At 40.6% G+C, this 72,089-nt stretch overlaps 1 protein-coding gene across 2 annotated transcripts; it reads left to right on the forward strand.

Moving 5' to 3' along the window:
* Positions 1-5,635: 5,635 nt before the first annotated feature.
* On the forward strand, positions 5,636-37,438 carry HMGN3 (high mobility group nucleosomal binding domain 3). Of its 2 annotated transcripts, none has more exons than XR_004352611.1 (6): positions 5,636-5,826; positions 25,786-25,836; positions 31,840-31,869; positions 34,971-35,021; positions 36,303-36,579; positions 36,957-37,438. XR_004352611.1 is itself a non-coding variant. In XM_032651863.1 (6 exons), the coding sequence occupies exons 1-6, from the start codon at positions 5,812-5,814 to the stop codon at positions 36,990-36,992; spliced, it is 297 nt and encodes a 98-aa protein (XP_032507754.1). In that variant the 5' UTR covers positions 5,641-5,811; the 3' UTR covers positions 36,993-37,438. The 2 variants fall into 2 exon arrangements, 1 of the variants encoding a protein (XP_032507754.1); XM_032651863.1 differs by having other exon boundaries at positions 5,641-5,826; positions 36,303-36,416.
* The last annotated feature ends 34,651 nt before the right edge of the window (positions 37,439-72,089 follow it).

Below are 72,089 nucleotides of genomic sequence, written 5' to 3' on the forward strand. Positions count from 1 at the left end.
AAATCTCTTGCTAGTGCATCTGATTGGCCAAATCCAAATCCCACCCGGAACCCAGGCTGCAGTGGGCTCTAGGTATGGTTTTTAGACTCTAGCATCTACAGTCCAGGGAGCCACACCACAGCAAAGACTAAGTTGAGCAACAAGACAACACATCCATCCCTTAACACACGGCAGCAAGCCACAGTGTAGGGTGGCACATGCCACACCAACAATAAAACTTGTTTATAATTTTTACCCCTGCCTACTTTAAAGTTATGTTAAGAGGTTTACACTAAACATCCAAAATCAGGCCCCTAGGGATTCAGGAAAAGTTAAATTTTTTCTGTGCTCTCCTTTACAATCCATGGGGGAAGATATATACTTTCATCAAAGAAAATATGTTAAGGACTGTGCTTCAGGCTTTTGTGCATCCCCATAGTTCATTGTCTCCAGTTCTTACACCAATTCTTTCAGGTCGTGTATCAGTGAGGGACTGTATTCAGCTTCACGTCACAGACACCCAGCTCCAGTGGCTTGAACAAGCAAGGTGCTTATTTTCCATATGTAATAAGCAGTCTGGGAGGGAGCAATCCAGGGCCAGGACAGGGACCTGGATGTCTGTCTCTCTGCTCTTCTGTCCTAAACTTGTGGCCTTCAACCTCACAGACATAAGATAGCTGTCTTACTTCCAGACATTACCAGCAACTTCCAGAATGGAAAGGGGAGGAACGAAGGCAGAAGGCGGCTGCGGGGCTGGGTCCACCCTGTTACAGGTGATGTTTACACTACAACCTCATGACTCCCGCACACATCTCGTTTCCAAAACAGTGTCACGTGGCTACCTCTCCCTCTGCCAGGGAACTGGAGGATGAAAGGTTCTGTTTTGTTTTGGCCAGAGCTATTACCAAAATCAGAATTCTGTTAATAAGGAAGAAAACCAGAGTGAATATTAGGCAGGTAACTAGCAGCGTCTGCCTCAGATAAACATTATTCTCTTCGTTGTACAACAAGGAAACCAGGGTTCAAAGAGGCTGAGTAATGTGATCATAGCTTGGGATTTGAATTCAGGCCTTATGATTGCAAAATCAGGGCTTTTTGATAAGAATTTATTTATTGGGGGCAGGAATTTTTTATGGGAGCACAGTTGATTTACAGTATTGTGTTAGTTTCAAGTGTACAGCAAAGTGATTCAGTTATACATATATATGTATATATATATGTACACACACACTTTTTCAGGTTCTTTTCCGTTATAGGTTATTACAAGATATTGAGTATAGTTCCCTGTGCTATTCAGTAGGTCCTTGTTGGTTTTCTATTCTATATATAATACTATGTATCTATTAATACCAAACTCCTGACTTATCTCTCCCCTCCCCCATCTCCCCTTTTGTAACCATAAGTTTGTTTTCTGGGTCTGTGAAAGAAAGAACTTATTTTTAAACTAGTTAAAACAACAAAAAATTTTGACCTCTTACCTTTATTCAGAAAACAAACAAACAGAAACCATTTGCTAAAGATTCTGGACAGCAGAAGTGGGAGTAGGAATTAGAAGGGGGGAAAGGACGAGATTTTCTGTGGGAACAGCACAATCTCATGCTTAAACAATGACAACAAAAACCCTCCATGCTTGAAAGCAGCCTTAAAGATTATGGAACATTTTCAGGCTAGTTTCCCACTGCTGGGTAAAAATTCATTGCCTTGTGGTTAGAATTCATTCTGACCTGGCAAAGTCATTTTATTGCTTCTATTAACTCTTACCTAGTGCTTGAGAATTAAAGCAGCTCTTAACAAACCTAACCTGAAAATCATCTCCAATTGCTATATGGTGTTTTCCAGAATGATTCATTTGATTCTCATTTCCCTAAACCTGGCTAGTTTTGCTGCTGTTGTTGTTGTTTGGTGTTTTTTTGCTATCATTGAGAAAAGGAAATGGTTTGATCTGCCCTGAAAGGCAGGTCCCCTGTGAATAGTGACAGGGATGGGGCTATGGGATATTTCCTACCAGCTCCCAGGGATTCTGAGGTTTGAAGGAAATGCAGAAGACATCAGACATGGGTGCCAAGATGCCAGCTGAGAGGGGAGGGGTGGGCCTGCTTGACAGTGCATCGCCCTGGCCGTAGTGTGTAAGAACATACAACCCCAAGTGGTCTTGGGAACCTGACAGCCTGCGGCTTTTCCCTTAAGGGGGTGGGGTGTGTCCTTACCTTGCTGTGTCCTTGCCTTGAACCTTGGGGATTCCCCTCCCTTAACTTTCACCACCTTGAACCTGGTTGGCTCTTGGCGCTGGACATGCGGACAATCTGGCCAAAAAGGATGGCCGAACAAATGTAGCCCCATCCCTGGTTCTAGCTACGGAACATGGCTAATTCCCGCCCAAATAGTCATTTGGCAACTACAAAGAGCAAATTAATTACACTCCTGTGAGTTTAAGCAGCAGCAACAAGAAGAAGGTAAAGTAAATAACACAGAGATTGGATCTGAAAAGGACCAGGGGTGGGAAAACTGTGTAAAACGCACTTGGGGTAAAGAATCTGCACACAGATTAAATGTGATTGAAGGCTGGGAAAAACAAAAAGGGGGTTCCTGTTGGAAGATCACAGAACGCCCTGGCCCTCCTTGCTAATGCAGTTACAAGGTGTGCTTGTCCAATCACTGAAATAATAGAGCCTTCAAAGGATGTGGCTTGTGGGGTTTTGCTCAGCTTGGGTTCCCTTTGAGGATGGAGGGGGCAGGGAATTTAATCTTGCCAAGGGCTGAGGAGCTGTCTAGCGCTGCCTGGGAAGCTGGGAGGAGGTGCTTTTCTAAGGATCTTGGGGTGGGACGTTTTTAATCTTGCAACTAGTGAAGAAGGTGGGTAGTGCCTGGCAAAACTGGAATTGGGGAAAGAAGGAGCCCAAGCAAATTCTAGTATAAAAATCACATGAGAAGCTTGTTTGAAACGCAGATTCCCAAGGCCAGCCATAAAAGATTCTGATTCAGTAAGTTGGGGTTAGGGTCTGGGAATCACAGGCAGTGTCTATGATTTGGGACCAGCGGCTCTCTGTCCCAGTTACTTTGCAAAAACTAAATGTGGTCTCTTCAAAAGTTAGCACTCAATCCAATTAGAGACTTGACTGATAAAAATACAAAAAAAAAAAAAAGACTATTCTTTTGCCACCTCTCGTTCATTCACCTTTGGAGTTCTTTGGCCTAGTCACTGAAGAATCGTAACTTACCAGGAATTACAGAACTATCAGAGGCAACAAAATATAATTCGAGTATCGATTTCTCCACAACTGCCATTACTTAGAGCAAAAGCCTGCCTTTGCCTGCCTGAAAGAGGGAAGGAGGGACAGATCAAGAAGGAGGTGATCCCTTCCTTTCAAGATTTCCTTTTGAGATCTGAAGACTAAAACACCTTTCTTCCGGAGGAAAAGAGTGCTGGGACCCCCAGAGACCCACAAGATTCATTAGGGCTGTGCAGTAGCTTTAAGGTTTTTTCACCAAGACCCATCCTAAAAATACTTTTCAAGACACAACCTACGACACACACACACACTCCACATACATGTACCTATGTGTGGTATGTGTTTACGTGGAAACGTATGGAAAATGGAAACGCTTTATAAAACACGACTTGCCTTTACCATGTGAAATGCACTCATATTTTCTATGCTCTGCCCTTTTTTCTTTTCCCTTCTCCCTCCCCCATCTTCCTTAACGATAGTCATGGTACCATAAAATGGTTTCATCTTGCTCTTTGAAAAGTGCTGGGGTCAGTGTAAGATTCCAACTGTTCTGAGTAGGAAAGAAGGGGACAGGAGCTGGAATTGGAAAAGAGGTTTGTTTACTCACTTTTTCCTTCTTCCTTCTTCAGGAAGTAACTCTCTTCATTTATCCATTGTCTAAATTGGCTAAGACAGCATCCACATCCTGCAGAGAAGACTTTACAGTTTTAGAGGTTGATACATCAAAACAAGAGAAACGCTCCTCAGAATTTACTGATAAACAAAGAAGTCTTTTGGGGCAATATGAGTATCAAAAAAAGTAATAATGGCAATAGATTGAAGCATGCCAAATATATAAAAATCCGTGAGTTCCTAAAGATATTACAAAAAAGAAAGTCATTGACCACTTCTGGAGTTTTCTAGGATACTAATTCATTACTCTGAAAATTAATAAAGAAAAATGTCAAGCATTAAAATTAATTCCCTGATAATGTTACTTAATACCTATTTGTAGCCTCTGCGTGACCAAAGTGGATTTGGCCATATTTGTAGCATAAGGTTTCATTAGTGTTTTCCTATAATGTGAACTTTTGCCTTCTAATATGATTATAAAACTAAAAGAGCCTAATTTTAAAAAAATAATTTCATATGAGTGGAATTATTCAGTATGGTCTTTTGTATTTGCCTTCTTTCACATAGCATTTTGTTTTTGACATTCATCCATTCAGGAATATTTTATTCCTCTTCATTAAGCTGAGTAGTATTCTACTGTATGTAGTTACCATAATTTGCTTAACCATTCACTAGTGCTTTTCCTGTATCTATTGAACTGATGGGGTTTTTTTTCCCCTTTATTCCAGCAATACAGTGATTTACATTGACAGATTGTCAGGTTAAACCAATTTTGCATTCCCAGGATAAACTTAACTGGTCATTCTCTTAAATGTTGTTGGATTTGATTTACTAAAAAGAACTTTTTTAATTGAAGTATACCTGATGTACAATATTATATAGATTCCAGGTATACAACATAGAGGAGATTCACAATTTTTAAAAGTTATATTTCATTTATAGCTACTTGATTTACTAAAATTTTGTTCAAGGTTTTTGTGTCTATGTTTATGAGGGATATTGGTCTGTAGCTCTCTTTACTTTTGTGGTTTTTCACTGGTTTTGGTATCAGGGTAAGCATGATTTCATAAATTCAGAAGTGTTTGCAATGCCTGTTAAATGCCTTGCAGAACTTTGAGAAAGATTAAATTATGGATATTTAAGTTGTCATTTAAATATGTTTCAAAAATAAAATAATCTGTTCTGACCTTCTTCAGTCTTCTCTAATTTCCATAACAAATATGGAAGGTGAACTCTGTTCACCTTCAAGCCTGGTTTGAAGGTGGCTGAATTAGTGAGTGATTTGTAATCAGATTTCAGGAAACTATTCCTAAGCAATTTTAGGGATTATTGTCACTAGAAACCTAGAAGGGGAAACTGAGACCCTTAAAGGTTGACAGACTCTTCCAGATCAGAGTACCTTCCCACTTTCACAGCGCTCCATCACACAGCATTCATTACAAGCTTTTACAGGAAACTATATAAAGTGCCTGCTGTGTATACATTTACCTTATAAAATTAATGTGTCCATCCTTACTCTTTTTTTCCTTATGAAGGCCTACACTTCCTACTGACACAATCCAAAAAGGGAGCGGCAAAACAATGAAACTACAGGATCCTGTGGCTTGGGGGTTACTAGTTGAACTGGGCATGCTCAGTCGCCAGGCAGATTTTTTTTTTTTTTTTTTTTTTTTTCGGTGAAGTGGAAACTACAACAGAGCGTACCGTGCGCACGGAGGTGGGCGTGCCCTCGTGGAGTTTAGAACGTTGCCGCAGCCAATGGGGCCTCGCGGCCGGCTGCCGGGGCTCCTCATTGGAGGAGCGGGGAGGCAAGCGAGTAGAGGGCCCCTGGAGGGAGCCGCGGAGGTTCAGGTCCCGGAGGCCGGGCTACGCCGAGCCTTGCGCGTGAACAGCTGCGGCGGGGGCAGCCTCCAGCGGCGGTGCCAGCATCTAGCGGCGGTGCCAGCAGTTCCAGCCCGTTGCTTTACTTTTTAGCTTCACCAACGTCATTATGCCGAAGAGAAAGGTAAGTCTTACCAAAAAACATTTCAACGGCCTTCAAATTGTGCTAACAGCAAATCTTGTCATTGCAATGGATGGCGTGCAGTGCACTCGGTAGTAACTCGGGGGTTGCGAGTCTCTTTGCTTCTTCAGTGCTTGTTTTCAGTTGCCTGTTGCAGACATTGCGCCCTCCCTCTGTCCCCATCGATCTCTGAATGTTACTTTCTTTCCGGCGACCCGGCTTCCCTTCTTTTTGAACTCATTCTAGCCGGAATGGTTTCCACCTCGAACAAGAAGCAAAAGCGCTTTTCACCCCCGCTTCCAGGAGGGGAGTTTCCTCTTTACAAACTGCTAGGTTGCGGTTAGTGTGGAGGAAAAGCAGCACGGGGTGGGGAACAAGTCCACGCATAGGGAGATAGAAAATGAATCCAATAAGTCGGGCAGATGTCGGGGTTATTCCCATGTGGGCCGTGCCCACGCCGGTGCGCAGCGATGGCTCTGAGGCTACAGGAGAGGGAAAGCCATGTTTAAAATAGCGCTCACTCCCCTGCTCGCCTGCGCTGCAGACCCGTATGTACCAACTCCAGTGTCAGGCAGGGCTGGGGACGGCGCAGGCGGGGCCGGGGTGGCTGGACTTGCCCGCAGTTGGCGGCGGCAGCCGCGGAGTTGGCCACATGCAGGACGGGACGCCGCCGGGGGCGCGCGCACCGTGGCTGCAAAGGGCAGGGGCCACCGGGTCCGATGCGGGGACCCAAACTCACACTCGGTCCCGGAAGGCGGGGTCCGCGTGCTCCCGCGCCCCTGGGTGTGTAGGGGGCACTGGGGTCACTCCTGGCGGACTATTATGTCCCCTTCCGCACAGGCCCCGGACACCAAGTAACTCGCATGGGGACGCACGTTTCCCTCGGAGTCCGGCTGCGACTTGTCATTGTCCCAGGGAGGAAGGGAAGGCTTTCCTCCCGCCCCGAGGCAAAACCGCTGTGTAGCGGCTGTGTCTAAGAAAATGCCTTGCTCTCGTGTTTCCAACGCTGTTAACCAGTGAGGGTGTTAAATCTGAAGCAAAAGGGCAAATAATATTCTGCTTTATCCGTTAAAGATGGTGGAATGATTTGCGTGTGTGTAAATGACTGAATTATTTTTAAAATATTGAAGCTTTAAAAATACAGAAGCTTTTGCCATTTTATCTGTCTTTACTAAGAATTTGGTGGAAACTTGTCTCCTCCATTTTTTTAACAATTTTTTTTTTTTTTGCGGTACGCGGGCCCCTCACTGCTGTGGCCTCTCCCGTTGCAGAGCACAGGCTCCGGACGCGCAGGCCCAGCGGCCACGGCTCACGGGCCCAGCCGCTCCGCGGCACGTGGGATCCTCCCGGACCGGGGCACGAACCCGCGTCCCCTGCATCGGCAGGCGGACGCCCAACCACTGCGCCACCAGAGAAGCCCTCCTCCATTTTTAAAAAACATTATTATTAAAAGTTTTAAAAAAATCTTAGAGTTTATTGTGCGCATACTATGTGCCTCATAGTGTGGGCAGAGTTTGATTTAACATCTAGTTTAATCCTCTCGTTTAACCTTGACAGGGGTATTCCATGGAACTGGGGCTTAGAGACAGGAATTTACCCAAGGGTCTCAACAACCAATGGCTAGTACCAGAGATTTAATTAGATGCTGCAGGTCTAGAGGCTTTATTTTCAGACATTATTTACTCATTCTCTTCATTTAGGGGTGGGTGTGTCAAGAGGAGTTTGAAATGCAAAGAGACTCCCAGCCTAAGAAGATGGATGGCATATTGAGTACTAACAATTTAGGTTCATTATTTAAACTTAATTTTTATGAAAGTATTGTTTTTGCATTACTAGAACGAAGATATTTGAATGAGACCACAATTTTCAGCATTTTATCTTTGGTTTAATGACGAAGCTGGGAATTCTAGTAGAGTCACCAAGAAATGGGTTGCTGAGTGAGTTGATGCCATCTCCTTTCTTGGGAATTATTAACAAATTTAGACAAATAGTAGGTTAGAGGTGCACAAATTCTTTATTATAGTGGACCCTGATGTGCCGGAATCCTTGTTGTCCAAGGGTCAGAGTTGGTGAAACCATTACTCTTACTTTTCCTCATTGCCCGCCTCTCTTAGGGAAATAGAAGGGAAGAAAAGAAGAGCAGTAGAGGAACTGGCGTTTTAACTATTGTTTTATTTCCCTAGAAGGCAGGGAAGAAGCTAGCCATAAAGAAGCTAGCCAGGCATCCTGGGACTAGGGGAAGACCTGTGTGCAGGCACCTGTGTGGCATCCTAGGGACATCAGAGTGTTTTCAGAGGTGGGAAAGCTCTTCTTGATTAATAGAAATGCTCTTCATTTATACCCATGGCCAAAAGACCTGGACTGGTACCTGGACAGGAGCAGCCACAAATTAAACATGGCTTCCATGGCCATCCCATCTACAAGGCAAACCTTGGAGCTGCCTCACGGAACGCTGGAGTTCACGGAAGCTTACATAGGAACGAATAGTCGTTAGGTAAAGGCTGCCTAGACGCAAAGAAGAGAACTGGAGACAGTCTGTGTGTTGCTCTGCAGGGTCTGTGAAGCTGGGGTATCATGTACATATTGCTCCACGATATTTTTCTTGGCTGCAGCACTGCCTGTTGTACATTATAAGTTTCGAAAGTGTCCCCACAATGTTTTTTTTTCTTTTTTTAACCGTCTTGGCCCCTTGTTTTCAACTTTTCCCAGAAATCAAGAAAGGTTATTTAATGAGCACTGTTGAGGCTGCAGAGTAAGAAACAGCACTAATAAAGTCAGTAGAAACATCTGGAATCCTAGCACTGCTTGCATGCCATAAGGATATAAAGTTTACCCTCATAGAGCTTCTGTTTAATTCAATGAGGTGATACGGGTAGTGGCCACAAAACAATTGAATAATATTAAGCCTGTATATATGTCCCAGAATACATAGTAAGATAGATAAAGAAAGAAGGTTGAACTGGGGCCTGTCTTGAAAGTGTGTGTTGGCGGGGGGCGGTTTCAAATATACAAAGAGAAAAGCAGGCATTTTCTGTTTTCAGGCATTTAGATGCCTCTTCTGATTGTATCTCAACATGACCAGGCCTCAGGTATATACTGTACCTCGAAGGCCACAGTATCCACGTTAATATAAAACATTCTTATGACATTTCTTTTCTTTAAATATATATATATATATATATATATATATTTTTTTTTTTTTCCCGGTACGCAGGCCTCTCACTGCTGTGGCCCCTCCCGTTGCGGAGCACAGGCTCCGGACGCACAGGCTCAGCGGCCATGGCTCACGGACCCAGCTGCTCCGTGGCACTTGGGATCTTCCCGGACCAGGACATGAACACATGTCCCTTGCATAGGCAGGCAGACTCTCAACCACTGCGCCACCAGGGAAGCCCTATACAATTTTTAAAGGTTACTTTCCATTTACAGTTATTACAAAAAAAAATTGGCTATATTCTCCGTGTTGTACAATACATCCTTGAGTCTGTCTTACCTTTGTGAGTTTTATCTATATCTTCGTGTGTGATAGTCATAACTACACGAAACCAAATGGTTTTTATAACTGCGGGAGTATTTTTTGAAGCAGTATAGCCCTCAGTGGTGACGAGTTCTTCAGTTAGCGTTCCATCCTTTCCCAAGTTGGCGAGATTTAAATAAAGTTGAGTTTCCTCTATTCATTACCTAATGGGTGGTGGGTCACCACCCACTAATTCCTAGACTCAGGTGGTGGTGGGACAGTGAATGACTGAGTTCTAGACTGTTCTGGTCAGACATCTACGAATGCTTAACAGTGATCACGCTGTTATGTGATGACCTGATGGTCTACACAGAGACCTCAGCCAACAAGTCCTAGAGCCATGGTCCTGGCATGAGTAGCAAACACATTTTCACATCCTTCTTTTTATTTTTCCAGTTCTTCATCCCTGGAACTATTGGAAATGTCTAGTGTATCACATCAGAAATTTTCTCTAATGAGGCAGTTTTCCAGGAATTTGAGATGTAAACACTAGTCTCTCTTTACAGTTAAAATAAAGGTTTAGGGAAGAAAAGTCTGTCTGCCTCTAGCTTTGAGATTTGAAATTACGTTTTATCTCTTTTCATAAAGTAGAAAGGCCCTGGGCTTGGCACGTGGGATGCTTAACTAACAATACTCAAGGTTTCTGATTAATCTTTCAAAGGAGTATCACATATTATAACACCAGAGACAGATTCTGTAAATGAAAATAGAGATAATTTTGACTACATAAAAATGAATATGTCAGTATGGCAAAGAAAAGAAAACTCTGTTAACAAAATTTTAAAATTTATGAACAACTGGGGAAAAAGTATTTGTACCACGTATCACTGAAAAAAGTGTGCTATTTTAGAAAGATAAGGAGGCTCACATGTCCTTATGGAAAAGATGTATATCCTTATAAGAAAATAACAGACTCAATAGATGAAAATGTTTAGTTTTACTAAAAGTCAGAGAATAGTATATTATTAAGAATAATGAGATGTGAGTTTTTAAAACCAGTCTGGTTTAAAGAAAAGATTGGAAGTGTTACTGCCCAGTGCTTAGTGACACTGACACTTCAGCAACTCTCAAGCAATGTGGATGGGGGTATAATTTCGTTTAAAAAAAAAAAAGCTTTATTGAGGTATGATGTACTTACCATAAAATCTGTTCATCTATTCAAAGTATACAAATCAGTGATTTTTAATAAATTTATAGAGTTGTGTATCATTACTATAATCCAGTTTTAAACCACTTCTATCACTCCGGAAAGGTCTCTCCCATTGTTGGCAGACAGTCCCTACTCCCACCCCAGTCCTAGACATCCACTAACCTACTGTCTGTATAGATTTGCTTTTTCTGGAAATTTTATGTAAAAGGAATCACACAGTATGTAGTCCGTTACGTCTGGTTTCTTTCACTCAGCATAGTGTTTTTGAGGTCCACTCATGGGGTAGCATGTATCTGTACCTCATTCCTTTATAGTGCCCAATAATAGTCCACTGTGTGGGTATTCGACTTTTTGTTTATCCTTTCACAAGTTTGTGGACATTTGGATTGTTTCAGTTTGGGGTTATTATAAATAATGCTGTTGTGAATATTTGTATGTAAGTCTTTGCACGGACATATTTTCATTCCTCTTGGGAAGTTTCCTAAGGGTGGAACTGGTGGGTGGTATGAAAGTCTGTCTTTAAGAAACTTCCAAACTGTTTTCCAAAGTAATTGTATCATCAGTGAATGAGGGTTCCAGTTTTTCCACATCTGTGCTCATAGCTGGTATTGTCAGGGTTTTTTGCTTATAGCCTTCTAATTAGTCTAATTTACCATAATAAGTAATGATGATGAGCATCTTTTCATGTGTTTACTAGCATAATGGATATCCTAGGTGAAACATCTGTTCAAATATTTTGCCCATTTTGAAATTGGATTGTTCATCTTATTATTGAGTTGTAAGTGTTCTTTATTTATTCTGGACACAAGTCTTGTATCAGATATATGATTTATAGATCTTTTCCTTCAGTCTGTGGCTTTTAAAGCAATTTTGTCTTGATGTCTTGCAAAGAACAGAAAAGCTTTTTAATTTTGATGGAATCCATTTAGTGTCCTGTCTAATACCTCTTTGCCTAATCTAAGGCCACAGATATTTACTTTTAGAAGTTTTATAATTTTAGCTCTTATATTTAGGCTTAGGATCCATTTTGAATTAAATTTGTGTATAGTATGAGATAAGGGTTTCAATTCTTTTGTGTGTGTATGTGTGTGCGCGCGCGTGCGCGATGTGGATACCTACCTGTCTCAGCACCAACTGTTAAAAAGACCATCTTTTTTCCACTGAATTGCCTAGGCACCTTCGTTGAAAATCAGTTCATCATAATGTAAGTCGATTTCTATCCTCTGAGTTGAGTTGCATCATCTGTAGGTTTGTCCATATGTCAATACCACATTATCTTGATTACTGTGGTTTTATAGTAAGATTTGGTACTGGTAATGTCAGTTCCTCACTTTGTTCTTCCTTTCCAAAATTGTTTTGGCTATTACATCCTTTGCACTTCCATATAAATTTTCAAATCAACTTGTAAATTTCTACAATATGCCTGCCATGATTTTGATAGGGATCGAATTGAATCTGTAAGTCAGTTTGGAGGGAACTGCCTTCTTAGCCATATTGAGTTACCCAGTCTGAATGAAAGGGCCTGATATGTAGTATGCCATCCATAAATACTTGCTGAATGTAATTGCGCCAATATTGATATGAAACCTGTATTTGAGTAAAGGCTCCAAAATGCCAGGGTTATACATCTTATTCATTCCTTCACTCACTTCATGTTAAATAAACATTTATCAAGCATCACCTTTATGCAAAGTACCATCACCTTGGGAAAGTAAGCGAATTATTGTTTTTTTCCAACCCTTTTGGAAGTGAGTAAAGGCCCTTATTTTTAAGGATCTTTCAGTCTGACAGGGTACGTAATATACATATGTCAGTATTCATAATTCAGGGCAAGAAGTGATAATGAGCCACAAGAAAAACTATGAGCTCTGAGCATTCAGAAGTTTGGTCAGCCTCTGTGTCCAAAGAAAAAACACTGGCAGAAAGTTGTTTGGTTAAAAGGGTTGGGGAGGGCTTCCCTGGCAGCGTAGTGGTTGAGAGTCCGCCTGCCGATGCAGGGGACACGGGTTCGTGCCCCGGTCCGGGAAGATCCCACATGCCGCGGAGCGGCTGGGCCCGTGAGCCATGGCCGCTGGGCCTGCGCGTCTGGAGCCTGTGCTCCACAACGGGAGAGGCCACAACAGTGAGAGGCCCGCGTACCGCAAAAAAAAAAAAAGGGTTGGAGATTATAGCTTCTTTTTTTTAAAATCACAAGAGGATCAGTGCTAGTTTGTTAATAAAGGTGATCTCTGAAGTCTTGCTTTCTTTGAAGTAGAAGGAAGTTAAATTCAAGGCCGGTTACAACATTTGGGGTTAGATTGTGTACGGTAGCTACCCTCACTCATTAGTAAAGATTTAATGATTTCTTGGCCCCTATGCTTTTCTGTAACCAACCTCTCATGTTTAAAAGGTGGTTGTCTGGGACCATGTTTCTAAGTTGACACATGTTATTTGATTGATTACCTAATTTTGAATTAACTTTGTAATCCTTCTAATTCCACTTGACCACGAAGTCTTGGGTGGCTCTGGTCTTTTTTTAATCCCCCTACATCTCCTCGCACAGGTACTGTAACTGTTTGCTGAACGAGTGCATGATTGAATCGTTTTCAAGGGAAGAAGGTAGTAACTTTAATTATTTCATATCCTTGTTGGGGAGATAGTCCAATATAGCCTGGCTTTACTGTTTACTAGCTGTGTAATTTAGGGCAGGTTACTTAACTCCTCCCTAAGCTTCTGAGTTCCTAATTTTCTGAGACTCGGTTTTCTCATCTGCAAAACTGGGCTAAAAATATGTTCTACCTCGTTGGGTCGTTGGAGGCATTAAATGAGATGGTGAATGCACAGTTCTTAGCACAGGGCCTGGCGTGTGTGAGACGGTCAATGGATGCTCATTATTGTGGTGCTGATATATTTTTAATTATTAAGAGAACTACAGTGAAATAACAGGCTTTTGATAAGCCAAGCTTCCATTTTGTAGGACCAATGGTGCACAGATCTCACCCTGTATGGCCAGTTAACTGCAATTATAGGAGTAGGTAGTGTTTGTGAAAGAACGTAAGCTTTCATCTGGTGCATTTTTACATGTTGATTTTTCTCAGAGAAAAAATTACGCTTAAGAATATTGCCACATAACATTAAAATTCCCTTGGCAAATCAGTTATCAAGTGATCCTCTTTTCCTATATTTTTTCCCCTAAAGCACTGCCTTTGTTTGCACCAAAGTTAAATAGATTCCACTTTCCTGCAGGGTACAATTTGGAAATGGCGGCTGAAGTAAACACCGTTTAATCTGTCTGCTTTCACAGTACCTAGTATGTTGAAATACGATGTTAGTCTCCTGAGTAATTTAAAAATCAGTGTTGATGATAACGAACCAAATCAAAATGTTGAACATTTTCTCCCACTGGCTGCTTATTTATTGTACATTTAACTGCGTTCTTGGAAGAGTTCAGCGGAATCATGTCTGGGTTCTTGGTCAAGGTATTTATTGAGTCCAGTATTTTTACATCTTGTGAGCATGTCCAGAAATAGGGCCATTTATATATGCCCAAGGCAAATGCATGTTCAGTCCCAGTAAGTAAATGATAGCATTATCAGAAGTAGGGAGATATAGAAAAAGGTTTTAGATCTCAAAATTGGTTCCAAAATTTAATATTTTAAGAAGAACTTATATCCGTAACAATATATACACATATTTATTCCCATTAAAATTTAAATAGCTACCACTTATTGAATACCTGTCTGTACCGGACGTGAGCTTTGTGCTTTATAGTCGTTAGAATAAAATAAAAATTAAATAAAAATATGTGAAGTTGTTAGAAATAAACCTGTGTGGCAAGTATTATGGTGCAATTTCATATTATTTCATTTTATTCTCCCCGCAGTCCTGCGAGGCTGTCCTCATTTCACAGTAAATAACATGTAGGTGGCTTTCTGTGACTCAGTCACTGTTCCCAGCACTTTGCGTTAATGAGCTGAATCGTCCAACCACCCGGTCAGGTGTGTGCTCTCCACACTGACATCTTCAGAGGTAGCGGGTGGCCGAGCCGGGAATGCAGTCCTGGCTGTCTGGCTCCAGAGCCTGTGCTCTGAACCACTGAGCCCTGTGGCCGGTCCCATCCACATCCACAGTGAGAAGACTGGGATTTAGTGCAATGAAGGCATTTCCGCTGGGTCACACAGCTGGGAAGGGACAGAGCCAGGAATTCTACCCCAGCCCACTTTTACTCAAGCTTTTTCTCCTAACCATGACACCACAGTACTTCCCGTAAATATTTATTTCTATTGGCCTCGTGTATTTTTATTTAAATCAAGGTGCCCAACGAACGAAACAGGGAAGATTCAGGAGTTATGTAAATGTGTGAGTGTCCATCTGTTTAAAATGTTGTCTTTATTAAGATATAGGCTGATGCCGTTGTTTCTAGGTACCAGTCATAGGAAGGTACCCCCCAAGTCATTATTATCTGTGATCACGCCCTAAGGCTGCCCTCAGGGTCCAGGCCTCTGGCTTCTGAAAGATGTACATTATCATGAAGCCTTCTGGGTGTTTCAGGAGCCAATGGACTGTAGGGTCATATACAAGGTATATATATGACGTTTCCTCATCCAAGCCTTGGTATCTGAGTATTGAGGGTCTAACACTTCATATTTTCTCAAATTCTACCGTGAAACTGCTGGATTTACTATTTCTAAGATGTATTGTCTTCGTTAATTTGTTATATTTCAAATAATAGGGATATGCCCCTGTGACCAGAAACATGTAAATACACTTGCATATTATACAATATACTGAGAGGTTATAATGTAAATGTTAAGTCACCATTGCTTACGCACTGGGTTTTAAAAATGAGCAGGTGTTTTGTTTTAGCAGGTGCTAAAAGCCTCGTAGTTTAGCAAAGCTTTTGGACCTAGAACTGGATGGATTTTTATTTCACAGTCCTGGATTACCAAATGATCATGTGTAATTACAAAAGTTATTTTTAAAAGATATAAAGTGATATTATTTTAAAATTATATCTTTATTATTCTGACCCCATACAAAGGTAAATACAAAGTTTACCCCAAGAGATTTTTTTTTCTTTCTTTCTTTCTCTCTCTTGGTTTTTTCTTAATTGGGTACAAGCTGTGGCTTTTTACAGTACAGTACTGGACAGAATTTGTTAAATTCTACTTCGCGGGAAGTTGTGAGTCTTGGGCCTGGTGTATGTAGGAGGTAAACATACCAAAGGCTTGAGGTGATGAACGTGTGAAGCTTTGAAGACTTCTTCTGAAGTTACATATATATGCCACATGATACAGTTTTTAACTGTATCTTTTCTATCCACTTCTCATTGCTTTCCTTTATCGCTTCTCTTAATTAAATTTTTTAATTTTACTGTTCCCCCTTTGAGTGGTCACATGTCCATCACATCAGAGCTAGCTGATTCATTTTGCAAAAATATAAGAAACATCATAACCGTGTTTATCATTTAGTAGAAATAAACTCATGTCTGAGCAAATAGGAAAATAAAGTAACTATCTGATAACATCCCTTTAAAGTCCCTGGTGTAAAAGTTGGAAGACTGGGGTCTAGTGTGGTCTCCACAACTCTTTATTGGGGGAAAGTCACTTGACCTCTTCGAGTCTCTATTCTTCATCTGTAAAATGGGAATATTAAGACAGTCCCGGTGTATCTCAGTGCTACTTAGAGGATCAAATACAGCAACAAGGTGAAAGTATACAGAGAAATGTAAAGTACTGTTAAAAATGATAGAACTGATTTGGTGTGTTGCCTTTACCTTTTTTTTTTCTGTGGTACACAGGCCTCTCACTGTTGCGGCCTCTCCCGTTGCGCCGCTTCGCGGCATGTGGGATCTTCCCGGACCGGGGCACGAACCCGTGTCCCCCGCATCAGCAGGTGGACTGTCCACCACTGCGCCACCAGGGAAGCCCCTGCCTTTACTTTTAATAGTGAGATAAAAATACTTGTGTCTGTGTGTGTGACCATTTAAAAACCCAGAATAGTACATTTATGTGCATCTCAACATGTAATTTTTTTCCTTTTTTTGTCAACATGCAATATTATTTATTTTATTTTTTAATTTTTAACTTTTTAAAGAATTATCTGACAAAAATTTATTTTTGTAAGTTTAATCTTTTTTTATTTTATATTGGAGTATAGCTGATTTACAATGTTGTGTTAGTTTCAGGTGTGTACAGCAAGGTGATTCAGTTATACATATATCTATTCTTTTTCAGATTCTTTTCCCATATAGGTTATTACAGAATATTGAGTAGAGTTCCCTATTCTGTACAGTAGGTCCTTGTGGATTATCTATTTTATACATAGTAATGTGTATATGGTAATCCCAAGCTCCTAATTTATCTACCCCCTCACCTTCCCCCTTTGGTAACCGTAAGTTTGTTTTCTAAGTTTATGAGTCTGTTTCTGTTTTGTAAATAAGTTCATTTGTATCATTTTTTTAGATTCCGCATCATAAGTGATATCATATGATATTTGTCTTTCTCTGACTTACTTCACTTAGTGTGATAATCTCTAGGTCCATCCATGTTGCTGCAAGTAGCATTATTTCATTCTTTTTTATAGCTGAGTAATATTCCATTGTATATATGTACCACATCTTCTTTATCCATTCATCTGTCAATGGACATTTAGTTCCTTAAGAAACTAAAAGTAGACCTACCATATGATCCAGCAATCCCACTCCTGGGCATATACCCAGAGAAAATCATAATTTGAAAAGATACATGCACACCACTGTTCATTGCAGGCGCTATTTACAATAGCCAGGACATGGAAGCAATCAACATGTAATATTTTTAATGGGAAATTGTGTTCTTGCTATTCCAAGAGGCTCACAAATGAGGGGGAGTAGGAAACACTCCATTACATATTATGTGTTGCTTGGCTGGGTCTACAGGTTAAGATATTTCCCACCCTGGAAGCGCTTTGCTCTCCTAGCATCCCAGATCTGCACACAGTTTTGAAATTGGGAAAGCCAGCAGAAACGACTTGGAGTGGTGTAGTGGATGAGTCGTGAACCTGAGCCAGCCTCCCTGGCCCTGAAGCACAGCTCTCCCACTGACCAGCAAGATTACCAGCCGGGTCATCTTGGGCAAGATGCTAGGTTATCTTGCAAGATGCAAGATTACCTAACCTCTCTGGCTTCAATTCCGCATTTATACAATAGACATGATACTGTTTACCAACCTCACAGGATTGTAATGAGGAGATTGACTCATTCAGATCCTTGCCTTGCACCTGAATGCAGTACAGAATCCATGTTTACTGAGATTATGGTTGTTCCTATGGTTGTTCTCGTGTCCTTTTCTAAGACTCCCATACCTGCCATCTCTGTCCTAGACACTTACATAATGTGATTAGTATGTACACAAGCATCTCACAAAGTCAGGCAAGTGAGAGCTTCGGGTCCATCCTCTTCGTTCTCCTCATGAAGAAACTCAGGCCCAGGGACATAAGATACAAGCCAGACTGCGGTCAGGCTTCGGACCTCAGCTGGGACCTTCGCCCACGATCCCATTCACACAACAGGGAGGAAGAGATAGCTCTCGTGAAAGAGGCAGCTCAGACCAAAGAGATGTGTGAAATATTTTAAATTATTTCATATTAATGATATACTTCCATTATTAAATTATGTGTATTTATACTAAGAAAAGTTCACTGAACATACTTGAAGAGGGCTTTTTCTTTGCTTCCAGTTATCTTTTGTAATGGAGTACAGTGTGAGATAGTTTCCCTAAAAGTATCTCTCAGAAAAGAAGAGTTGCTGTTTACATCGGTTCAGCCGAAGTCTTCTAAAGCAGAGTTCTTACTCAACTACTTTTATCTTGAACAACAAAATTTTATTTGGGGAAGACATACTAGCCTCATGGCCTTAATAAGCTCTTTGGGTTTATAGAAGTTGATGAAATTAATAGGCATAAGCAAGGAAGGAGGTAAGAATGAAATTTGACATCAGTTTGATTATTAATCCTTTGCATGTGATCTCTCAATCCTAAATGCTGGATTTTTAAGGGTTATTTTAAAGAAAGCAAGGCAGTATTGGAGGATCCCAAACATATACTTACAGCATGAATGAAAAGCAGCCATGCTGATGTTAAACAATGGTCCTTGTGGCTTTGAATAAATTTTCAGTGTCTGTTTCATATGTCAAATTCAAATATGTGAATATTTGAGTGTAAGGGAAGTACCTGTTATTTGGAAAACTTCATAAGAATTTCCTGGACAGTGCCCCCATTTGTGGAGGGGAATTAATCAAGTAGTTGTGTTTATGTGTTAACTTTAGCAGAAAAGTAAAGAGTTAGTTATGGACACATTTCAGTCTTTCTCGGGGTGGGTTGTTTGGATTTTTGTCCTAGAATGGTTTCTCCCCGTCTAACCAGCTTACTAGTGGACTGCCTTCTTTTCTCCAGCCTTAGGTTTATAACAGAAAACGTAAATTGATTTTAAAAGAAAATGTAAAGAAAAATAATAATAATTTAAACATATTGACCAGCAGGTTAGAGAAAAGTCCCCTCAAAGTAATACATTCCCCAGGTGAAAAGAAGTGGTTGGTGGTTGCTTGTTTGCAGGGTTACGTCTGCTCCCAGCTTTCGTGCATCAGCATGGATAACCCAGGAGTTGAGACTGGATTTGTTCTATGGCTGCTGGTAGATGGTTACTTGAATTTCATAGGTACTCTAGGCTCTCAACAAATTCACTTAAGGTATAAGCAGTAGCCCTTGTCACTTAAAATCTTAGAAGGAAAACTCTGAGAGCCTACACTTCAGTAAAGACTATTTGGAACTTTAATACAAGGTCCAGTACTCTTTGCTGAGAACCCTGAGCCCTCCTCTTTCTCCTGTGGCTGAGAAATATGGCACCAGGAGGTACTAGCCTTTTGTTCCTAGCTTCCTGCCACACCCTCAATGTTTTTCTCTGTAGTGACAAATTTGGAGGCTAAGGCCATGTAGTGCTTGCTGTTCCCAAGCAACTGTTGAAGGCTATAAGGATTTTCTCATCTTCTCTGATACCTTCCTGAGTTTGGAGCGAGAAAACTGGGTTCACGACCCCCACAAGAGCCCCTGTGTAAGGTGGTAACCACTGTTACCAGGGGAAGGAGAAGCAGGAGAAGCTCAACCGTTGGTAATTTGTCCTGTTGGTTCCTGTGGATGGTCTACAGAATGAAAATTCCAATTTTCTTTTCTTGGTTGCCTGAGAAGGGCTGCTGCTACAGTTATCTTAAGGAAACACTGTTGTGTCCCCTTCAGTGCATTTTCGTGTCTTCGGATGCAGGACCCAGGCATCTTTGTGCGATGGGAGAATGGAGACGGTGCAGTTGGTCAGCTGCTGAAGGAAGCCGGGCTCCCTCTGCCCGTCTCTCATCCTACACTCACCCAAGAGGGACAGTTCTGAATTCGCGTTTGTAATACTCTTGGCTTCCTGTTTTACCCAGCTCCAGATTCCTTCATATCAGCACAAATGAAATGACTATGAATTGTATGTCTTGAACAGAAAAGGAAGAGGCAGTGTGTGGGCCAGACTTACAAGCCATTTAAGAAATACAGAAAACACTGGGACTTCCCTGGCGGTCCAGTGGTTAAGACTCCACACTTCCATTGCAGAGGGCATGGATTTGATCCCTGGTTGGGGAACTAAGACCCTGCATGCCGCATGGCTTAGCCAAAAAAAATAATAAAAATAAAAATAAATAAAGAAAATAACTGTTTTTAAAAAAAGGAATACAGAAAGCACTAATAGTCATGGAATTTGTATTGGGAGTAGATGTGGCACTGCCGACTGGGCTTTGCTTCCACTCCCCTACCCCCTTAATACTGGTAATCTTTTTAGGGGGTTTTAAGTACAGAAAAATTCAGGAAATAATATAACATACCTATTGACCCATCACTCAGAATTCACACATTTGAACCTTTTTTATCCTATTTGCTTCAGATCTTTCTAAAAATAAAATGTTACAGATGAAGTTCAAGTTCGGAACACCCCCTTGGTTCCCTTCCCTTGTCAGCCTCGCTGGAGAGGAGCATGACCATGAATTTGGTGTGTATCCTTCCAGTCCATGATTTTATACGTTTATGATGTATATGTCACATATAAATCCATAATATTGATTTGTTTTAAAATTTGTAAAAGTGGAATCATATACCTGTATTGTTCTATGTCTTCTGTTACTTGACATTATAATGAATTAATATAATTTCTTCAGGTATATTATGATAACTAATATATTTGGACTTTTTTAATGACTTATTTTGTGGTTTCTATTTATTATGTGTTTCCCTTTAGTTTGCTCTTTTCTCCCCTGCCTTTGATTGTAAAATTTGCCTTATTCCACTTCTCCTGATTTTTAAGTTTATAGATCTTCTTTATTTTCTTAAAATGTTTAATGCCTGTCTTTAAATTTTGTTTTAACAGAGTCTAAAATGACTCTGTGTCAGTATCATTCTCCAGAACAAAAGCAGGGCCCTCCCACGCTGGGGGTGAGGATGATCTGTTCCCCCTCCTCTCATCTTTTGCGGTTGTTATTGTCTAGAATTGTGCCATCCAATATGGCAGCCATTAACTGCATAAGTCTATTAGCCAATGAGAAAGAATGAGCTGAATTTTAGTTTTAATCAATTTAAATTTAAGAACTGGTATTAGATTCAGTTATGGAAAATTTTAAATATGTTTGCAACAACCTGGATATGTGAAACTACTATAAACTTTATGATCTCTAACATATTTAGAGGGTCAGGTACTCCTGGTGAAAACTTAACATTTGAATGGAGGTGTGCTGTAAGTGTAAAATACATGCCAGGTTTTGAAGATTTAGTGCCAAGAAAATTTGTGAAATATCTCATTAATAATTTGGATATTGATAACATGTTGAAATGATAAAACTTTAGATATGTTCAGTCAAATAAAATGTATTATTACAATTAATTTCACCCATGCCTTTTAACTTTCTTCATGTGGCTGTTAGAAAATCTAAAATTACGTGTTATAATTCTATAGGGCAGGACTAATCTAGGATTTCTACTGAAATATTTTTAAACACACAAAAAATACATATTAGTATCTACAGGTAATAATTAGATTTGCCAATATATTTTATACATTTTTTCTTACATATTTTCCTTCCATCTTAATTCACTTTTCTTATCGTTGAATTTGATTATTTAGTTCTGGATCCTTGTTGAAAGAAAGGCTCTGTTGGTAGTAAACTCTCTTAGTATTTGTATTCTGACATGTCTTGATTTTGCCTTCACTCTAGAATGATAGCTGGGTACAGGATTCTAGGCTGACAGTTTTCCTCAACTCCTTGAACATTGCTTTGTAGTTTCTTATAATTTATAGATGCTTGAGAAGTAATTCTTTGAAACTAATTCATCTTTTAATTCTGATACCTTTTAAAGATTTTTCTCATTTTCCTTGACCTTCTGTAGTTTTATTATGTCTCATTGTATTTGTTTGCTTTGTTTTGTTTCCAGTTTGTTCCTTGGTGTGAGTTTTCCATCTGGAGACTCATGACTTCAGTTTAGGAAAGTTCTCACCCGTTATGCCTTTGTTAGTATCTCTGTTCTCTGCTTCTGAATGTCTGTGAGATACGGGTGGAACCTCGCAGTTAGCCACCATGTCTCCTAACCTCTCTTTCATATTATCTCTTTATTGCTCTTTCCTACATTCTGGGCTAATTCCTCAGCAGTCCGTGACAATTCATTATTTTTTCTACTGTCCCTGGTCTAGAGTTTATGTTTTGAGGTTTTTTATTTCAATGAGCCTACTTTAATTTTCAGAACTTGTAATTTTAAAAAGTGCAACTACCTGTTGATTTTTGCCAAATCTCATGCTCTTGGCTGATTTTGGGTCTCCATTGGGTCACCAGGTGTTCAGTGATCCACCTGCCTGCCAACTTGCCCTCAGATCATCTCTCAGTGGTGCTTCTGACTCCCCCAGAATCCCTGCTCTGCCTTCCATCAGGCCACCACATGTGTCCCCCACCCCTTGCTGGCTCTCAGCTCGGTCCCCATCTACTTGGGTGCTGAAGGAGCCTCAGATATGTGAATGAGATCTTTTTGTTAGACCATGGTTCTCTGCCCTTTTGACCATTGTGGGTTCCAACTGGATTAGCATAAGCCTACCCTCTCTGGGGGAGTGGGGCAAGACCCCTCTGCCTTGGAATTCCCCACATCCCGTCTAACTCACTTACCTTCCCGTCAGCCCACAAGGTGGTTGAAGTACATCTGAGATCATCTGTGTACACCCCCAAGCCTCATTTCTCCCTTTTCTTTGTTTTTATTCCTCAAGATCCCTTGGGACAAAACCTTCAGGCTTCTCTTTTAATCCCTTCATACCATGATCTCCTGCTCTCTCCAGCCTTATGGCTAAGTGTTAACGGTGGACAGAATGTGTGATAAGACAGCCGGAAACGGTAGGTCTTTCCGAAATCGTGTACCTGTTACTTTGTGTAACAAAAACAGACGACAAGGTTGTAGGGACTCTGGTTGTAAGGAAATGTGCTCAACCTCAAGGCCCTGTTCAATATGATATATCATATTTGATAATTCAGGAGACTTACATATTTTGTATAACATCTGTATAGCGATTCAGTCTGAAATGCTCTCCCCAACATCTGGCTTGAACGTAAACATGACCCTCTGAGTTAGATGTCATTATCATCTATCAGATGAAGAGACTGAGCCACAGTGATGAACTCACTGCCCCAGATCACACGTCTCCTAGGTAGAGAGCCACGGCTGAAGCCAGTGTCTTGACCTGCATGTGTGCCACAGTACCCCACTGATCCCAGGGTGAAGGTCACTTGGGTCGTTCCTGACTTGCAATTTTCTATGTGCCTGTTCATAGAATGCTCTTATGGAGAGGTTGAGCTTTGCTGGAGTTGTATCTCTTCCCCTCTCCAGTCTTAGGTTCATTCGTTCATGCATCTGAAAGTATTAACATTTTCAGTTACACCTGCTTTTTTGGTGGGGTCTTTCCAAGTTTCTCTTTCTCAATAATTTGCATCCAATACAAACACTGTTAGGTCAATGTTTAGAGAGTGATCTTTCAGTCATATTGCTGTCACAAATCCACTGCCTAGAAGAATATTGAACATAATGTCACTAGCATCAGTTTAAGCAAATTTTTAATGTCATGTAACATCAGTAGTAGCTGTGCGGTGCTTCTTTAAAAGCCTATCAGTTACAGCTGGAGGGTACCCCAGATTGAATCTACTGAGTGGCCTGATAAGTGAGAATGAGAGCCCAGCACTTTAGACAACAGAGGATCTGGTTTGTGGCCAGAAGGGTCAAGTTTGTAACCGTGGAAATGAGCAAAGCCAAATGGCTCACCTAGGGATTCGATTTTCTAAGATTTTTCTGTCTCTAACTCAGCTGGCTGATATAGCATGAGATCTGTGAGCCAGACATTCTTTGCAAGAGAGTGGGGACAGAAAAGAGGAGTTCTGGGACTCCACCCCGTGCCCCCCCCAACACCCCGCACCAGTCCAGTGGTTAAGACTCTGAGCTTCCACTGCAGGGGGCACGGGTTTGATCCCTGGCTGGGGAACTAGGATCCTGCATGCCACGCAGCATGGCCAAAAAATAATAAATGAATAAATAGAAATTTGCACCAAGAATTTAACACAATTTAAAAAAAGAAAGAAAGAAAAGAGAAGCTTTGTTTTCCTTGATTATAGAGAAGATTCCATGGATGAGGGAAAAATAATTGGTTGATTTGGGAAACAGGAGAGAGCTCCACGGATCTGGGAGGTTCTGAAGAGAGATGAATCGGTAGACGGTAACAGTGGGTAACAGGCAGCCCCAGGGAAGGAGAGGAGGTTTACTTTGTCTTGAAGAAAAGCTTTTGTCTTACTCAAAGTCTTTATCTACTTTATCTACTTCTGACCTATGTTTTACATATTACTTTATAATCTAAGTGTTTATTTTCTTTGGCTGTGCTGTGCAACTTGTGGGATCTTAGTTCCCTGACCAGGGATCGAACCCGGGCCCTTGGCAGTGAAAGCACAGGGTCCTAACCACTGGACCACCAGGGATTTCCCTATAATCTAAGTGTTTAAATTTAACCTTAACTTTTATGTGGACTTTCCATGTATTCACATAGCCTAACTATTTTTAATCGCATTGCGTTAGTAATTACATCATTTATTTAAATATTTCTCTGTTATTTACTGATCATGTGAGTTGTTTCTAGTTATTTCATATTAGAAACAGTCCAAACAAAACCGTATTTTTACGAAGTCTCTTTCTTTGAGTCTTTGTGCCCAAATTGGAGTTACTGGGTCATTATATGATTAGTCCTAAGTGTCTTTTTCATATTGCCAGGATGTTCTCTGAAAATATTATATTAATTTACAGTGTCACCAACCCCAGCAAACAGTGGGTTTTAGGAGCTTTGAATGTTTTTCTCATTTTATCAGATGAGGCATTACAGCATAGCTGATTTATTTTCCTAAGCCAAACATTTGTGCCAAATGTCATTTGCTCTTTGTATGTTTTCACCCTGGGAACTCCGTTCCTATCTTGTGTTAAATAGTTTTAATTTTCTAATTAGTTGAATAGTTTTTATCTTATTTATTGTCTTTATCCAATAAAAATATATTGGGATAATTGATATGTCTCATAAATGTAAGTGTATTTACCCCGTTGGGAGTCAGGTTTGAGCTGTCGCGAGAGTGGGAGGGTGCCTTCCCGCCCCTCCCCCCCCCCCCCCCCGCCGGGGTGGGGATGGATCAAAATCAGGAAAGAAATCAGCTGGCGTGGCCGGGCGCTGGGCCATCCTACCGAGGCTGGGAGTGTGGGAGAGAGCCTGGAGCTGACGATGGAAAAATAGGAACTCACGATAAATGTATCAAGTTGTATCAAGAAATGGGCTAGAAATTAAAGCTAGGCGAGTATGGGGTGAAAATACGCTTTTGCGCTTGGCTTAGGTTTTCCCTGCTCTCACCTTAGGGAAACAAAGTGACTGGAACATGTGTTGGGTCCCAGGCACCCCTGCTGCCGACTACTGGGTCGCTGTTCTTTACCAGACAGCAGGAGATCAATGAAAATTCCTTAGAGTGAATGTGCATTGAGAACAGGGGCTCAGATCAGTTCTTGCAATACTTCCTGGTATAATCTTAGAGCAGTTATGCAGATAAATGCAGTGTGTGTGCGTGTGCGTGTGTGTGTGTGTGTGTGTGTGTGAAACATATCCTCTTACAAACTTATTTTTCCCTGCAGAATATCATTGGTTTATGTGGTCTTTTAATATGCATTTTCCAATTTAAATACAATTCACCGAAATTCTTTCTTTCTAGTCTCCAGAAAATCCAGAGGGCAAGGATGGCTCCAAAGTAACTAAACAGGAGGTAAGTGTATCTTCGACATCCTGTATTTAGTTATTAACTGGAATTTTTAATATCGTTATGATGGTCTACATCTGAATGAATACTCTTCGAAACCAGATTGTTGAGACAACATAAACCGGAGATAAAAGTGTAGCTGTGTAGCTTCCCTTAGCCTGGATAGATTTCAGTTAGGGGCACTCGTGAGGCATTTTCCACTTGCTATGTTGTTTATGTTTCTACCTGTTGGCACTGCTGTCTGTTAAAAGGGATACTGAGAATTCCTTCTGGGCAAGGAGCGAGATAATAGGTAAATTCATCAAGGAGAACAAAGTCGGCCTTTCACAGCAAGGAAATGAAAGACTTGATTTAATAAATTCTCTGCTCCGGTGAGTGAACTATAGATTACTTTTTGGATTCTGAATATTTGCCTAAAAGGAGTCATCTCTAAAGTCAAAAACTATGAAGGATACATAAAATGTCAAAATATTAAAGTTTTTTTTTTTTTAATCAGGAAAATTCTTAGGGTTTGGGATAGTTAGACAATAAGTCAAAGAAGCTCTGTATAAAATACAGAAATCTCCAGAAAGCTAGGAAGAGATGCTTGCATTTGACCTTCCGTGGTCGTATCATGAACTTCTAAAAGGAGATGAGCTAAAAAAGCAGCCAGTGAGATGGTAACTGTGATGACAGCCATTCCCTTTTGCACAGAGCTTTACAGTGTGTGGAATCCTTGAACTTATAACCTAAAAGGGGTCATGGGAGAGACAAAAACAATATCTAGTTACGGATTCTTTGATTGGGTGACTCATACTGTGTTAATAATTCAGAGGTTGTCATGATAACAAAACCCCTACACACTATTTGTACAAGGAAGTTCGTTCTGCTGAATGGAAAATCCTTAACGGAATCTGTAAAGAAATCATTTAAAAGCAAAACAAACAGAACTGCCGATAGCCAAGTCCCCACCATCCCTTTACCCAGTATTCAGTGTCTAACATAGAGTTTGGGAGGTGAAGTTGGTGATCTAAAGTCAGGTCATTAAACAAATGCTTAGAACCAACTGAAAAATGTTATCATAGCAAAGTTCAAGTGCTTGAATTTTCTTGAAAATGGCAAAATACAATTTGTAGGACAGTTGGCTAAGTGTAATACCCCCTTAATGTTTTTAGATTTGGGCACAGAATGCATTTGGGTTTCTCCTCGGGGACCGCTATTTAAGTTGCTTTGACAGTCAGAAAACCTAGAAACCATTACACACACACAGCAGGTCTTGGATAGTGAAAACAGCCTTTCCCTCCCTTCCACACTAAAAACCATCAGGCTGGTTGGAATATATGTAAAAGATTTTTGCTTACACACCTGTCTTATGCAAATTCTTTTACCCCAGAATTTTTATTACTTATATTTTTACATTATTACTTCTAACATTTTATCTGATTCCATGTATTACCTTATTGCTAACAAAAGTCTTTCCTAGAAAAGACTCTTTTCCTGTCCGTTAAGCCAACACCAGATTAAAACTTGTGATTTGCCTTCAGGACACCAAGGCAAATTTGTTTGAAGAGGGAAAAGGTCAGTTAGTTGGTGGTGCTTTGGGGTAAGAACTGTCTGACCGTATATTGATTGATTTTTTTTTCCCCCAGTGAATTGACTGAATTTTCTAGTTATGTCATGAGTGTGCACAGCCTAGGCTACAGCCAATAGATAGCAGTTACAAAGGGGGATCCCCTTTTGAAAATCATCTTCCACTCCATGATATTTGAAGGGCATAGTGCAGAGTATAGTATCCGGACGATAAATGACCAAAACAATATGCTACAGTCATTACGCTGGGCAGCTTTCAAAGCCCTTTCACCTCCATTGTTTGATCTGATCCTTAAAATCACCCTGGAATGAGGGCAGAGAGCCTTTCAGCGTTTTCAGAGAGACATTCCAACCAAAGCAAACAAAAAATGCAGGGAGCGCTTGAATGCACCTGGCTGCACAGATTCCACAGGGAGCAAAAATCTCTGCCTTCATGGAGCTTCCATTGTAGTAGGGGGAAAGAGACAGTAAATAAAAAGTAACTGAAAATTTGCTATGAAGAAAAAGAAAGCAATGAGAGGGAGTAATTTATGTCAGAGAAGCGCTGTTTTGGTCAACACATGGGAGTTATTATCCCCATTTGAAGAGAGCAAACAAGGTACGCAGAGAAATATGTGATTTTCCCCAGGTGTCACAACTTGTAAATTGCAGAATCAGGAAAGACGTCTGCGTCTTCTGACTCAAAATCCCCTATCCTCAAGCCCCTTTTGGGGTCATCATAAAAAGCTGGTCATGGGACTTCCCTGGCGTTCCAGTGGTTAAGACTCCGCACTCCCGATGCAGGGGGCATGAGTTCAATCCCTGGTCGGGGAAGTAAGATCCCGCGTGCCGCAGGACACAGCCAAAAAAAAAAAAAAAAAAAAAAAATCTGATCATCCAGTGCCTTTTCTCTGTCTTCATTCTCCAGCCAAGGCCCTGATACACATCTTGCCTCACTTCCCAGTTTTGCAAAGAAGGGAAATTCTAATTAGCTCTTCATTTGTTTTTGAAAGTTAAAAGCAACTTGACTTGTGGGCTTTGCTTGGTACATGGTGAAGATCAGAAGCATTAAGAAATCTCATAAAAATAAATATGCTTCTGAATTCCAATGGAATGGCCCATATGTTTCAAGCAGTATTCAGCAAAGTCCAGTGACTCTACTTGCATCTAGCTCTCCCAGGGAATTTTGTCTTATTGAGATTAGACTTCTATGTTGCTTTTGCAACCAGGACACTAAAGTGAAAGACTTCACGTCTTTCATAGTAACCTTCACCGTACTTTTCTCCAACCCGGGGAATTACCAGGTAATCAATAAATGCTTAGTGAATAATACCATAGTGCCCAGCACCTGTGTACCACAGTGACAAACCCTCACATTGTTTCTGTAACTTTTAGCGATCTGTCATTCTAAAAACCTTCATCTTTTCCCTTAGAACTGCTCTTTTGGCCACTTTTCCTGAGGACTCACAGTCAACAGATGGAGAGAAATTCTCTCTTTTTTTTTTTAAAATTGAAGTATAGTTGATTTACAGTATTGTGTTAGTTTCAGGTGCATACAAAGTGATTCGGTTATACACATATATGTATATATCTGTATTCTTTTTTTAAATTCATTTCCGTTGTAGTTTATTACAAGATAGTGAATATAGTTCCCTGTGCGCTACAGTAAATCCTTGTTGTTTCTCAGGAGAAATTCTTCTTATCTTTTTATTCATAGTAGTTCTGCCCCACAGCCTGAGTCTTAAATGAATACTTTGAATTCTAGTGTTTGAAAGAGGGAAAGAGAGCAGTCTGGTCTGTTTTATATCTGGTATATATGGTCCAATCATTTATAGAATTGAAGGCTTGTGAAAGCTGATGAAATGTCCCAGGAAGGTGTATACACTTGGTGCATAATCAGTACTGCTGACTGTAAGTGAAGGTTCGTTTCAGCCTCCTGTGTCTGCAGTGAAAAAGAAAATCTCTTAGGATGGTTCCCGAAAAGGAACGTTTAAGAGAAGTCTCTTTTTTTTTAGCATAGAAAGAAGAGCTGGTAAATTTTAGCAAGAAGTCACAAAATCATTTTACAGTAAAACGTGGTTTTTAGAGACGGCTTGGTTTAGACAGCCTAGAAAGGCAAGCTCTGTTTTTGCATTAATTTCCTAGGCTTTTTATTTTGAAACTCTTGTACTCGACCTGAATTATGAAAAGGTAGCGAGTCTTCTGGATCGGAACAGCTTGCAGGCCCTTCAGAGCAGGGCTTGGTTGGAAGTCTCTCTGGAAATCCCCGGGAGGGGAGGGAGAGGATGGGGGATGGGGACCGGGGTTGGGGGCGGGGGATTTTTCAGAGGATTTGGCTTCGCTTCAATGAGATCTTATTCAGGACAGCTCGTTGGTGGATAGGGAAGCCCTTGTAAGTAATGGTTAACCTGTTGGCCGCTTTTCAGGCTCCAAACTGGATGGTAAGTGAGGAGTGGTCTTGGCATTGCACCCTACAGGCTCACACTTGCATGTCTGGCGTGTCTTACCACTCCATTCACCTCCACGTTTTACTGAGGGCTCCCGCTACGGAAGTGCAAGAGAAGGGGGTTCTGTACAGATGGGGTACAGATAGGAGACAGGGGAGGGAAGGCCAACCGGGCACACGCAGGGCGACACCAAGTGGGGGCGGGGGGATTCAGACAAGACCTGTTGAACCCCCTTTAGCAGAGAGGCCGCCGATTTTCCTCTCAGAGGGCATCTTTCTGAGCCCTCCTCTGCCGGCTGCACTTTCCTCTTGAGGCAGTGTGGGCGGTTCTTGAAGCCACACAGAAGCGTTAAGCTGAGCTCCGGTTGGTAATTGGAGGATGCTCTCCAGCATGCCCGGAAAGCATACTGAAGAAGCACAGGTTACCCACTTGCTGCCCGGTTTAAGTGATAATGCTGCCTCTTCTTTGGGGATACCCAGCACCTGCAATGAACCAGCCTGGGAAAGGCACTACAGGATTTGGGTTCTGGTTCCCAGCATGGTTATTGCTTCCAATCATCCCATGATAATCCGGCAGACGCCGCGGTGGTTCCCATGGAGCATCTGGTCCAGGCCCCGCCTCCCATACTGTGCACCCCTTACCCCTGCAGTGACGCGTCACAGCCGACACGTAGCCTGCACAGTCTCCCCGACTCGGCACGTTCTGCCTACCAGCCTGAAGTCCAGCTCAGCTTTGCACACGACCCCAAGGTTAAAATTATTCCGGAGGGCTCTGGCCCTTCATTTCCTTCTGTAGTTTAAAGAAAGATGACTTTAGCTTCCTCTAGCTATTTTCAGCGAGAAAGTTCTTCGATGTGGAGGTGGCAAGAAGCATTTCTTTGACTTTGGCCTTGACCAGCTGACCTAGACTGACAAGAGAATTCCATGATTCCTTGCAATCCTGAGCCAGGCTCCTGCTGACCCCCTTAAAAGATTATTTGTGACATTTCAGCTATTGTAATGAGGCAAAGTCTGCCTAAGGCAGCAAATTAGGGAAAAGCTTGAGTTTATTTTTTTCAGCCAGTATTCTTGCATATCCACTGTATGTTAGGTGGTACACTATTCTACTGGAGATAGAGCAGTGAACAAAACAGACAAAGTGTGGAGTATTTGCTTCCGGAACACTTTTAAAGAAAGGCAGTTGTACTTTTAGAAAGTGAAATCCCTCGGGGAGCCATCTTTTGCTGGTGGGAAGTAGAATATCGATTCTATACGTGTGTTTCTGAAATGCCTAGAACGGTTCTGCTCTTACAAATTTTCTTTGTCATGTCGTTTGCTGTTAACTTGCACCATCCTTGAAGAAAAGATTTCCTTGAAAAATACCAGCCTCAACCCAGTTTCTCGAAATTTGTAAACTTCTAAATGAAAAGATGAGATTATTAAAATGATTATTTACATCTTTCAACGTGTGCATTTCGTAGATAAATAAATGTGTTTATTTTGTTACAGGTAAAAGGAAGTCTTGCTTGTTAACTGCCTAAGATTTGGAGTCATTCTCTTTTCTAATGTAGTAACCAGGGAGGGGACTCCTGCTATTTCGGTTTCTGCACAATTATATAAGTCTCGTTTAGTATTAATTTATAAGCTTTAGTTCCATTTGTAAGGAACAAGAGTCAGACTGGACTGGTTCTTAAATAGCACCTCTGTGCTCCTGTTGCCAGTTTTATCACAAAAGTTTGGGTCGGAGCCTAAATGTGTCTTCTTTGCCTTTTCCTTGTCCACCCCACCCTCTACTGCAAAAGGCCATTTCTTTGAACCGTGAGCCTACACCTCTTTAGGAACACGTCTTCTGGAATATTCCAGTGCCCAGGGCACTTGGGGGTATGTTTCACTGTGCTCACCTGGGGAGGGTAATGGGACTCCTGCATTCTATTCTTTCAACAAAGTAAGACAGTAAGAATGAATTTTTAAAACTCAACTGGTTGTGTATAATCACCAAAACATATGGTTTTTTTTTGTTTTCGTTTCCTTTGTAGCCCACCAGACGGTCTGCCAGGTTGTCGGCGGTGAGTACTTTGGACCCCTTTGTTGTTAGCTCTTATGAATACACGTTCCCTCGGTCCAGAGCAAAGCAGCAAAAGGAAGATGAAGGTGGTGTTTCCCTTGAGCTTTTTTTATTTCCTTTTTAGAAATAACCTGAGTCAGAATTTCTAGCAACTTTGACCGGTGTTGCCAGCAGCTCACTTGATCAGACATGTTGGTGAAAAACAGTGGCCAGCCCGTTTAGCAAGCGTTCAAAGCCCAGGAGGCTGTTTGATATCACTGGATCCCTGAGATGGAGAATTAGGTTAGCAAAGTCCTAGCCTCCCATTCTACACCTGATCTGCTAAAGGAGTCAAGAATTCCAGTTCTCCCTCCAAGACTCGTACCTTAGTCAGGACGTTCTGAAGGTTGTCTGAATCCATAGGCTCTAGCCTCACTTCAGAACTAGAGAATCTGAAAAAGTAACGATTTCCACTCTGCCACCTGGGGTCTCCCTCTGTGGGCCAGGCCCAGGGAAAGGACAAGGGTTAAGGTCGTTAAAGCTGGGACCGGCTGGTGTGAGCGAGCCTTGGCCAGGAGTGTGCCTCAGCCCTTGTCACCATGCTGTGCTCCCGGCTGGCTCCAGTACTCATCCCTGCTGCCCTGCTCACGCACCAGTACTCCTTCTGCCGAGACAGGGCAGCCTGCCTCTCTGGTGGAGGACTTGGGTTACTTTATGTGCACTGCCCACTGACACGCAGAGGGAAAGGCATTGACCTCTTGGCTGACGGCACGTATCCCGATACTAGATAGCCCGGGAGCTGCAAGCTACTGTGACCTTCAGGGAAGCATGGATTCCCTCCTCAGCCCACACCTGTGCCTGGCACAGTGTAGGGAATCCAAGCGGAAATGGATATTGGAAACTTGTTTCTGAATTTCAAAAAAAATACTAGTTTCTGGCTTTTCTTCTCAATATATTTTTGCTAAACTTGTTTCACAAATTAAAAAATATATATAGCAGTTTCTGGCTTTTCTTCTCAATATATTTTTGCTAAACTTGTTTCACACATTGAAAGAAAAACAAAAAAAAGAAGCAGGTATTGGGACCATTCACAAGTTCAGAAGTATAGCCAGGTTTGGGTTGGCTGAGCCCGTGTTTCACATGAGTCCCAACGTAGGAAGCAATGTCAGAGTTACCAGGAAGGTTAAGACCTGGGAGGTGTGGTCGTGTGTGTACCCAGTTAATCCAGATTCTGCCAGAACCCCTCAAAGGTGGTGTGCTTGTCCAGTGGTATAATTTTCACTGTGGTTGAGAAATTAAGTTTTAACTCTTTCACTGTAGATTATACTGAAAGCCATTGTATTCCATGGATATCTAGCCTTTCAAGGGCGTAGATCATGTAAGTCAAAAGCCAAATTTTAAAATAAGGCGTTTCCTGAGCACCAGGGACCAGCGATATAATACCTTCCACTGACATCGTTGCCCATGGTGCTGACGCAGAGCCTCCTTGGAAGCCAGTGGGATTACAGACTACAAAACCTCATCATTTCCTGTCCCATCAAAACACGAATGCTGAGTTTGGGGGAAAGGCCTGTCTTAACAGAAAATAATATGAAAGGACATCATTTGCTGTAAATTGAGAAAACAAGGGCATGTTAATACACTATATCAAAGCCCAAAATAAAATTTTTTTAATCCTGAAAATTTAGGAGCCATGCAAGCTGATAGATGTGGGGAGCAAGGTACAAATATACAGTGGTCAGAAGGTTAAGGAAAATAGTCCCTACTTTTCAAGCTCCACTTTCTTTTTTTTTTTTGCGGTACGCGGGCCTCTCACTGTTGTGGCCTCTCCCGTTGCGGAGCGCAGGCTCAGCGGCCATGGCTCACGGGCCCAGCCGCTCTGTGCATGTGGGATCTTCCCGGACCGGGGCATGAACCCGTGTCCCCTGCATCGGCAAGCGGACTCTCAACCACTGCGCCACCAGGGAAGCCCTCCACTTTCTTATTTTATTTGAAAATAGTGTCCAATGGTCAGTCTTGCAGAACTGAACTGACTACAATTTCAGTTTATGCCCTTGATGGAAAGGGCCAGGTTCTGTATGATCCTGAACATCTGGAGGTATTGGGGAGGAACATGTGTTTTTTCTCCACGGTGGGGCAGAGAGGGACTCTGGGCAGTGTTCTCTATTTAAAAACCATTCTCCCTGGTGCCAGGAAAGAAGTGTAATTTTTTCCTAACTCAACGAGGGAAATATTTGCCCTAAGGTAGCTATAGAAAACCAGAGGTTTACACTTCCGCAGTATCTCCATGTGCCCATCTCAGACCCCTAGGAAGCAGCCGGGCTGAAGCCCTGCGTGAAGGGGCCTGGGGCCACGGGACAGGTGGGCAGTGCTCCCAGGAGTGGGGAGAGCCACACGAGGCAAGAGAAAAAGAGTTGCCCGCTTGGCTTTTTGGCTAATAGGGTCTGTGAAAGATCTTGAACTTTGGGAGCTAACAGTGGACATTGTATCATTGTAATTGTGTTCTTAATAACAAGCTCTAGGGACAAATGAGCCCAGGGTCTGGATGGGCAGGAGAGTCTCCTCACCTTGAGCTGGCCTTGGAAGAGGAAAGTAGGAAGAAGCTCAACCTTCAACAAGCGCTTGAGACCTGCATCGGAGGTGGGAGGATTTGGAACTGGCTTTGGAACACTTCACGGGCAGCTCTCTTATTCCCGATGGGCTTTTGCCTGTGATGGTGCTAGGATTTCTAGACTGTTCGGGAGGCCGGTGTCACTGAATTCACCGAGTCATTTGGCCAAGGGCCTGAGTCGTTCCTCTTGCTGCTGTGTTGTGATAAAAGGAAGTACAGAGACATGGGACACAGAAGCTTAAATCTGTTTCCAGAGAGCCGTTCTGGCCCGGGGAATAGTGAGTTGGCTTTCAGATCTCACCTGCCATTCACTTGAGAACCCAGGATGAAAATAGTTATGAAATGCGGAGGTCTTTTTGCTGCTACCTGATGCTGAAAATAGGACGACATATTTTTTTTTGAAATGAACATCATAGTCAAAATGGACTGTCTTTAGCAGTCTTGTCGCTGTTCCTTTTGGGGCTGAGGGTTGTCTTTTTTCAGTATTTGTGTAACTTAATTTGTCTTTGCAGAAACCAGCTCCACCAAAACCTGAACCTAAACCAAGAAAAACATCTGCTAAGGTAAGAGGTGGTCCCCCGCCCCACTTTGGCCTTTTCAGCAGTGAATAAATTATAATCCCATATCCCAGAGTCATCCGAGGCACGATCCCATTTTATGATCCAGGCTCAATGTACAGACTGGAAAACTTCCCCCAGCTACAGAAAGGCTTTCTCCGAAGGCAGAGAGCACAACTTTATGTTTCACTGGGAGTGTGTTTTCCGTTTGGTCCGTAAAGCCAAGGAGGTCAGAGCGTGTTGGTGTGAGAATTCTCATGTCCAAGGCGGGGTTTGGTAGCTGCCTCGAGAACAGGCCGTTCAGATGGGACTCAGAAGGGGTGAGCCCGGGCCGGGGCGACACTGCTGCCAACAGCTGGAGGCGTGGGGAGGGGCTTCAGACTTCACGTAACTGATCTGAGGAGGTCAGTCTGAGGACTAATAATAATCCTATAATAGTCAATACCAGCAAATAATTAATACCGGCAAACAGTTACATGGTGCTAATCCTATGCATAGATCCTCTCATCAGCCCTATGAGGTAGGTACACGTATCCCGTTTGGCAGATGAGGAAACTGCGGCACAGGGCTATTAAGAAATTTACCCCCAAATGGCTTTTCTGCACCCTGCCCTTCAGAGCGTCGTCCCTTGCTGTGAATTTTTTGAAACGATGTGTATGTATCATGGGATGAGTAGGCAGTTCGGAAGCGGAACTCATTTCTGTGGCTTGGTTATTTTTATTTTTTTACTTTTTGGCCGTGCCGCACAGCTTGTGGGATCTTAGTTCCCCGACCAGGGCTCGAACCCGTGCCCCCTGCAGGTGGAAGCGCAGAGTCTTAACCACTGGACCTCCAGGGAAGTCCCAGCTTGGTCTTAAAATCAGGAATTTTTCTTTCTCTGGGCCTTCCTTGTAAGCGCTTTCTCAGCTTTCTTGTCACTTAAGCCCCAGGTCCCCACGCGCAGTGTTCCTCTTGCTGGGTCTGCCCTGGCTTCACCACGTCCCGCCTGCTGCTACTTCCCCATGGCAGAGCCACTTCTCACTTTAGCAAGAGACGGTGCTCTCCAAAGACACACACGAGGGGAAATCAAAGTCCAGTGGATTCTCTAAGCTGCCTGTTACATGTTCGTGGAGCCTCAGTGGAACTCACTCAAAGCTCAGGGGAACCGGGTTTCCATTTTCCCCTGAAAGCCACCACATTGGCCTTGCTTGTGTTTCCCCCTGTGCTCGGACGGAGGCTGGCTGAGTTTACACAACATCACACCATGTCTAACACACTCCGTTTCCCTGTGCTTTGATCCCCTGTTAGAAAGAACTGGCAACAAAAGTTAACAAAGGTGCGAAAGGGGAGAAGGAGGAAAAGCAAGAAGCTGGAAAGGAAGGTACTGCACCATCTGAAAACGGTGACACTAAAGCTGAAGAGGTACTTTCCCGAAATACCTCCCGCTGATTGAATCAGTGTCTTGAAAGCAATTGCTCGATCCTTCAGCCGGCGACCGCATGTTCATAACGTCTCTCTTTATTGCCTGTAATGTTATTGCAGATCCACATCTCTCGCTCAACTGTTAATGTCTCAGCCTCCAGAGGTACCCCACCCAGCACACTGTCAGTAAAGGGGCAGATTGAAACAGTGAGAGTTAAGGGTACAGTAGAAAATTCCGCACGTTTGCAGTGACTAGCATCAGATAGTAGTGTGGTGTTCTTTTTATCGTGAACCGAGGGAGCTCACAGGTAAAGCTTCCGTGGTCGTTTGCAAAGCAGAAAGCAATAAAGGCAGCCAAGTGTTTGTGTCCTATTTTCCTGCCTTGTCTGTATTACACCCAGAGTTGAAGTCGGTTTTGCAGTAGAGCTGCTAAAAAGCAGATGTTCCGAAGTGTGTGTGTCGGTGGGGTAGAATCTTCTTTGGCTTACAGTTGTTTCAATAGTAACTCTATCTTTTTTGTCTTCCGTTCTTTTTCCACAGGCACAGAAAACTGAATCTGTAAACGAGGGAGAATGAATTGTCATGAAAATTGGGGTTGATTTTATGTACCTCTTGGGACGACTTTTAAAAGCTATTTTTACCGAGTATTTTGTAAATGCTAATTTTTTAGGACTCTGCTGGTTGGCATACAAAAATATATAAGGATGGACATTTTACCTTCTCGTAGTCATGCTTTTTGGAAATTTCCATCATCCTTGAGTAAAATAAATACCAATTTAATATTGGAAGCTGTCTGTAAAATTGATTCAGCATTCCATGCACTTGCTTTAAAAGTTTAGTCCTGTGCATACTATGGTGTTTTTACTGTGCGTATTTGGATTTTTTCATGCAGTTTTTCTAGAGCAATAATCAGTGGTGCTTTTGTACCTAGGTTTTATGTGATTTTAATGAAACATGGATAGTTGTGGCCACCTGCTGACTATTTGTGGTTTAAAATAAAAGGTTTTCCTGCCTGCAAAATACCTGCCTCTTAGTAGTGTCTTTGCTAAGCTTAGGCAGTGTTTCATTTTATTATTGCAGAAGATGTAAAGAATTTCTACAGTCTGTTCTGTGATGGTCTCTCTGATAAGTCAAATAGGATGGTTTCTTAATTTTCTGCCCTTTAAAAATGTTATTTTAATAAAATCATCTATGAGTGCCAGCGTAGAAGAATTACGTCTAATATCCTTTATACCAGAAGTGGCCCGCAATGGTCACCATATAATAAAACTTGATACAACACTGTTTTATTGAAGTCCTTATCAATAGGATAGGGTTCTACTAAACCGGAACAGTGAAAAAGCATAAACTTGGACTCATCCTTGAAAATGTTCCCACCTTCAAAATAATACGAAGTTACACATTCGTATTAAAATATTTTCTCATTGGTTGAGGACTTCACAGTTTTGAAAGCACTTTATACCCATGTGACCACATTTCAGCCTTGTGTCAACATAGGAAAGGACTTGGCCTAGGTATTGTCAGAAAGAAATAGGAGAGTATGTGACTTACTTCAGGCCCACAGGAAAGAGAAAAATCGGGACTTGAACCTGGTCTCGTGAATAGCGTTCCTTAAGTCTGTTTGGGCTGCTATAACACCAGGCTGGGCATCTTATAAACAGCGGAAATTTCTTGCTCACGGTTCTGGAGGCTGGGAGTCTTGAGATCAGGCGTCAACATAGTCAGGTGAGGACCCTCTTCAGGTCTCAGACTTCTCCCTGTGTCCTCGCGTCGGGGAAGGGGCTGGGGATCTCTGTCTTTTATAAGAGCACTAATGCCATTCATGAGGCTCCAGCCTCATGACTTAAGCTCTTCCCAGAGGCCTCACCTCCTACTACCATCATCGCAGTGTCCTTCTGTTTCTGGAAGGACAGTGGAGCATAGGAGCTGTTTATTAAATGTAATTTTGTTTGTTCCCATTCCTGAAGAAGTTGGGTAACTGCATGAACACCCCAGAAAAGCTGAAATCTGCAGATTCCTCTTAGATGAAGATTTGAATCTTTTAAAATGGAGACTAGTAACTGCCTGTGCTGCTCAGGGACTCTTGCAAAAAGGCTGTTGTTTCTCGGGGCTTCCATGCATTTCTCTTGTTATCAACAAAAACAAGTTCCCTCCTTCAGTGTATATTTTGGGGCTCAGAACTTGTGTCAGTGTCCCAAGTTTGTCGTTAATCTACTGCAGATATCAACCATGTTATATACAGAATAATCTCGTTTATAGTTTCTTTGGCTTCTGATTATGAAATGTACCTTAACTCACGGGTGTTAGATATGCCAAAAACCACTTTTGCCCCAAAGAAAAATAGCTGGTATCCTGTGAACACTTTACAAAAATATTTTCAATGTGCAGTAAGTACACAGTTGAAGTACATTGCTGGCTAGCTTCCAGTTCAGAAGTGGAATATAAACTTAATAGGTTTACTTTATAAAAAGTTACAAAAGTGCTACAGGTGATTTTTTTTTTTTTGCAGTACGCGGACCTCTCACTGCTGTGGCCTCCCCCGTTGCGGAGCACAGGCTCCGGACGCGCAGGCTCAGCGGCCATGGCTTACGGGCCCAGCCGCTCCGCGGCACGTGGGATCTTCCCGGACAGGGGCACGAACCCGCGTCCCCTGCATCGGCAGGCGGACTCTCAACCACTGCGCCACCAGGGAAGCCTGAGGTGATTTTTTTTTTTAAAACATCAGACATTACAATGGTATATAAAGTGAAAGTCAGAATCCTTCTTTACCCCATTCCTATCTCCCAGAAGTAATCACTGCCCACCATTTTCTCTATTTTACTATGTATATATGCGTGTATATGTGCATATACATGCACTTGTATGCACACGTGTATATATGCGCATATCATTTTTAAATACTATACATTCAATTTTGAATTTAATTCAACCAATAAATTGTATTTGGAGATAAAGATTATCTCTAATATTGCAATGCTGCCAACGATACTGCAGTAAACATTCTTATACACAAAGCTTTGTCTACTTACATCTTTCTACTCAATTAAATAATTTCCTAAAAGTGTTATGTCTGAATCAAAGGGAATGTACATTTGATGTTTTAAGTATTGCCCAAAAGAGTGATGCCCATCCACTTCCATCAGCAGCATATGAATGCCAACTCTTCCTGCCTTTGTCAGCACCCTTATTTTGGTCAGTCTCATAAATGAAAAATAATGCCTTACTGTTTTAATTTTCAGTTTATTTTATTACTAGTAAAATTGAGCTTTTCATAGTTTAATGTCATTTGAATTTCGTCTGTAACTTGTGATATTTTTCTCTTTTTCTATTGGGGAATCAGTGTGTTTTAAATCATTATTATTTACAGTGACCACTGATGCCATTACTTTTAATTCAGACACACAAAGATCAGTGGTCTGTAGGCCATTGGTATATGTCTCTTAAAGCTTATGGGTATTATCACTGCCACATTGACAAAGCAAGGGAATACTCTAGAGCAGACAGCTACCAAAATAGCCAGAAGGCCCACATTGGTTCCCGCGAACTTGAAGACCTGAAGGGTACACTGCCAAGGGTATAGATACACTACCTGCAAATGCATAGAAGGTTTGGGAATCCCATCCACTGCCACACTGCCTACCCCTTTGGTGGATGTATTCAAGTTAGAAAAATAGGTGTTCTCCAAAATACCTGTCTGCTAACCTGCTATGAATCTACAGTGACTTTGAGTCAAATGCCTGGTAGCTGAGCAATGCACTGCTTGTCCAGTCATAAGTGGTAGTCCTAAAATTCTCCCTGAGGCTGGCCCATGGATCGTGGTGGAAGAAGAGTGGGCTTTGACGACCTTAGGGTTACCAGTGGGAAAGGGGTGGGTGGGGGACGGATAGATTGGGAGTTTGGGATTGACATGTACACACTATTTAAAATAGATAACCAGGGCTCCCTGGTGGTGCAATGGTTAAGAATCCACCTGCCAATGCAGGGGACACGGGTTCGAGCCCGAGTCCAGGAAGATCCCACATGCCGCGGAGCAACTAAGCCCGTGCGCTACAACTACTGAGCCTGCGCTCTAGAGCCCGCGAGCCACAACTTCTGAGCCCACATGCCACAACTACTGAAGCCCACACGCCTAGAGCCTGTGCTCCTCAATAAGAGAAGCCACCGCAATGAGAAGCCCACGCACCTCAACAAAGAGTTAGCCCCCGCTCGCCACAAGTAAAGAAAGCCTGCATGCAGCAATGAAGACCCAATGCAGCCAAATATAAAGAAATTTTTAAAAAAATCTCAACAAAAAAATAAATAATAAAAAATAAATAAAATGATAACCAACAAGGACCTACTGTATAACACAGGGAGCTTGGGTCAATATTCTGTAATAACCTAAATGGGAAAAGAATTGGAGAAAGAATGGATACTTGTATCCAATACTGAATCACTTTGCTGTATACCTGTAACTAACACATCATTGTTAATCAACTCTACTCCAATATAAAATAAAAATTAAAAAAAAGAAAAGAGTGGGCTTTGAGAAGCAAGTGATTCTGAAATTCTCACTTTTACGTTCTGTGAAAAGATAGCTTGAAATAAAGTCAAGATACATTGGCCCAACGGTAGGTGAACTGTTTCATAAAGTCTTGAATGTACATTTACATAATTAAGGAGTTTGAAACAAGGTTATGAAACGATTTTTTTCCCTGTCCCCAAATTTTAGAAGACGTTACTCTTAGCTAGAGGTACAAGTATTGTCCCTCAGGTTGCCAATCCCAGCAGGCACAGGGAGGCCACCTCAACATTTAGCTGTCACCTATGCTAACGTCTCTCTTCTTCGAACGCTTCTCTCTTAATCGTGAGTTCTAAACTTCCATTACTATTTTCTATTGTTTTTTTCAGAACATTGATATAAATATCTTGCAATAATTATAATGATTAAGATAATAATAAATAGGCACAATTTATTTAATGTCACTTTTCATAAATTAATTTGGGAGAAAATTTGTGAATTCTGTAATTATTTTAATCTAATGTTCCTATGCCTCGGTAAAAATAAGCCTGTTTTTCCAATGCCAAATAGAGGGTCAGGCTCTTTTAAAACTGCAAAGGGAACTTGTGATTATATATCTCTCCCTTGTGAGAGAGAAGAAAGTGAAAGCCCAGTTTTAGAACTTCATGATCTTGAATTAGGCAGTGGTTTCTTAGGTGTGACACCAAAAGCACAAGCAACCAAATAAAAAATAGATAAATTGGACATCAGATTAAAAACTTCAAGAAAGTAAAGGGCAATCTGCAGAATGGGGGAAAATACTTGCAAAATCTGATAAGGGCCTAGTATCCAGAACATATAAGGAACTCTTACAATCCAACAATAAACAATTAAAAATTTTAAATGGGCAAAGGATTTGAATAGACTTTTCTCCAGAAACATATATCAATAGTCAATATACAAATGAAAGGATGCTGAAAATTATTAGTCATTAGGGAAATGCAAATCCAACCCATAAAGAGACAACACTTTACACTCATTACAATGACTATTTTAAAAAAATGGAAAATAAGTGTTGGAGAGGACATGGAGAAATGGAAACCTTCACTTACTGCTGGTGAGAAAATGGTGCAGCATCTTTGGAGAACAGTTTGGAAACTCCTCAAAAAGTTAAACAGAGTTACCAAATGAACCAGCAATTCTACTCCTAGGTATATACCCAAGAGAATTGAAAACATACTCACTCAAAAGCTTGTGCGTGAATGTTTACAGCAGTATTTTTTATTTTCCCAAAAGTGGAAACAGTCCAGATGTCCATTCACTGATGAATGGATAAACAAAATGTAGTACATCACAGTGGAATATTATTCAGACATAAAAAAGAATGAAGTACTGACACATAGGATGAACATACCTATGTATATTCATACCACAAGGATGAACCTTGAAGTAAAAGAAGGCAGTCACAAAAACCACTTATTATATGATTACATGCATAGATAATGTCCAAAATTGGCAAATTCATAATGGCAGAAAGTAGATTCATGGTGGCCAGTGGGTAGGGGGAGGGGAGAGTGGGAAGTGACCGTTACTGGGAACTGAGTTTCTTCTGAGGGGATAATGAAAAGGTTCTGGAATTATTGGTGATGGTTGTACATCCTTGTAACTATACTAAAAACCACTGACTTGTACACTTTTAAAAATGACATTTACAAAGCTACTGAAAGCACAAGACTTAGAATCAGGAGGCCTGGGTTTACATCTCAGCCCCATTTGTCACTAATTGTGTGAACCCAGTAAGGTCATTTAACTTCTGCCTCTGTTTCTCATCATTAAAATAGAGATAATATCTGTTTGACAAAGCTGTTAGGGTTGAATGAGATAGTCACTGTGGAATCACGTAGTGTCGTGCCTGAAGTGCAGTAGGTTTTCCATAAATGCCAGGTGAATTGAAATTGGATGAATACAAACAGGCCTTGTAGGCCTTGCGTATATAGATCATGTATGTCTGTCATAGGCAGTCAGTCTTGGGTCAGTGAGTCTCCTTTGTGCAAAAGAAAGATTGTGCTTCATGTCAAAGGCAATATAATATAATGGTTAAGCTTGTAAACTGAAACCATGCTGCCTAGGTTCAAATCCTTTCTTTGTTTCTTACTGGCTGTATGACCATGGACAGATTACTTAGCCTATACTCTGCATATCTTAGAGTTCTCATCTATAAATGAGAATAAAAACAGTACTTACTTTATGGGGTGTTGAAAGTGTTAAACGGTGCAAAATAAGCATTCAGGAAGTATTGAGTCAAACCATGGAGCAGGTGAGATGTTAGCCCCTAGAGGGCAGTAAGCATTGTCGCATTCACCTTTGTGATACATAGTAGAGACACAATAAATATTTGTTGAACTGAGTATGGTCTTCAATAAACAGGGAAGAACCAAGCTCAGGGCTATACCATTGCTCTATTTGTCTCCAAATTAAGCTAATTGGACAGTGTAACCCAAACAAATAAATCGCAATTCACGCTCGTATTCCTTGGAATTAATGCAAAAATTAAACCATCTTTATTTTGTTTAGTTTGTATTTAAAGCTAAAGCCTTTTAAAACACCAATACCATAATTTTAAGAACATCTTTCTGTTGGTTGTGGTACTATGCTTAGGACAATACTAGTTCGACCTGTGTACTCAAGTATTTACTTTCAATTTAGACCCAACTTCACTTTTCTAGAAAAATTACACCTTGTTCTATAATACCCTTCTTTCTAGATCACAAATTACTTAATAATTGAACAGGGAATATTCATTTAGAGATAAATACACCTGGACCTAGGTTGACGGGTCTCACTGAGTTCCTTGAAGCCAAGTCGTCAACTCTGAAGATGGAAGAACCCCTGAGGTCATCTTGTTGCCCTCAGAGGGAGTTTAGATTCCCCTTTACAACAGGACGAACAGTTTCTCAGACTTATTGAATTCCTCCAGTCATGAAGTTATCACCCAAACAGCCCTGAGAGTTACAAAGTACTTTCTTATTTTTGAGCTGAGAACTGTATCCTCATAGCTGCCAACTATTGACGCCAGGTCTCCTGGGATCGGGCACATATAGAACTGATTCTTCATCTAGTGATCCTTCAAACGTTTGAAGACATCTGTCACATCCCCTTGGAAACACCTTGGTTTCTCAAACTCATCTATAAAGATAAGACATAGATCTCTTTTAAAAATGTAATGTATTTAAATTAGTCTCATAAATTCAGGCTGGTTGATAAATGAGAGAAGAGTTTCAAAGCAGTCACATTACGCTGAGCTATGTGAAATGCCTATCTTATTTTCTCTTTGGACCTTCAAAAACAGCAGTTTCACATGGTTCAACCAATCCTTATCCTTAGTTTTTCCCCCTTGTGAACGTTTGATTAGTGTATCTTCTGTGTGTTCATCCTGACCCGTAATAACTATGTTCGCAGGGCAAAGAACACTTCAGGATTGCACCAAAGTCTGTCTTCCACATTCATGTATTCATCAAAAATATCCTGAACGTCTAAATGCTGGGCATTTTGCCAGGCATTGGGGATGCAGTGGTGAGAAGGTCAGTGTCCTACTCTTACGGAGCTTAGAGTCTAGCGGGGAAGCCAACATTATTAGTTACTTAGTAACACAAATAAATGTGTATTTATAAGAGCCATTACCAAACCCTAACATTTTCCACAGTAAAACCTGAATATAATTACTCTAATGGATTTCATGTTGAGAACAGATTTTAGCCACAAACACATAAAACTAAGTAAGTTAACTTATTGAATAGCATTTTTTAAATATTATTTACCTGGTTGCTGTAGAGTGCCTGTGAAAAATGACTCTTTGGGCTTGGCATAAATGTTTAGTTGTACTTCCAGGAAATAATTGGTCTTGAGTACTTCCTGTGGCTCTTCCACGGATGTCTTTTAGGACTAGAAGACTCCAGTCTGTCACACAAATGACCTGCGGAATTGGAGTGACTTGAAAGGTAAAACAGAATTTGGGGAGAGTGGAGGATGGGAGGAAGGAAGCCTCAGAGACGGGACTGACCTTTATAGGTATCTTATGTAGTTTTGTTCTTAGAGACAAGTCTCCTTTGAATTCCAGAAAAATTGCTTTTTTTTCCTGTGAAATTTTTAAGGTCTTCTCGTAGTAGGATCTAAATCAGGATAAGGTAATATTTGACAATGTGCATTCATTCTTTTTGTTCTGTTTTGTTTGTTTTTTAAATTTTTTCTTTGTTGCTGCTATTAAGTACATTGATTTTTTTTATTTAATTTTTTTTTTTTTTTTTTTTTGGCTGCATTGGGTCTTCGTTGCTCGTATGGGCTTTCTCTAGTTGCAGTGAGCAGGGGCTATTCTTCGTTGTGGTGTGCGGGCTTCTCATTGTGGTGGCTTCTCTTGTTGCAGAGCACGGGCTCTAGGCACGCGGGCTTCAGTAGTTGTGGCACTCGGGCTTAGTAGTTGTGGCTCGTGGGCTCTAGAGTGCAGGCTCAGTCATTGTGGCACACAGGCTTAGTTGCTCCACGGCATGTGGGATCTTCCCGGACCAGGGATCGAACCCATGTCCCCTGCATTGGAAGGCAGATTCTTAACCACTGCATCACCAAGGAAGTCCCTGCATTCATTCTTTCTGGTGGAACTCAACTTGAGTAATTGATAATGAACGATACTCTTAAAAACTGGTTTACTTAGCATATACAAAGCCCCCGTGAACTGCATTTAACCAGTGACTGTTGAGCAGCTACTGTGTTCTAGTACTTTGCTAAAGAATTGATAACAATCCCAAGAAGAGATGTAATTTGGGGCTTCATTCTTATGGTTCCAGACAGGCCTTTGGCCATGTGAACTTCTAGGTTGTTTTTTTGGTTTTTGGTTTTTTTTTTTTTTACAGTGAATTGAATACTGATTCATCAAATTGTATAAAATCCTCAGTTAATCAATAGCTAGTGAGTGGCTCTACTGTACCCATGATGGAGAGAAACAAATGGACATTTGACTGATCTTTTCTGTCACAATGAGTTGCTTTGCCTCTTGCATTCTTAGAGCACCTTCTTGACCTGTATTTTATACTGATTCCATTCTGTCCGGTACTGTAATATCATGTTCCCTTGTCTGTTTCTTCAAGTAGAATTTGAGCCTCTAGGGGCAAGTCCTTCATCTATTCTCCAAAGCATTCTTATATTCTTGTGCCTGGTACATAGGAGTTACTCAGTGAATGTTTATTACATGTTTAGGTGAACTAAATTAAAAGTCCAAGTTGTTTAGCCAACTCTGTGAAAGTACTACTGACTTTGAAGGGAAGCAAAACTAAAATGCATAAAAGAAGAGACTCCAGAGTAAAAAATCAAGTATTAAACGTGTGCAGTTCAGTCTAAAAAGGCTCTAGGAGACGAGAGCAGGGAACCATTTTGAGCATCTGTGGAAGGATTACAGTGGAGAAAGCACATATGCTCCCAATGTTTGAAGGAGGTCTGGATGAGTCCAAGAGTAGCAGGAGGACTTGTCAGACAGGGAACAATCTTTTTAAAGGCTGGAGGGAAGTATGTGTGGTCAGATATACCTGGAGTAGATTCATCTCCCAAAACCATGTTTTGGATACCTGAGCAAATAGATTCACTGTCTCCTGCTTCCATTTCTTCTGTAAAATGATAGGTCAGATTTGATTAATGGCTTTTAAAACCATTTTTCAAAGCAATAGGATACCAATAATTCTTTTTTGACGGTGGTGGAGGCAACTGCAAGAGAGGTATGACCCACCCTCGTGGCCATCACCTCGCCTCTTTGGGCAGCTCCTAAGGCTCGTTGGCTGAACCCATGGGACACAATTTGAAGACTAGTGCCCCAAGGGACTTCTAAAGGCCTCGGTGAGAGGTTGGCTCCTCTCAGCTATCAATGTGCGCAGTATGTGTGGGAAGATGGGAAGACACCATGACTGGAGAGGAGGGTTGCTGGTGGGAAGCAGCGGGAACTGGGCAGGGCCTGGTACACAGTAGGCACTCAGGAAACGTTATGTCAGTGTTTGTGGGAATGTGCTATTGTAGGCTGGGAACGTGACGTCCACACCGTCAGAGAGGCCTTGCATGGTGGTCACCAGTGCTTAGCCTTGAAACATAGAGCCACCGGAGAGTCTTCCACAGGGGCGAGACAGAATGAGAGTGCAGTTCAGGGAAAAAGCGCCTGACAACTAACTGGATTCCTCACCTCACTCATATTTTCCCTTTAAGTAGAATGTAGGCTGGATGTTGCAGAGGGAACTATAGTTAGTTTTCTAAGGTGAAATATGGTATTGTAGTTACTCTTAGAAAACGTGTACTAAAGTTTTTCTTTAGGGATGAAGGTTTGTAAGAGCTACAACTTACTTTCAAACAATTCAGATCTAGAAATAGATCCAGATCTAGATCTGAATTGTTGGAAAATAAGTATTATATATAGTGTATCTATTATACATATAATGTATATGTATACATAATAATGTGTATTTAACATATATAATGTATATATCATACATGTATATACATCCATTTGTACACATATTTATCTACACAGATACTACAAATATGGCGAAATGTTAATTATTGGATCTAGTGGTGGGAATACAGGTGTTCCTTATATTGTAATAATAATCATACATATTCAGAGAGTACTTAACTCCCTGCCTTTGTCTCCAGCTCCTGAGGGGGAACCTTTAAACCCTTGAAATTTCCCAAGTGGTAGGAGTATCTTTGTTATTCAGGATGGGCCCCTGAGCCATGTGGTTTCAGTCCAAATTGGGGGTGGGGAGACTGGAGACCAAGTTCCAGCACAGGGGCAATCAATCCATCAAACATGCCTATATAATGAAGCCCCAATAAGAACTCTGTACACCAAAGCCCTGGTGAACACCTCAGGCTAGTAATACTCCCTGTGTACTGTCAGACATCAGTACCGGGACTTCAGTGCTTCCTGAGAACAATGAAAGCTTTGCCTTTGGAACCCTCCTAGACTCTTCCATATGTGGCTCTTCCTTTAGCAGGTTCTAATTTGTAACCCTTTCCTGTCATAAACTGTAACCATGAGTATAATTGACTTAAGTGAAGTCTGTCTCATTACCAAACCTGGGGTTGGCTTTGAGAACCCCCTGAACCCGCAGTTGTTCGGAGGTGAGGTTGGTGTCGGAAGTGAAGATAGTCCTGGGGACCGTGCCCTTAGACTTTGCAGTTTGGCTACCTAGGGCACAGGCATTCTCCTTTGTATTTTTGTGTGAATATTTATTACTCCTAACATGAGCATTAATGAGTTGTGATAGGCACAGCCATTTGCCTATTTCATAGATTAGAAAAACTTAGGAACAGATAACTCTCTTGCCCAAGGTTACACAGTGAGTAAATGGTGAAACTAAGCATTTAATCCTTGCCAGGCTGCACCAGAGTTTGTGCATCTTGCTGATAAGGAAACAAGCTTATTATCTCAGGGATATAATTCCAGAATTCTGAAAAGAATTCCCAAGTCGGTAGGTCCAAGTTGGGTCCTGTCTCCTCCATTCTCTAACTGCAGTTCTGTACAATAATAATGGACCTTCAGAATGAAGACCCTGAGGCAAAACAAGACACCAACCCCTGAAAGAAAGATTCAGTGGTGTTTGATACTACACACTTTGTTTTCTAAGGTCATTAAGTGGACTAATTAATTTTGTAAAGAGTTCTAACAGAATGGGCTTTCTCATGAACTTTTCCGTTGTCCAAGTAACAAGACCTCCACATTCTCTAACCATCCCAGTTAATAGGAGGCTTGCTATAAAATGTCAGTGGCATGGAAAAAATGCTTTAAAAGAGAGAGCAGTCCCGCACCTCTCTCTACTAATTGCTGGTTGACAATAATCCAAATCAAAATGGCATGTGCTTCAGAATTCAAAAATCAGGATGGTAAAAATTTCAATAACCTAAAGAAATTATATGAGGGAAGAAGATCTATCCAACAAGCTCTGAATACTCTTCTTTTGCAGAATTCAAAACACTTCAATAGGAAAGGTTTAATTTTAACAGGCCACAAATGTCAAGACTTTGCAAGCATGTTGGTAATCTTGTAAACCAACTAGCTGAATGTGCATTAATTTTAATCAAATCATCACGAAAGCTTCCAGATAGATGGTACTATATAGATGCAAGCAAAAAGTGTGAATGACCCTCTGCAGTAGTCATGAAGTTGGGCATTTGCTCTTTGAATATGTGCGTTGATGTGTGAGCAATGCCCTGACACAGGTTGTGACGGTGCTATTCTTCCCTGGCCATCCCCCCAAAAAGCCTGGAGGTAAGTGATTCACTCGTGAGAGGAAAATTGGGCAATGCCAAGAGCACATAAAAACAAGAGAAATCCAAGAGATTAAACCTCCGGTGCTGCTTTATTCTGCTAACGTGAGCCTAGTGGCCGAAAGAATCTCTAAGACGTTTTAGTTTGGGCTCTTCTGTGGAATTCCTTACGTGGCTTATATTTCACCTAAAAAAACAGAAGAAAACCAAAAAAAAACACCCCCACAACTTCAAACATTGTGTTTTGAGATAATGCTTTGCTCTGATCTGTACTACCCTCATTTTCCAATTTTTCTCAATGATTAAAAAAAATTGGTTCCAGAACATAATTAGGCATAGTCCTAAAACCTCATGTAGGATATAGAAGAAACCACCCCCCCCACAAAAAGAGAGAAAGAAATAAAAAACAACCACCAAAGGAAAATAGGAAATGGTGTATACAGGTTTCCTCATCTATATAATAAGAATAATAAAAGTGTCAATCTCATTGGGCTGTTATGAGGATTAAATTAATTAATATCTTTAAAGTGCTTAGAACAGTGCCAGGCACGTAGTAAGCTATATAACTTCATTTAATAAAAAATTTTAAACACAAGAAACTTTGCAGGCGCAAGTGGAATAAAGTGAGTGACCATCAGAAAAGCTGCCTTTGTCTTTCTTATAAGTAATTAGGTGCCATGAGGCAGTTCTGTAGGCAGAGAGAATTGAGGTACAGTGAGAGAAATGTGTTTCCAGCAAGTCTTAGCTAAGTGTGTTATCCCTGGGTTTATTTTCATTATATGAGTTTTTGATTCCTGCATACTTTGAAGTTCGCCTCAAGGGAAAAAGTTGAATTGGGACTCTTTGTGACTAGAATCTTTGGCCTGGAAGGTTGGCGCCTTCAACTGTTTCTCATGCCAAGGCCTGTGAGATTCTGTTCCCGTTCCAAAAGCTGACAGGAGCTTCCTTGCAAATTTTTCTGAAAGAAATGAATGAGACTAAAACTCCACCAGATTTCTGCCTTTATGGACCCTTAACTAGCCTAATTAGCTTGGTGAATTAGCAGTGCGAAGGGCAGAATGCACAGTGCAGCTGGCCCAGCTCTGGGGGTGGAGACACATGAGGCCCCCCAGATCACGAAGCAGGAACCCTCCCGCAGCTGGTCAGGGACACTCAAGACAGGCTGCAGTGAAAAGACTGAAGAAAATCTGCTGCCATCTTTTGGCTGATTCCACAGGAATGTGGATTTTGAACTTTGAGCCATGTGAAATTATATTTATACCCAAAAAGCCTTTGTAATGCCAAACCTAGTGAGCATAAGATATTACATCATTTACACTTTGGGACATAAAAAAAGAAAGAAAATTTTAAGGTCGTTTTCAGGAGTTCTTTTCCAGCTCCAAAGGGAGAGGAAAGAAGACTGAAAATGGAAAATGGCATTAAGCCGTGGCAGGAGGGACCCAGGTCTAACACAAAGAACTTTCAGGCCTTCAGTTGAATAGTTGTATTCAACCCTATCAGACCCACCCGCTTTGTATAACAAATATTTTTTAACATTCCTTTTACCAAACTAAAGCTCCTAGACAATATAACATGCCTACAGGCATTCAAAGCTTAACATCGTTGGTGGGAATGTAAATTGGTGCAGCCACTATGGAGAACAGTATGGAGGTTCCTCAAAAAATTAAAAATTGAGGGCTTCCCTGGTGACGCAGTGGTTGGGAGTCCGCCTGCCGATGCAGGGGACGCGAGTTCGTGCCCCGGTCCGGGAGGATCCCGCGTGCCGCGGAGCGGCTGGGCCCGTGGGCCATGGCCGCTGGGACTGCATGTCCGGAGCCTGTGCTCCCCAATGGGAGAGGCCACAACTGGGAGAGGCCTGCGTACCACAAAAAAAAAAAAAAAAAAAATTAAAAATTGAACTACCATGTGTTCCCGCATTTCTACTTCTAGGTATTTATCTGAAGGAAACAAAAACAATATCTTGAAAAGATACATGCATCATTATCGTGTTCATTGCAGCATTATTTACAATAGCCAAGATAAGTGTCCATTGATGGATGAATGGATAAAGAAGATGTGGTGGGCTTCCCTGGTGGCGCAGTGGTTAAGAATCCGCCTGCCAATGCAGGGGACACGGGTTCGAGCCCTGGTCCGGGAAGATCCCACATGCCGCGGGGCAACTGGGCCCGTGAGCCACAACTACTGAGCCTGCGCTCCACAACGAGAGGCCGCGACAGTGAGAGGCCCGCGCACCGCGATGAAGAGTGGGCCCTGCTCGCTGCAACTAGCGAAAGCCCTCGCATAGAAACGAAGACCCAACACAGCCAAAAATAAATAAATAAATAAATGTTAAAAAAAAAAAAAAAAAAAAAAAAAAAAAAGAAGATGTGGTATATTGGAATGGAATACTAGTCAGCCATAAAAAGAATGAAATCTTGCCATTTGTGACAGCGTGGATGGACTTGGAGGCTATTATGCTAAGTGAAATAAGTCAGACAGAGAAAGACGGATACCATATGATCTCACTTATATGTGGAATCTAAAAAACAAGCAACAACAAGAAGAAAAAACAAGGTCATAGATACAGAGAACAGAACAGATTGGTGGTTGCAGTGTGTGTGTGTGTGTGTGTGTGTGTGTGTGTGTGTGTGTGTGTGTGGATGGGCCAAGGAGTCAAAATGTACAGTCTTCCAGCCAGCTATTAAAAAAGTAAATCATGGGAATATTGTGTACAGTATTGTGACTATAGTTAATTATAGTATATTGCATATTTGAAAGTTTCGAAGAGGGTAGATCTTAAAAGTCCTCGTCACGAGAAAAAAAAAAACAAACATGTCCGTGACTGTGTATATGGTGAAGGACATTAACTAGACTTATTGTGGTGACCATGTCGCAATGAATACAAATACAGAATTGTTATGTTGTGTACCTGAAACTAATACTGTATGTCAATTATACCTCAGTTGTAAAAAACCTCAATAGACTGCTCTAACCATAAAATAAAGAATTTAAATCAAAGCAATTTATAATAAACTATGTATTTCAGTATGTAAATGTTTGGGAGTGACTTCACAAGAAGACAGGTAGATGCATAAAATAAGTTCAGGTCTAAGAAACGTAAGACATATTCAGTGAGTTAACATATTTCCTTTACATTTGAGACTTTAAAATGGGAGATAAATATGTTTATATGGGAGCATGGAACCACAGTGAGGCAACAGCTGCATTTGCATTGGAGACTCAGACACTATAAATGGCGTTGCTGTTGGCCATGTGATTTCCTGAAATGGCGCACAATGCTTGTTAAAGTTTCAAGCTAAGGACAGTGTTTAAAATCGTGCAAAAAGTATTCAGAATACTCATTGTGCATATGTTAAAACAGAGTTAGATTCTAGGCTTAGAACTTATAAACAGGATTTTTTTTTTTTAAATCTACATGAATGTCCAGGCGGACATGTGCACATCGTGAGAGATGCGGGACGATGCTATGTTGTGCGGGACTGTCACACATTGCAGGATGTCTGTCATCCCTGGTTCCTGCCCAGGAAATGCCAGTCATCCCTCTAGACCGCCCCCCTCCCCCCAACCCCCCCGCACTCTGGTCATTGTGACAACTAATAATGACTCCATACCCTCTGAGAGCAGAGTACAGCCAACACTGAGAAATACCATGCTAGGGCCTCGGTCACCTCCCCTGTGAAGTCAGGGTGGGAGTCTGGGTGTGAGGTCAGGCCCCAAGGGGTGGAGTCTGTGTTCTTCTTTGGGGTTAGGATGGAATGGCAGGCTTGAGATCACAGATAAACTTCCTTCTCTGTTTCTCCACTCTAACTTTTAAATTTTAATTTACTTTATTGTTTTTAATCAAATGTTTTAAAAGTCAGTCGCTTTTTTTAAAAATAATAGATTTTTTTATTGAAGTATAGTTTACAATGTTGTGTTAGTTTCAGGTGTACAGCGGAGTGATTCAGCTCTACATATATATGTATATATTTTTATATATATATATAAACATATACATATCCTTTTTCAGATTCTTTTCCGTTATAAGTTATTACAAGATAGTGAGTAGAGTTCCCTGTGCTCTACAGCAGGTCCTTGTTGTTTATCTATTTTATATACAGTAGCGTGTATGTTAAGTCCAAACTCCTAATTTATCCCTCCCCATCCCCCCAACCCCCTAACACCGATGTCCCCTTTGGTAAGCACAAGTTTGTTTTCTACGTCTATGAGTCTATTTCTGTTTTGTAAATAAGTCCGTTTGTATCATTTTTTTAGATTCCATATAAAAGTGATATCATATATTTGTCTTTCTCTGTCTGAAAAGACGAGTAGTCTTAACAGTTCCGTGCTACACATTACCCAAAGCCCTCTCCCCAAAGGCATATAGTCTCAGGTATTTCCTCTCATATTTGCTTCCATAATTCTAAATAATGTGCTTTTCTCCCCCTGCAGTTTGATTTTTAAAATCATGATCATCTTAATTACATACGCTATATAATAATACACATTGTAAATTATTAAAATCATTTGTAACCATAGCTATTATCTGTTGGCTTTCAAACAGGGAAAAGAAGCTTTCACACCATATGTACAGCAGGGGAATTCCCTTGCGGTCCAGTGGTTAAGACGCTGCGCTTCAAATGCAGGGGGTCTGGGTTCAATCCCCGGTCGGGGAACTAGGGTCCCATATGTGATTTTTGGTGCAGCCAAAAATCACACTTAAACAATTTCCATATAGTGTTTTAGAATTTACAAGTGAGTTTGCACAGGCATGGGTTCATATGATCCTCGCAGAAGTTTTGAGAGGGATGTCATTAGGGTCATTCTCATTTAAAAGATAGGAAATTGGAACACAGATAAGTGACATGCCCATGATCACATGACTGTAAAATACCAGAGACAGGCCTAGAACCCAGAATGTTCGCTCTTATTAGGCTGCTGTTTTTAAATTTGCTTCGATAGCTGAGGGGACTGTTCTGCTTAGATCCCCTTCTGGCAAAAACTCCTTTAAGGCCCCATTCCCACGGCGCGTTCTTCCTGAAACCTTTGCTAACCCTCCCAGGCAGGTCTTTTCTCTGAGCTTCCCCGGGAGTTCGTTGGTGCCTCCATCTTGGCACTCAACACAGTGACCCATTAGTTGTCCTTTTCACACTGCCCTAGGCAGCTTCTCCCTCCTCTTTCTGTCCCCAGACCCCAGCAGGTCATCAGGTGGAAGGTGTGGCATCTCCGTACCGGCACCTGTGCTAAGCACCCGGGTACACAGACGACCAAGACAGAACACATCCCCTGGCTTCCAAGCCTCGGGTTTGGTAAATTCGTGAATGTGTGATGCTACTCTCTGAAATGGACAGAGAGCAACGATTTCAGGAGGATAGCTACACAGAGAGCAACGATTTCAGGAGGATAGCTACACAGGAGCAAAAAGATTTGGCTCCTTTGCACCTGAAAACTTAAAACATTAGCCAAGTCAGATTGCAAGAGACACACGTACCAGACAAACTACATTCACAAGATAATGAAGATCATGGGAGTGGAATTAACAAAAGGGGGGGCCGGTAAAGGTATGTTCTTATAAGAACAAAGACGGAAAATAATTTTTGGTGAATGGAAGTGATTTATAAGTAAGGCCAACTGGAGAAGTTTACATTAATCGAGTTGGGAAATGTTAAATGTATGGATGGTTATTTTATCTGGAAGAATATTGAGTAGCTTTAATAATGGAGAAAATATCGTTGGCTTTCTAGGTGGTCAAGGAGAAAGACGGAGAGGAACAATTGAACGTGATAAGCTTAGTGGCAATATGGTAAGAAAGAAGGAGTGAGATTTAGCAATAAATTAGTAATGGACATGAAATTAAAGGGAGTTGATGAAGTTTTCAAGTGCTATTGAGAAATTATGAAGAAAAAGAAAGGAGACGGTTTTGTGGGGGGTGAGTGATTCTTTCACTATCCAGTTGGGTAAGAAGTAATAGTGATGAACACCCAGCAGAAATTCTACTACATAACTTACAGGTTATATCCATACCAGACAGGTTATATCCGTAAATGCCACTGAAAGGTATTTGAATTGCCAGTCTTGCATTTCCTTTCTTTTTCAACCTAAGGAGGAAAACATCCTCATTAACTTTGATAAATAACCACAGCTATCAATAAATAACTGTGAAGAGGTAGCCTATTCCTGAAACCAAAGAATAGGTTCTTGGTTTTTTGTGTGTGTGTGTGGTACACAGGCCTACAGGCTCAGCGGCCATGGCTCACGGGCCCAGCTGCTCCGCTGGGATCTTCCCAGACTGGGGCACGAACCCGCGTCCCCTACATCGGCAGGCAGACTCTCAACCACTGCACCACGAGGGAAGCCCTAGGTTCTTGGTTTTTATCACTTGCCACACACCCTTGTATGGGCCAAGATCGGTACCTCCTCCCAGCATCCCCTTCCCATGAAGAGACCAGATTGGATATCTATGGTTGGATTAAAAATTGAGGGAGAAATAAAACTGTCTTTAGTCACAGGCAACAGGATCCTCTATGTAGAAAATCCTAAGGGAAACAAACAAACACACACACAAAACTGTTAGAACTAAGGAGAAAAAATAAACTCAGTAAGATCTTAGGATGCAAGATCATATATAAAAATCAATTGTAGTTCTATATACTAACAACGAACAACCCCAAATGTTCTAAAACTGGATTTTAGCAATGGTTACAAAACTTGGTAAATCAGGCCCCCCAAATCATTGTACACTTAAAATGAGTATATTTTATGGTATGTAAATTACATCTCAATAGTTTTTTAAAAATTGGGGGATGTCAAAAAAGCAATAAAAGATCATTTTTTTCCATAAAAAGAGGATTTTACTCATCATCTACTCTTAATTTCTGTCGTGTAATCTTTTGTGTCAGATACTCTAGCCTTGAGGGGTAGAGCCTGGGCTGGGATATTTCTAGGTCACACCCGAAGTTGAAGTTGAGAGATGCCAGCGTCATAAACCTCAGCACTGTCAGAAAGGGGCAGGACTTGTTTATTTGGCAGAGCATAGATGAGCCTGGTCACAATAAAAACAGACCAAGGACAGTTCTGAGGGGTTAGGATCCGTATTCCCTGAGGTTGGGTGGGTCGCATCCTAACAGGACAAGAGGCCCTGGCTGTTTGAAAGAAAACTACCTCCTTGACTTCCAAGACACAGTCAGCTGTTTGGACCAGAACAGGGGTCTTGGCTTTGATAACCAAAGTGACTAGTACACTCACAGTTCTCAACACTTGACTCTTCACAGCTCCCAACGTCTTTGCAGACCAAGAAGAAAACACAGTCCTGAGCATCTACAAATGATTGTTGCACAAAATGTCAATGGCACAATTCCCACCAATGGCCCTCTGCCTTAGGCTTTGCAAAGCCCTAGACACTTATAATTCAAATCACATTTGTAAACATAAAACATTCCAGGAAAAACTGTAAGAATATTTAATACTTTTATGAAGAATTTGTATTTCCTGTCTAGAAACATCATGAAAACCATCAGTGGAGTAAATTTAGATTCTGGGCTCAGAAGCAAAGTATACAGATTTAATCTCCCATGTTTTGGTGATTAAAATAGACAGGTGCTCAACAAAAAATTCTCTTTTTTTTTAATGCAACAATGCAATTCATGAACTGATTCTATGGCATTTAGGCCTATAGCCATTTTTATTTAAGCTTTGTTTTGTTCCCTTTTAATCTTTTGTAATTGAGAAACATTGAGAGACTTATGAAATAAGTACAGTAATCCTTTGTTATTTGTCATATTTTGGAAATACTATGTTAGCCGAATACTCTGGTTCAAGGAAAGTTGACTATTTGCAAAGAATAATAGCTATATACATGTTCTACACCTTGTCCTAATATTGTGGAAAGAAGTTTTAGTGAGGAAACTAACACACCTTGTCTGTGGTCACACACAGCAGCTTATAGATTTGCAGTGCCAGCCACTGTGCTAAGCATTTTGTATACATTCTGACCTTTAATCTTCATAATGAATCTAAGGAGAAGCTTGCTCTTGTTTTACAGATAAAGAAAAAGGAATTTAGGAATAATTCTTGCCCAAAGTTGTTAATAAAATTGGTGGAAAGAATCTCATCAGAGTCTACCTGGTTCTAAAATATATCCTTCCTCTCTTCTGTGTGGCATCCTGCAATTCTTTGATGAGAAAGGATGCAAGGTTGTCAACATGTCAAATTCAGCAAGGTTGTCAATGTGAAAATGAATGATTATAATGTCCAGAAAAAGCTAGCTGAATACACTCTATGAGAAAAGCATCATCATCATTATTATCGTCATTGATAACAAACATTAGCCATTCCGCCAAAAAGCCACCCAACTTTTATTAATGACATTGAGTTGTGAAAATTCCTCAAACATGGCAAGTCAATGACCACTTTGGATTCAAAATATGGGCTTAATAAGAAGAACAGCAAAAGGAAACAACTCTTGTAGCTTTGATGCAAAGCATACATTAAAAAGTAATTTATTTAAAAAAAGAGGGGGCTACTGAATGAACTTCAGGATGAAATAATGAATGTTAAATTAGGCTTTTTAAATCTCAGAGGAAGTCGCAGAGTAATAAAACAACATACCATACTGTTTTATTTCAAATTTTCTTCTTTTATATTAGCATTAGTTTTAGAATAGTCGGTAATTCATCTTTAGCGGGCAACCAAAATAAAATAAATTGATTTTAAAAGAGAGAGTTTTAATAAATTACCTCTGTTCCTGATGCATTTGTATCTCCATCAACCATGTCCTTACAGAGTCCGAGAGCTAAAAGAGTAATTTGGGAGTGTGCCCTTTTAGAACCAGGTGAAACAGCAATTATCAATGTAATGGGGTAAGTACTGGGCCAAATAGCTTTTCCTGAATTAGTGAGTAAAAGGGAATGTGGGAAATTAACTGTGTATAACTAAGTTCCACTTTATTTGCTGCTGGGTGACATATTGCTAGAGCAGGCAGAGGGCCTGAAGAGACATTTTTCCAAGGAAGACACAGACGGCCAACCGGCACAGGAAAAGGTGCTCAACATCATTAATCATCTGGGAAATGCAAATCAGAACCACAGTGAGATATCACCTCACACCTGTCAGAATGGCTATTATCAAAAAGACGAGAAATAACAAGTGTTGGAGTGGCTGTGGAGAAAAGGGAACCCTTTTGCACTGTTGGTGGGAATGTAAATTGGTACAGCCACTGTGGAAATTATAATAGAGTATATCCACATATAGAGGTTCCTCAAAAATTAAAAATAAAACTACCATACAATCCAGCAATTTCACTTCTTGGTATTTACCCAAAGAAAACAAAACCACGAATTTGAGAAGATACATGCACCCCTATGCTCATTGCAGTATTATTTACAATGACCAAGCTGTTGAAGCAACCTAAGTGTCCATCAATAGATGAATGGATAAAGAAGATGTGATACACACACACACACACACATACACAATGGAATATTACTCAGCCATAAAAAGAATGAGATCTTTCTATTTGCAACAACATGGATGGATATATATGGTATTATGCTAAGTGAAATAAGTCAGACAGAGAAAGAAAAACACCATATGACATGATTTACATGTCGAATCTAAAAATAACATAAACAAACAAGCAAAAGAAGATGAAAACAAGCTCACAGATACAGAGAACAAACTGGTGGTTGCCAGAGGGTGAGGGGCTGGGCAAAAGAGGTGAAGTGAATTAAGAGGTACAAACTTCCACTTAGAAAATATATGTTATGAGATATTATACATCATAAGAAATATCATCAGTGGTACTGTAGTAAGTTTGTATGGGAACACGTGGTTACTAGACTTATGGTGATCATTTTGTAATATATTTAAATGTTGAATCACCATATTGTACATTTTAAGCTAACGTAATATTGTAGGTCAACTATATTTCAATTTTAAAAAAGGATTAAAAATTTCCAACAAGGTAAATCAGGGAAGAGCGAGTTCCCTAGTAAAGTAGTGGATTCTTTCCACCTTTACAATATGAAATAAAATCCACTTAAACATGTATATCCAGAAAAGCTCTTGAATTTTACTTATTCAGAATCTCTATTGATTTGGGTACTGTTAGATGTTATTGAGATGATGTTTCAGCCTGCAGAACAAGGAATATCTAGGGATCCAACCTCAGATGAAGCCCCATTAATTACTAAATCCAAATCCAAATCTCAGAATTTACTACTAAAAGGTGATAAGGAACCTCTTCCAGAGACAATCAGAATCAGACCTCCAGAGAGCAATAGAAAATAACTTTCATCCACTTAGCCAAGAGCTGGTGTGGCAGAGACATTGCCAAGTCTTTACCAAGCCCATTTTACTTTCTTCCCTCTTTCTTTCTTCCTTTCTTCCCTCTTGGGCCCCTTTACAGTTAGGCTGGGGCCATGCAAGTTCTGGCCGATGGAAATTAAGAGGTAGTAATGTACAGTACTTGCAGGCCTGGCCACACGTTCTGCAATGACCAGGATATGTGTTGACAGTGGCGGTGTCACAAGATAAAAGGAGCCTGGGCTCCTCCTGAATAATTACCAACCTCGTTAGACCGGGTGATGGGAGCAAGCAATACATTTGTATCAGATTAAACCACTGAGGCATGGTACTGTTTGTTAGAGCAGTTAGGCTGACTAATACAGCAAGCTGAAACCTGCTGAAGATCTTAACAAAGGCAAAGCCAGATCAAGGACACCTAGCCTGTGGACAGAAGCAGGCCAAATTGGATTTGTAGGGGAGTATGAAAAAGGGCATTACTCTTCGAATAGCTAAGTTTCATGACATTTTACCTTCCTTCTACTCATCAACATCAGACTCTTCTTTTCAAAAATTCATTCAAGAGTTGCCGTTCCCTTTGCTTTCTTCTGCTTCTCAGGCCAGGGCAGTGAAGCTGGACACAGTACTGGAGAAGGGGAAAAAAGGAGCTAAAAAGGAGTCAGAGAAAAGGGACTCTACCTGAAATTGCTGGACCTTTAAACTCCTTTGATAGTTCCATCCCTGGAAAAGTAGCCCCTTCCATGTGCTGAAATCGGATCACTGGAATCAGCCCTCCTCCGACTGCCTGGGGTGGAAGCAAGCAGTGTGGAAGGGCAGCAGGGAAAGAGAGGATTCATGTGCACTGTTCTGGGGACCACTGACCATCACTGGGACAGACTGCACTGGTGAGGATTCTCTCCTGTGCACGAAAAAATATGAATAGGCTGAACCAGATTTCACCTCCCTAAGAAGAAAACTCTAAAGCCATTTAAAGCATCATTTATATACAACTGCAAATATGTTTATTGTAGATCACTTTTAGCTGTTCATTAAACCAAATCCCCTGGGGACATTTTATGCCAATGCTTTGGAAATTAGACCTTGTTACTTTACGTAATTGAAAACAATAAAGCTAAGTGCCTGTTATACTCTTCTGTAATTTGAAACAGGGACTCCCAACCTCATGTCCTGTCTCCAGGCCCCTTGATGGCCTCAGAGATAATGATGGGAATCTGTGCATTATTTTCATTATATTCAAAAACCTTACAGAAATGGGAAATTTGACTTTAAGCTGTATGAGCTGTCTGAATTGTCAAGTTTCAGTCTCTTGACTGAGACTATACATCAGCTTAGTTCAATAATTATCTCAGAGGATGATGAATAATTATCTCATGCTATTTAGAAACTCTGAATAACAGTCATTTAATGTCTTTGATTAATATAAATGGGTTAATCACCCAATAAAACTTTCATAAAGAACAACTTTTAAGAAATCAGTTCCAAAAAAAAAAAAAAGAAAGAAAGAAGTTCCATGTAGGAAGAATTATTATCAGTTTAAGAATCTAGCCCCAAAATGGGTATAATCCAAATGTCCATGAATAATATATAAAATATGGTATAGATATACAATGGAATATTATTCAGCCATAAAAGGAATGAAATACTGATACATACTACAACATGAATGAACCTCAAACAAACATTATGCTTAGTGAAAGAAGCCAGTCACAAAAGACCATATAGTATACGATTCAGTTTATCTGAAATGTGCATCAGGTACAAATCTTTCAAGACAGAAAGTGTATTAGTGGTTACCAGGGGCTGGGATGGAGGAGAATGGGGAGTGTCTGTTAACAGACATGAGACTTCTTTTTGGAGTGATTAAAGATTATGGTGATTGTTGCACGACTTTGTATAGTATACATTAAAAGCACTTAAGTGTACACTCAAATGGGTGAATTTTATGGTATATAAGTTGTATCTCACTAAAGCTGTTAACATTTTTCAGAATCACAAATTGAACTTCATAATTTTCCATTTGACTTTACCCCAAATTTGTCTGAATTAATGGACTCTTACAGCCTGAGAGTAAAGTTGGGTTCTGGAGAAAGAAAAACAAAAGCAAACAATAACTGTGTGTCTTGCCTTGGGAGAAAATGCTAGAACCTCAGCCCTGTCTCCCCACTTGCATGAGGTCTTCTCTTGCACCCTGTTCCTTACTCATGGCAGGAGGGTATGAGACAAGAGTGCGGTCCAGGAGAAGCTGTTTCTCCTAATACTCCGTCCCCGTAAAGGACCCAGGGCTTCATACATCCCTTCCATACAGAGAATAAGGCCTGTGGCCTTCAACCACACTGAAGCCAATCCTCCTCCTTGACAATTTCCCCTTTTCTCTCTGCAGCCAGTTTTACCTGGCACTAGATCTGTAAATGTGACCCTTTTTCATTTTCCCCCTTTGAGGCATTTAACAAATTTCTACCAAAGTCATCAAGATACACAACAGCATTCTCCTAATTATGTCATCAGTCAATTGTGAAAATTTCAGAAAATATATAAAAGCATAAAGAAAATACAACCATTACCTAGTACTAACCTTTTATAACATTTCGGCATGTTTCTCTCTGAAGTTATATATATATAACTTTTATATATATAGATATGTATACATATCTATATAAAAATTTTTTTACCCAGTTGAGAGGACACTGTAAATTCATTTTTGTAGATTATAGAAATCTTATAACTAGCAGCCTTGTAGGCAGTAACTGCTAAAAAGCCTAGCATCAAACATCTTACAACATTCACGTTGTAGACAAAACTCACTTCTAGATTAATTTTATGCTTTTCTATTCAGATTTCTTCTGTCCTACTTTCCATGTTCTCTTATTTCTATATTTAATCTTGTTTTATTATATGCATTTCTATGAAACACTCTAAAGGCTTTCCAAAATAAATAGTTTTTCCAACATAACCATTTCAAGGGTACAGTTCACTAGTATTAAATATATTCACATTGTAATCTGGCAAAACTGAAATTCTAGACCCATTGAACAACAACACCCATTCCCCCCTTCCTCTACGCCCTGGTAATCACCATTCTACTTTCTGTTTCTATGAATTTGACTACTCTAGTCAAATTTGACTACTCTAAATGCCTCATGTAAGTAGAGATACAATATTTGCCTTTTTGTGACTGTCTGATTCTGTTTAGCATAATGTCCTCAAAGTTTATCCATGTTTTAGCACATTGCAGAGTTTACTTCCTTTTTAAACCTGGATAGTGTTCATTACATGTATATGTCACATTTTGTTTGTCCATTCTTTTTTTTTTTTTGGGCCATGCATCATGGCATGCAGTATCTTAGTTCCCCAACCAGGGATCAAACCCTTCCCCCCTGCAGTGGAAGCATGGAGTCTTAACCACTGGACTGTCATGGAAGTCCCTGTCCATTCACTGTTGATGGACATTGGGTTGCTTCCATTTCTTGGCTATTGTGAATAAAGATGCTCTGAACATGGATGTGCAAATATCTCTGAGACTCTGCTTTCAATTCTTTTGGATATGTAGCCCGAAGTGGGATTGTTGGATCATATGGTAGTTCTATTTTTAATTTTTGAAGAACCACCATACTGTTTTCCCTCGTGATTGCACCATTTTACAATCCCATTAGCAGTGTACAAGGGTTCTGATTTCTCCATATTCTCACCAACACACACTATTTTCTCATATATTTCGCAATAATGGATTTATTTCAGTGGTCAGGAACCAAATATTTTCAGATTTTTTGGGTAATAGCCAGCCTAATGGGTATGAGGTGATATCTCATTGTGGTTTTGATTTGCATTTCTCTAATGATTAGTGACGTTGAGCACTTTTTCCTATCCTTGTTGGCCATTTGTATACCCTTTTTAGAAAAATGACTATTGCAGCCCTTTGTCCATTTCTGGGGAGGGTTATTTGTTTTTTTGTTGTTGTTGAGCTATAGGAGTTCTGTATACATTCTGGATATTAACCCCTTATCAGATATTTGACTTGCAAATAATTTCTGTCATTTCATAAGTTGCCTTTTCACTCTGTTCATGTGTCCTCTGATGCACAGAAATTTTAACGTTTGGTGCAGTCCCACTTGTCTATTTTTGCTTTTGTTGCCTGTGGTTTTGGTGTCATATCCAAGAAATCACTGCCAAATCCAACATTGTGAAGCTTTTCCCCTACATTTTCTTCTAGGAGTTTTACAGTTTGGGGTCTTATGTTTAGGTCTTTAATCCATTTTGAGTTATTTTTCATATATGGTATAAGATACGGGTTTAACTTTATTGTCTGCATGTGGATATCCAGTTTTCCCAGCACTATTTGTTGAAGAGAAAGTTTTCTGTCCCATTGAATGGTCTGGGCATCCTTGTCAGAGATTATTTATTTGACCATGTACATGAGGGTTTATTTCTGGGCTCTCTATTCTATTCCTCTGGTTTATATGTTTATCTTTAGGCCAGCCACACTCTTTTGATTACTGTAGCTTTGTAATATGTTTTGGAATCAAGAAGTTTGAGACTTCCAACTTTGTTTTTCTTTTTCAAGATTGTTTTAGCCATTTGAAATCATTTGAGATTCCATATAAATTTTAGGATGGATTTTTTTTTTATTTCTGCAAAAAAATGTCATTGGGATTTTGATAGGGATTATATTGAATCTGTAGATTTCTTTGGGTGGTATTGACATCTTAACAATGTTAAGTCTTCCAATCCATGATTACAGGATGTCTTTTCAATTATTCATGTCTTCTTTCATTTCTTTCAGCCATGCTTTATTGTTTTCATTGTACAAGTCCTTCAACTCCTTGGTTAGGTCTATTCCTAAATATTATATTCTTTTTGATTCTATTGTAAGTGGAATTGCTTTCTTAATTCCTTTTCAGATTGTTCATTGCTTGTGTATAGAAATACAACTGATTTTTTGTGTGTTGATTTTTGTATCTGGAAACTTTGCTGAATTTGTTCACTATTCTAACTTTTTTTTTTTTGGTGAACTCTTTAGGTTTTTCTACATATAAGATCATGTCATTTGCAAACAGAGATAATTCTATTTCTTCTTTTCTGATTTGGAGGCAATAAACAATTTTTTAAATAGAATAAGTTTTCCTGTTTGAGATATAATTGACATACAAAATTGTATTTGTTTTAGGTGTACAATCTAATGATTTAAAACATGTATATATTGTGAAATAATTGCCACAACAAGTTCAGTTAACATCCATCCCCTCTCATAGTTACAAATTGTTTTCTTGTAATGAGAACTTTAAAGATCAACTGTCTTAGCAACCTTAAAACATACAATACAGTATTAACTATAGTCACCATGGTGTACAATACATCCCTAGAAGTTATTTACCTTATAACCGGAAGTTTTTACCTTTGACCACCTTCACCCATCTATCCCACTCCCCACCCCATGCCTCTGGCAACCACCAATCTATTCTCTGTATCTATGAGGTTTTTTTTCTTTTAGGCTTCACTTATAAGTGAGATCATACAGTATTAATCTTTGTCTGTGTGGCTTATTTCACTTAGCATAGTACTGTCTAGATTAATCCGTGTTGTCACAGATGGCAGGGTTTCCTTTTTATGGCTGCATAATATTCCATTGTTTATCTATACCACATTTTCTTTATTCATTCATCCATTGATGGACACATATTTTTTTCCATGTTGTAGCTATCGTAAATAATGCTTCAAAGAACATGTAGGTACAGATATCTTTTCAAAATAGTGATTTCATTTCATTCAGATATATACCTAGAAGTAGAATTGCTAGATCACATGGTAGTTCTTTTTTTTAATTTTGGGGAAATGTTCATACTGTTTTCCATAGTAGTTGCACCAATTTGCATTCCCACTGACAATGCAGTGTTCCCTTTTCTCCACATCCTCACCAGCATTTGTTATCTCTTAACTTTTTTATAATAGCCATTCCAACAGGTGTGATGTGAAATCTCACTGTGATTTTGATTTGCACTTCCCTGATGATTAGTGCTTTTCCCTTTCATGTATCTGTTTGTCATTTGTATTCCTTCTTTTTTTTTTTTTTTTTGGCGGTACGCGGGCCTCTCACTGCTGTGGCCTCTCCCGTTGCAGAGCACAGGCTCCGGACGCGCAGGCTCAGCAGCCATGGCCCAGCCGCTCCGCGGCATGTGGGATCCTCCCAGACCAGGGCACGAACCCGTGTCCCCTGCATTGGCAGGCAGACTCTCAACCACTGTGCCACCAGGGAAGCCCTGTATGTCTACTGTGGAAAAAAATGTCTATTCAGTTCCTCTGCCTAGCAAATATTAAAACTATTTTATAAACATTATTTTTAATTGCTACACATGAGTCCGTCATCTAGATCTACCATAATTGACATGAATATTCTTCATTCCTCTGTTGTTGGACGTTTAGATTGTTTTAAATTTGTATTATGAAGAACAATATTCCAATGTATATTTCTGTGTATAGTTCTTTGGCCATATTTAATATTTTTTTTACTTATGATAGATTCCTAGAAGTGGCACCACTGAGTTAAAGATTATGAATAGTAAGACTTTTGTAATACTAATTTGTAAAAGTATAACTTAAAAAATATTAATTGAACGTGTAACATTTGGGATACATTGTATCTATCTTTTGAGAATTTACATTACATATCACATTTTTAGATGGCATGAAATATACCAAATACGTAGCTTTAAATACACAAGTATATAAATTATATTTTTTTATAAAGTTGAGCTCTTTTTTTTTTTTTTTTTTGCGGTACGCGGGCCTCTCACTGTTGTGGCCTCTCCCGTTGCAGAGCACAGGCTCCGGACGCGCAGGCCCAGCCGCTCCGTGGCATGTGGGATCTTCCTGGACCGGGGCACGAACCCACGTCCCCTGTATCAGCAGGCGGACTCTCAACCACTGCGCCACCAGGGAAGCCCAAGCTGAGCTCTTTTGTTGACTCTTACATTCCTTTCCAATCCTGCTCCTCCTTGTTGGGGTGCCAGACAGCCAATACTAAAGGCTGGATTCCGGGGGCCAGGTTGGGGTGGAGTAGCTTCCTCTACTTGTACCAAGTAGGGGGTTTTAGACAAAGGTCTTGGGGGCAAGGCTGCGAGTGATTTTTCTGAGGAGATTTAGAGGAGTCTGAAGGGCCTGACTGGACTTCAAGTGTAGAGCTATGGCCTCAGTAAGGCTCGTGTAGCAGCTGGGGGGCAATTGGAAAGGGGGCGATATTTGGAGTTGTCACAATGATTGGGAGGGTACTGCTGGCATTTAGTGGGCAGGGGCAAGGAAGACTAGAGGCATCACATGGCTTGAGACTATTCTCTTAAAATAATTCTTTCAGCTCCTAATGTCTGTATCTCTCCCACTGCCACACACTGGGCTAGTTTTGTGTTGACATATCTAGACTCCAAGGGCCACCCTGTATTCTGTTCCTTTAACCATTAAGGACCATAGAATTGTGAACATTCAATAAGTGAATAACTTCAGCATCCCTAAATATAGACCACTGAATGTTGTATACGTTTTTAAAATGTACATTTCATTCTTTTTTATGGCCGGTAATATTCCACTGTATATATGTACCACATCTTCTTTATCCATTCCTCTCTTGATGGACATTTAGGTTGCTTCCATGCCCTGGCTATTGTAAATAGCGCTGCAATGAACATAAGGGTGCATGTTTCTTTTCAAATTATCGTTTTCTCCAGATATATGCCCAGGAGTGGGATTGCTGGATCACATGGTAGCTCTTTGCTGTACAGCAGAAACTAACACAACATTGTAAATCAACTGTACTCCAATAAAAATTTTTTGAAAAATGTACATTTCAGTGATGAGGGGTTGAGAATAAAAGGAGAAAATTTATATTTATTAAAATCATATTAGGTACCACAAACTTTATGTATCAGTTTCCTATGGTTGCTGTAACAAATTACCACAAACTGGGTGGCTTAGAACAACCGAAATGTATCCTCTCACAGTTCTGGAGGCCAGACATCTGAAATTAAGGGGCCAACTTTTGGAGGGACTGCATTCTCGCCACAAGCTCTAGGGGAGGATGCATCCCCTGCCTCCTTCAGCTGCTGGTAGCTCTCAGCCTTCCTTGATTTGGGCTGCTTTCCTCCAATCTCTGCCTCCAATGGCCTTCTCCTCTTCTGTCATCTCACTCTTTTATAAGGACACCTGTCATTGGATTTAGGGCCCACCTGGCCAAACCAGCATGATCTCCTTGTCTCAAAGTCCTTAACTAAATATGAAAGACCCTTTTTCCAAATAAGGTAACATTTACAGATTCTGGGTATTAGAACATGGATCCCTTTGGGGGGTGGAGAGTCACCATTCAGCCCACTATACTTTATTCCAGAATCGTGTTAATTTTCCAGCAATCTTGTGATGAGGACATCATTATCCCTTGTTTATACGTGAATAAATTGAAATTTAGAAAGAATAAGTACTTGGCCAAAGTGTTCTGGCGCCTTCCAGAGCTAAGATTCACCCTGAAGCTCCTGCCGCCTGGATGCAGTGTTGATCAGCTGTGCCCTGTGCCTGGTCAGTTACAGAGCACTCTCCTCACTAATGCAAAAGTAGCCTCAGACAGGGACTTCCCTAGTGGTCCAGTAGTTGAGAATCTGCCTTCCAATGCAGGTGACACGGGTTCGATCCCTGATCGGGGAACTAAGCCCGCATGCTCTAGAGCCCACGTGCCACAACTAGAGAGCCTGTGTTCCACAACTACTGAGCCTGCACTCCACAACTAGTGAGAAGCCTGCACGCTGCAACTAAGACCCGACACAGCCAAATAAATAAATATAAAAAAAAAAAAAGTAACCTCAGACAGCAGTGTTCACAGGTGACCTTGTACATGCCACTGGTCTTGGCCTAAAAGAAGTAAAAGTTCTCTTTGCTAAAAGAGCATTCCACTTAAAATAAGAAAAAATAGAGGCAACAAATTAAATGTATTCTATCACAATTCCAAATAGGTATCAAACTAACCTAAATTTAGATATTCATGCAACGTTCCAAAAGTGCCTTTTTCCATTTTCTTATCCCCTGAAAAAAGACACATTTCTTCAGCTCAGTCTGATTTATTCTTTCAACATTTGTTGAGTACCTACTACAGTGTATGGTCCAACCTCCCTTGAAATCCTTCTTCCCATACTATGGACATTTTTATTTTAGTGTAAGAATACAATTGAACTCAGAAATAAAAGGCATAAAGATATTCTGGCAGTTTCTATATCCTGGATTATTTTTTAATCTACTTTATGGAGTATTAACTTTTTTTTACTCTTTTACTTTACTTAAATTTGGGATGTTTTAAATAGCGTTAAGATTTTACATAACTGCAACTGGTTACTTCTAAAAAGTTTTTTTCTTTAAATAAAGCTTTTTTTTTTTACAATTTAGATTTAGGAGTGGTTTGAAACAGGTCTGGGGTGCACATTCAATCAGGTCCATGGAAGCAATTGCGAAATAAAGAGAATATCATGGTATTTTCAAAGATACCTTGTCCTTCTATCAAGGATGGGTTTTTCAACAGATATATATTACAATGCCTCAGGAGTGAAACATCTCATGTATTCAAAAAGTTGGTAGTTTAGAATCATAGCATCTTTTAGGGAAGGGATGGATTTCTTGATAAGCTTGTGTGTTTAAGGAAATAACCCATTTAATGAACTCACACACACAAATAACATCTGTTATCACTGATTAGGGAAATTTAGTGGAAATGCAAAAATTGAAATGACATTAATTTGGCCACATTGGAGAGCATCTTCAGAAGAGATTTGTGTTTAGACGCTTTAAAATGTAAATAGTGCCCATCAGGGGACATAGCTTCACTTCACATAAGGGGTTTTCAGATAAATGAGTGGGAGAAATTTGCACTAATTCTATAGGGGCATAATTAAAAATAATTAGAAAACAAACCTCACATATTTTATAAAATAACTTTAAGAAAACAGAGATGGATTTTGCACCTTCAGAAAGCAGTGAGCGTGTAGCACAGGCTTGAGATCTGAAGTCCCCAGTGATGAGAGCTTCCTTCCTTGTGCAAACCTGCCAATACACTTTTTAAGAAAGATAAGAAGAAAACATTTACAAAGGCGGTCTCCAAGGAAGAGAAGGTATGCGTTTAATGATTCAGTCCTTGGCAATCATCAATAAGTATGCTAGTGAAAGGCAACTAAAGAGTATAGTATACATGTTGCAAATCCAGGAAGATACTACTATGGCTGGCTGGCTAGGTAGGTAGATAGATAGATAGATAAACATGGTGAAATGAAAAAGTAGGCAGAATGACCATCACTCTGGCTTTTGCTACAATAACAAATAATGGCCACATCTCAGTGCAACTACAAACATTTATATCTTGCTCACATATCGTGAGGGCTGTAGGTCAACTGGACTTGTGCTGAACTTGGCTGTGCTCTATATGCCTTCTCATTCTCAGACCCAGGTAGAAGCAGCAGTCACTGTTTGGAGCACGCATAGTTGAGAGATAGAGGCAAACCAAACCACACTAGGGCATCATAATTTTCTGCTGGGACATAGCATATTTCCCGTCTGCTCACCTCCTATTGGCCAAAGCAAGTACAAAGTCAGCAGGGCAAGAAAGTATGTTGCATTACAAGGAAGCATGGCTAAAGTGGAGAGGAATGAAAAATTGTGAGCAAATAGTCTTTCACACCTAAAATGTAGAAAACAGCAAAATAATATGACCAAATATATATATATTAAAGAAAACACTATGATTATTAAACACTTACGCCGTTCCAACAGAAAACTCCTCCAGCCAGTGGTGGATTCAAGTTTTATGGGGCTTAAACATATGCAATTTTTGTGATTCTCTTTAGGAAAATGTGATCAAATACTCCTATTTCATAATTAGAGCCCCTGAAGCTTAAGTTTAATTATCTTCAAGGTAAATTCGATTTTGCTTTCAGTTTATATATTGTAAAAACTCTAATTCCATTCATCAATAAAATGTAGCAAAATATATATATCCTCCACTTCAAAACTTGTACTGACACAGTTCTTTAAAAATAAAAGAATGTAATTTTTAATAGGCAAATGGTCATTTATTAATTTGGACTTAAGAGCACAATAAAATACTCTCTGTCTTCCTGAGGTCACATAGGTCACAGACTTAAAGGGAGGTGGGAATTCCCTGGAGGTCTTTGTCTGAAGAAACCCATTTTTATTTATTCAAAGAATCCAAATTGGCTGCCATTGTTAAACATATTATGACCTATGATGACCCCAGAAGATAGCTGATTTGGAGACGGAAGATTTTCACTAAGAATTAATTGATGTATTTTTTCAGTCCACACAGAAAGTAATTTATTTCTTAAAAATTTTCTGCACTCCCCGATATTGTTGAGAATAGTGAAGGAATGGTATGGTTTTTCAAGCCAGGTGAGTTAAAACTAAACAATAAGAAGAGAATAAGGCTGGAATATATTGGAGTGTATAGTGGTAGTCCCAGATCCATCAGTACATTAAGACCTAAGGATAAGGTAAAAGATGAAAGCCAGAAAGACTGCACCCCAAGTCTTTATCATTCTACTCTTCACTTGGTACAGTAGGCAAGATAGCGTACCCCCCAAAATCCGTGTTCAAATCTCTAGAACCTGTGAATACATAAGGTACTTTGCAAATATGGTTAAGGTTATAGACGTGGAAAGGAAGAAATTATCTGGAATATCCAGATGGGCCCCATCTAATGACAAGAATCCTTCCAAGCAGAAACCCTTTTCCATCGGTGGTCAGAGAAAAGTGATGTGATGACCAAAGGGTCAGTGAGACTTGTGAGTCAGACTCGACCTGCCGTGCTGACCTCTAAAAGCAAACACAGCCCTGCGGACACAGTGATTTTAGTCCAGTGAGATTCTTACTGGACTTTTGACCTACAGAACTGTAAGATAATACATTTGTGTTGCTTTAAGCCGTGAAATTTTTGGCAATTTGTTACCGTAGGAATAAAGAAGGAATACATTTGGTGAAGCAGGGAAGTGACTCATACAGATGGTGCCCTTCATTACCTGGTGGGAATGCTCCAGGAAGCTCTAACCCCCCCAAACCTCAGCACCCACGTTTCTGGGATCTCCCAGGTACATACACTGACCCTCTGCCATGAACCACCAGGCATTTTTTCCAACTCAGAAATCTCTTCTAGTTTATCTCTTCCAGTTTCCTCAGTTTGTGTCTGTAAAGTGACATTTCAGATCCTCTTAGTTTGATTATTCTGCATGAGATAAAGTGGGAAAATACACTTTGGCAACCCCGTGGGTCACATTCTTCTGTGTGATCAAGCTCTTTGTAGTGGATCAGGGAAGTGATTTTGGAAGTACGTTCATTTTCTACTGGTACAGTGTTTGACAATTTGTTTTGTTCATATTGCTGAAACAGAGAGCAGAGAATGTTAAGGTCTTCTGTGGTGCTTGAAATATTTGAACTGTTAAACTGCATTCTGATTAAATCCGCTTAAACCTTGTGGCAACGCATTTCTGTATTTTTGTTTTGTGCTGGACGAACTGCTGTGCAAAACAAGTTATCTGTCTAGCTCCAAAGGGGATACACAGGAAGAAACCATAGAGGAAACTTTAATTAAA

Source organism: Phocoena sinus, chromosome 12 (genome assembly GCF_008692025.1).
Source record: "Phocoena sinus isolate mPhoSin1 chromosome 12, mPhoSin1.pri, whole genome shotgun sequence".
Lineage (NCBI taxonomy): Eukaryota > Metazoa > Chordata > Mammalia > Artiodactyla > Phocoenidae > Phocoena > Phocoena sinus.

Bases quoted from the DNA above. Each gene is read 5' to 3' on its own strand.
- HMGN3 (XM_032651863.1), top strand. The intron at 25,837-31,839 runs GTAAGTGTATCT...TTTCCTTTGTAG, and splicing joins CCAAAGTAACTAAACAGGAG to CCCACCAGACGGTCTGCCAG. The intron at 35,022-36,302 runs GTAAGAGGTGGT...ATCCCCTGTTAG, and splicing joins CAAGAAAAACATCTGCTAAG to AAAGAACTGGCAACAAAAGT.